We start from the raw sequence: 66,489 nt of genomic DNA, 5'->3' as shown, positions 1-66,489 counted from the left end.
GTTCATACCTTTACTTGTCCATCTACTTGGAATGTTGAAGTATTTAATGCTATAGGTTCTGGCTTTACGTGTTCATTTACATGACATGATGAATTAAAAAAATAATAATTAACGCAGATAATTAGTAAATCTAAAACAGTACTATTATAAATAAATGTATCATTAAATTCATCAGTATTTTTCCAATCATTTAAATTAATTTGAATTTGTACTATAAAAATTGAAATTTGAAAATTAAAAACAAATTAAAATCTGTTAAATTTTTTCCTTATGAATGATAATGTCTTATTGTATTTGTTATTTCTATATAATTTTTTATTATATAATATTGTATTTAAAAAAAATGGTTGGAAATAAGACTTAATTATTAAAATGCAAAATTTTTGTTGATAATAGTTTAAAAAATATATTATTTTATGGACTTATATATATATATATATATATATATATATATTATAACTATTAATACAACTAATCAATATTTACAAAATTTTATTGTTACTATAACTAAATCAACTTATTACTATGTGGAACCTTATATTTACTTCTTTTTTGTATATTTTTTAAATTAAAATATTATTTGAATAGTTTTGTAATACTATTTTTTATTTAGTTTATAATGTAAATATATTAGTTTTATGTATTTAATTTTTAATAAATATTAAAAATATTTATAAGCTTTAGGAATTATTGGGTTTGGTTGCATTGTTAAACTCAATGCTTTTATAATATTATTATAAGAGCAATTTCAATGCTATTGTCTACACGACATGTATAATAAACTTAAAATGGTAAATTTTGTATTTTAGAGGTTTAAAACTAAAATTTGTATGCTAAAAACATCAATTTTTTGTTTTATGTGTTGATACTACAATTATGTATTATTTATTTTTTTGACTTTATGGATCCATGATATAAAAATGTTTAATATTAATAAAAAGGTTAAAAAAAACTTTAGTAGGAGATGCTATAAGAGTTCAATTTAAACTTTATCCATAGTTTACCAATTTTAATATTTTTAAAATTATATAATAATGGTATACAATATACAAAGTATAATATACTTTTTGATAACAAAATTTTATTATCATTTCATAGGTCAAGAAAAAGTTTAACCATAATTAATTATTTTAAATATTTTATAAGGTGTATAATAATGTATTATTACATGTATACTTCCTATCAATATTTTGTATTTATATAAGAGGTCAAGTCGAACTTTACCCATAATTTACTATTTCAAATATTTTATTATATATATATATATATATATATATATATATATATATATATATATATATATATATATATATAACATACAATAGTTAATATTATCTTTAAATATAATAATAGAGTTTAGTGATCCGTGTCATACAACTATATCATACCAAAACATCAACATTAAGACATTCAATATATTTAGAAACAGATGGTTACATTTAATATGCTAAAATAATAACCCAAAAATCATACTTAATTGTTTGATTTTAAACAAAAGAATACATAGATCACATTTTAAAGGAACAAACATGAAGTTTCCAAAATTTATAAACGTCATTAGATGATCAAGTACCTGAAAATTAAAAACTATATAGTATTAGTATTGTTCATAGTATTATATCATAATGGTAAATGAAACGAATTTCATTATATTGCACATTTTTTTACCATGTTCTTCAACAGATAGGTAAATGTTGTTTTCTCCTTTAACTTTCTCAAAAATCAATAAGTCCCCATCAAGTAAGTCTTGATTTCTTACAAACTCATACCAACCAATACAAAATAAAGTATTATATTTGTAGTTTAAGAGTGACAACCTTAATTTTCTACCACTTGGAAGTACAATATCAACATCTTTTTGACTATTTATAGGTCCAAGAAACTCATTTATCCGAATATCACCGGGAATGGGCAAAATTTTTATAGCAAAATAAAATAAAAATAGTTTAGTATTTATTAATTTATTATTTCTTCATTAAAACAACAATGAAAGTGTAACTTACCAATGCTCCTTTTAGATAAGTATCTATCACTATTGTTTCCCAACCAACAATTTTGTCTTCCCTAAGTATTCTTTGATGGATTTCATCTTCGTCTATTGGAAAAAGAGGCAATGAAATGAAATAACTTATGAAATGGTTAAAGCCGATGTAATCAAAATGAGCATTGTAAGTTTCATGAGTACAAAAGTTATCTATAAGTACTTCAGTGATTCCATTGACAAAAAATGTAGTCATCTTTCATTTGTAACCATTCACTTAACGTTTGTTGTTATGACTTTGCTATTGTTGTCTTCAACAAATACTTTGTCTTTAATTTCATGACCCCATTTCTGCATGAAAAATGTGGGGACCTTAATCTTGGTCTTCAACGCCACCAAAAAACAAGAATAAAATAAATATTAGTATATCTTTTTGAAAATAAAAAAATTGATATCAAATTGAGATTGTAACAGTTTAAAATGACAAATCTCTCATTTTCGAAGAAAAACTTCAAATGAATCTTGGATGTTGTCAATGTTAGCCATCAATCAAACTAAGAATGCATATAAAAACAAAAACTAACACAGAGAAACCAGACCTATGACAAGGAAATGAAAATGGCTTTGACTAAAAGAAAACAAAACTATGAGAGAGGTTATTAATTTTAGGGTTTCAAAATCGGTAAGTGGTTTCACATGTGTAGTGTTTTTCAGTATTTTACAAAGAGTTTTAATTTTTAACCAACAATTATTTTTGTTTAGTCTCTCTTCAAAGTTTACTCACTATATTTTTTGTAAGAAAATTTAATACTATATTCAATTTACTGACTATATTACATACTATATTTATTAGTTGTGCACAATTACCATCTTTCATTTTTTTAGTCAAGAATATTGCTGTGCTGAGTTAGGAATATTTGATGCTGGCATCAGGGTTTTGTGATTCACAAGCGAGGATAAGGCCGATTTTTAACGTTTTTAATTTATGATCTCGTCCTAATAGTAATGGTTCACCACACTTTTCCAACACAAATTCTAGCTTAATAAAAATACTATCACTACAAGAGAATCCTAGAGGTGACGTAAGATGATTGGTGCATGTGTGTTAAGTTGCTCGAAATACTCAGTCATGATTATGTTAAACTTTAAAAAATTTAATTACCTGAAAGATGCAACTTCCTTTCCAACAAAAAATTGGGCATTACCACGTTTACCCCTTTTACAATATTGTGTTATGCTAAAAGGACAACATGTTTATTTTTACGTCTTCACCTCACCTCATATTTTGATAGATTTATCTTATTTTTCTTATTCTTTATTTTATTTTAATAAATAGTTTTTTGAAAAAGGCATCATGCCTGTATTGAACTTCTATTAAAAGAAGCGAAAAATAAATTTTCTATTAGTAAAAGTCATGGACTTCATGTCAGATCATAAAAAAATAAATTAAATTAAATAAAAATGATGAAATTAAATAGTCTAATTAATTTTAGAATAGTTGGACAATTAAATAAACTAATTAAAGGGTAAAATGGTGGTTAACCAAATTATACATATAGTAATTTATTTAGATAATTAATGAGTGGATGAAATCACACATTTGTTTAGGTACATACTATCATTAGGTCAAATGAATAATATATGGACACAAATTGTCTCCCAATAGTGATTAACATCCTGACTATATATATATATATATATATATATATATATATATATATATAGATAGATAGTAGATAGATAGATACTTAATTAGTAGATTAAATGAGGTACATTTGTTTAAGTAAAGTCTCTAATTGTTAATACTAATCAATGAATTTAGGTTCATGGTTTAACATTTGATTATCACTTATGCACCTGCATTAAAATACAAGGGTTAATATTGAATTAAAAAAAGATTAAGAGTGATTAGGTACATACTATCACTAGGTCAAATGAATAATATATGGATGCACATTGTTTCCCAATAGTGATTAACATCCTTACACTCTATAAGTTTAATATATATATATATATATATATATATATATATATATATATATATATATATATATATATATATATATATATATATATATATATATATATATATATATATAGATAAATAGATAGATAGATAGATAGATACTTAATTAGTAGATTAAATGAAATACATTTGTTTAAGTCTCTAATCGTTAATAATAATTAATGAATATAGATTCATGGTTTAACATTTAATTATCACTTACGCACCCGCATTAAACTACAAGGGTTAATATTGTATTTAAAAAAGTTTAATAGTGCTTAGATACATACCATGACTAGGTCAAATGAATAATATATGTACACACATTGTTTCCCATAGTGATTAACATCCTTACACTTTGTAAATTTTAAAAAAAAAAAATATATATAGAGAGATAGATAGATTGATAGATAGATAAATAGATTGATACTTAATTAGTAGATTAAATGAGGTACATTTGTTTAACTAAAGTCTTTAATCGTTAAGGGTGTTCGTGGTTCGATTCGGTTTTTATCTAAAAATGATGGAATAACACTAAGGCCAAGAAGTCCAAGAGGTGATGTATTGAAGGAAGCAAAAGGAATGGGTTAGTGTTGAAAAACCATAGGAGGAGTGAGGCCTACTTTTGGGCCTTAGCTCCTAAGTTTTTATAGCATTTATTTTTATTCCTATTTTGCCCTTATCTTTGATTCCAAATTTACCCTTGTACTTTGGGGTATTTTAGTCATAGAATTTATTTTACTTGTATTTCCAATTTTACCCTTGTATTTTGGGGTGTTTAGGACTTAGAATTTATTTTCTTTTGTATTTCCCATTTTACCCTTGTATTATGGGGTGCTCTAGATGATTAGGGTTTTTAATTTTGGGCTAGGGTGTTAATTAGAGGGTGACGCATTTTTGGTGCTTATTGGGTCTATTTTTGGTGTTAGAAAGGCTTAGGCCCAAGTGGAGGGCAAAGGTTGCATGGTCTTATCATGCACCTAGATATAGCCAATCTAAACCCAAAGATTCCATCCTTGGCCACCAAGTTGCATCTAGGGTTCATTTGCATTTCATTTGGAATGCATTTGCCTACTCCAAATGCAACCCTAGATGCCTCCCCTCCTATAAATACCCAACACCCCACACCTTGTAAATACTTTGGAATATATGAATTTGAGTGAGCCTTTTGTGCCTCAAATCCTCTCCTTAGTCACTAGGTCTACACGGCCTACCCCTCCTATCTCCTCCCTTGAGTGAGTTTAGGGTTCCTTGAGTGGCCTTCACCTCCACTTAGTGAAGAGAGCCAACCTAGAAGCACCCAAAACACCATCCTCCCATCATCTAGTTTAGGGTTCCTTGAGTGGCCTTCACCTCCACTTAGTGAAGAGAGCCAACCTAGAAGCACCCAAAACACCATCCTCCCATCATCTCTCATATTCGCCTAAATCAACCCATTTACGCCCACCTTCCTTTTGCCTCACCCTTGAAGGAACATCCACCCTTAAGGTCATCATTTTGGCCTTAGCAAGGAGATTCTTCCCACCTTGGACGTCCATGATCAACCCCTTGGTGGAAGGAGTCCATCATTTGGTATCAGAGCTTAGGTTATCTTCAAGGGTAACTAGCTTCCTTTCCATTTCTTTGAGTCTTTTCTTTTTTTTAGTCTTGTTTTGTGTCATCTTTGAGTTCATTGTCATCCATGAAAACCTTATTAAAAATGTCATCTCATGTTGTTCCATGGTTCATTGCTTATTCATGAGCCTCCTTTTGTGCTTTAGGGTTTTTCTTGAGTTTTAGGTTCTTGTGTGCCATTTTTGTTTTTTACTCTTGTTGCTGGAAAAATATATTATGAACATCAAGAACATGTCTTTCATCTATTTTTGATCTTTTTACCGTTAAAGTTTTGTCAAAAGTTGTGTTTATCTCACCTTTCTCAAAAAGACAAAAAAAAATATATGTATGATGCACCCATTTGATGTATGAAACCATGAAAATATGAAATGTATGTGTTTTTCCATGAGGTGGCCTAAATTTTGCTGCACCATTTAGAGGTCATTCATGCATGTTAACTAGTCCTTGGCATGCTCCAAATTTGTGTTGAAATCTATGTGTTATTTCCTTCCTACACATACATGATTGACCACCTTTCCATGCACATCATTACATGATTATTCTTTTGTCCTTTTATGCACATGTGTGAGTGATAAGTTTTGTGTGTGAGTGCTGGAATCTTTGAAAAAAAATCTGCACCAAAAAGAAAATAGTACAAGACACACTCCACTCACAAAATGCTTCTATACCCACTCATGTGTTGCCACTTGTCTCTCTATTTTTGACTCCTTATATGTGCTGAATTTTTAATCACCCACAAGTGTAAAAACCAAGCAACATTTAAAAAGAAAAATAGAAACAAAATCTGGACAAAAATATTAAAAAAAAACGTGACCAAAAAGGCTAAAAGAAAAAGAAAGAAAAACAAAAAGGACTTGTTGCTAGACTTGTGGACATTGACCTAATTACCCTTGCACATTGGAGTTAGACATGGACTGAATTTTTGGACCTTATTGGACCATTTTGAGACACAAAACCGTGGCTGGACCTCTAGCAAAATGGACTTAAAAATTCACAAGTGAAAACCATTAAAGTTTTAACTCCATTCTAGTGCCATTCTAGGACTTTTCCTTTGTGTGCTAGCCTTTTTAATGTGTCTTAATTTTTTTCTTGTCTTCTTTGGAATTCTTATGTTTGTCTCATTAATCTCTCTTTGAGTTTAGCCTTTTAATTGAGCATTTTCAGTTTTATTCCTTTGGCCTCCTTCTTGTTCTTGGTTGGTTTGTTATCTTTGGGTGTAGGTGAAGTACTACCTCCAAGAAACCCTTAGCAAAACTTCTTTGGGGGATTGAGTGGAGACTAAATCCGTGAGGTCCCAAGTGCTTTGGAGAAGGATATCATATCTCAAAGAGTGCAAACACCAAAGGAGAGGACTAACTTTGTTTGTTCCTTGTGAAGGGGAGCCAAATTGGAGGAGTTGAAGACCTTTAATTTCTTTTCTTTCTTACTTGCTCATTTTGCTGAATTTTGGCCACTTGTATTTGGGCCTTATTTCTTTATCTTGGTTTGTAATTGGCCATTTTTAAACCTCTTCATTTTGGTTTTAGTTTGTGTAGTTGAAGGTGATTTGAAAACCTTCACCTAGGACTTCGACTAGTATATGCTTTAAGTGTTTTTCTTTTGCATGTTTTAAAGCTTTTAGTAGTATAATTGCTTAGGACTTTATTTTTGTCTCAATTTCCGTTTAGAAGGCTTTCTTTTGCCTACTAGGGGGAACGTGCACACACACTTTATTTTTGTGCCAAATTGTTTTGTGAGAAAAGTGGAAAAGGCTTAGTAATTTTTACTTGATAAGGCTTGGTTATTAAGTGATTCCTAGTAGTCCACCTCCCTTTGAAAGTTCACTTTGTACACTTAGGCCTTTTCCTACCTATCTTGCACCTTGAAAACCTTTTTGTGAAAACCTTTTTATCACTCATTCTTTGTGAAAACCTTTTTCAAACCTTTTTTTTAAAACAAATTTGTGAAAACCTTTTCTTGATCAAAGATGAGTGCTCATTGTAGTGTACATGGTCATAATTCTTGTAGTTCTAAGTCTAGTGTTAGGGATGAACTTAGGCAACTAAAGAAGTACCTAAGAAAAAAAGAAGAGGAAAATTTAAAAAGAGAGGAAGAGATGAGAAGAAAAGAAAAAGAGTTTGAAAAGAATAATGAGGAAATAAGAAATTTACTTGCAAAGTTGGTAGAAACTAGTGGATCCAAACCTAGGATTGTTCCAACTAGATCTAAAATAGGCAACGAAGTTAAAGTCCCTAGGAGTATGCATGAAGAACAAAATACAACAAGAGAGGTAGAACTTAGAAGAAAAGAAAAAGAAAAGAAAATAGAAAAGAAAGAAAAAATAAAGAAAAGTATAGAAAAAGTTCAAGAGTGGTTAGAAAATGAAAAACAACAACCAACACTCTTAGAGAAGAGTAAGCAGGATAATGTTTCTTCCAAAGGGCTTATGCTTGAGGAGAGTCACTGTCCCATTGAAAATGATTTAAAAAAGACTTTCTTCATTCATCAAGACCTTAACTCTTTCTCTCACGTTGCCACTAGTCATGAAGTGGAGATTCAAAAACAAATCCCTTTTAAAGAAAAAGAATCTCAACTTCAAGATTTAGTGAAGAAGAAGTGAACTTCACTTAGTCCCACTTCTTGTGCTACTTCCTTGGTGGTGCCCAAGGAAGATAAGCCTTTTCTCTTTAAGCCTCTTTCTACTTTAGTTTTCCTCATAAAGCACCCAACTTTTGATTTGTATGATTTGTTGGATACATCTCATGGTGTCCTATTTTCTATTTTTGATCTTGAGGGAAGTTCAAACTTATTTCAACTTAACTTGGTTACTTCCCTACAAGACAAACTTAGATTATATGAGTTTTCTAAACTCCTCTTGACACCTTTTTCTCATATGTATCTAACAAATAATGCAATACAAAGTTGTTTAGGTAATTTTTTAGTTAAGTTTTCTTTACTTTCTAGTACATATCTAGGTCACCACATTGGGTACCTCCAACAAGATATTTTAGTTTTTAGGACTAATGCATTTGTGTGCTATAGTTTTAGTCTTTTTACCTTTTTAGGTTTTAGTTATACACCTAGACTTCACGGTGGGGAGGATCCTATCCTTAACATTAGAGAGTCTAGTCCTTTTAATTTAGACAATCTTCTTAGCATTTTTAGTAGAACTCCTCTTAGGATACACTTTCCATTTCTATCATATACTATTACCTCTAATGCTTATTTTTATGTTTTTGTTGGTCATGATTCCCACCATGAGGAACCTCTTGATTTGAGGTCAAATCCTTTTCAAGAGGGAGGGAATGATGGAATAACACTAAGGCCAAGAAGTCCAAGAGGTGATGTATTGAAGGAAGCAAAAGGAATGTGTTAGTGTTGAAAAACCATAGGAGGAGTGAGGCCTACTTTTGGGCCTTAGCTCCTAAGTTTTTATAGCATTTATTTTTATTCCTATTTTGCCCTTATCTTTGATTCCAAATTTACCCTTGTACTTTGGGGTATTTTAGTCATAGAATTTATTTTACTTGTATTTCCAATTTTACCCTTGTATTTTGGGGTGTTTAGGACTTAGAATTTATTTTCTTTTGTATTTCCCATTTTACCCTTGTATTATGGGGTGCTCTAGATGATTAGGGTTTTTAATTTTGGGCTAGGGTGTTAATTAGAGGGTGACGCATTTTTGGTGCTTATTGGGTCTATTTTTGGTGTTAGAAAGGCTTAGGCCCAAGTGGAGGGCAAAGGTTGCATGGTCTTATCATGCACCTAGATATAGCCAATCTAAACCCAAAGATTCCATCCTTGGCCACCAAGTTGCATCTAGGGTTCATTTGCATTTCATTTGGAATGCATTTGCCTACTCCAAATGCAACCCTAGATGCCTCCCCTCCTATAAATACCCAACACCCCACACCTTGTAAATACTTTGGAATATATGAATTTGAGTGAGCCTTTTGTGCCTCAAATCCTCTCCTTAGTCACTAGGTCTACACGGCCTACCCCTCCTATCTCCTCCCTTGAGTGAGTTTAGGGTTCCTTGAGTGGCCTTCACCTCCACTTAGTGAAGAGAGCCAACCTAGAAGCACCCAAAACACCATCCTCCCATCATCTCTCATATTCGCCTAAATCAACCCATTTACGCCCACCTTCCTTTTGCCTCACCCTTGAAGGAACATCCACCCTTAAGGTCATCATTTTGGCCTTAGCAAGGAGATTCTTCCCACCTTGGACGTCCATGATCAACCCCTTGGTGGAAGGAGTCCATCATTTGGTATCAAGAGCTTAGGTTATCTTCAAGGGTAACTAGCTTCCTTTCCATCAAAAAAGTCACCCAAATCGAATAACAAAAATATTTGGGATTCGATTTGGTTCAATTTTTGTTTTTTTTTTATAATATATTTGAACTGAACCAATAGAGAGAGAGATAAACACATAGATAGATAGATAGATATATAGATAGATAATTAGTAGATTAATTGAGGTACATTTGTTTAATTAAAGTTTCTAATCGTTAATACCACTAGTACAAAAGAGGTATACTACGTCGGGTATTTTGAACTTTTTACGTCAGAAAACATACCGATGTAAAAGCGGGAGACGTAAATTTTACATCGGACCTGTAAAACCAACGTAAATTTACATTGGACATTATGAAATCTGACGTAAAAAAGTAGTAAAAAAAACAAAAAAAAACATAAGAATGCAAGCAGAACGGCCCGTTCTCCAAGCAGAACAAGCCTTTCTCCTTCGTTGAACAACCCAAAAGAAAACCCCAACTACCTATACAAATAGAACAACCAAAAAATCGAATAAAACAGATAGCCACAGTAGCAATGCGAAGTAGAAAAGTGCTAACGAAACCTTGATTCATACCTGAGGAGCATCAACAATGTGCGAATGAGTAACAAAGTAGAGGGAGAGGGTTTACAGAGAAAAAAACGAAAAGTGATGAAGAGTGAATGCGCACGGTGTGCCTCGCGCTCTCTTATTCAAATTTGCATCATTTTCTATTCAAATTTGCGTCATTTTCTATGTTGGACCTAGTAGTGTTCGACGTAAAATGTCAAATCTACGTCAGACACAACATACCTCCGACGTAGATTTGACTTTTTACGTCAGACCCTACTAGGTCCGACGTAAAAAAGTTTGCAAAAATTATAAAAATGCCACCGCGTTTTTTTTACGTCAGATTTTTGTATTTCATCCGACGTGAAAGAGGTGACGTAATATGCTGATTTTCCACTAGTGTACTAATCAATTAATTTAGGTTCATGGTTTAATATTTGATTATCACTTACGCACCTGCATTAAAATACAAGGGTTAACATTGAATTTAAAAAGATTAAGAGCGATTAGGTACATACTATCAATAGGTGAAATGAATAATATATTTACACACATTGCGATCTCTTTTTTAGGTTCTTAAGTTGGACACAAATGTACACATAACTCATTTTTACTCTTTTCAATTTAAGCACATGTATAAACATTTTTCTCTCAAATCCAACACCTCTCTTTCAATAACTATATGGTTGTTACAAAAATATTAAAGTTTTACATATAATCAATAATTTATTTATTAAATTATTTTTTTATTAAGTTATTAATTAAAATATTTTTTTATTTTACTATTTTTCTAGATTCAATATTATTTCATGATAATATTTAAAAATGGAATAAACTCTAAACCATAAATCACACGCCCTACACCCAAATCCTAATTATAACCATAAATCATAAACCATAAAGTCTAAACCCTAAACTATAAACACTAAACCCTAAAATTTCTTTAGGATTTAGGATTTAGAGACCATTATATCTCTAATAATTACACACAAGGTTGCAGACAATTATTCAGAGAGAATATAAGAAGGTTTTTTATTTTACAACGTGCAAAAGATATACTAAGCTTTACCCTAATAGAGGGTGGAGACCTAAAATGGTCATGTACCCCAATATCCCATTTATAATATGTACTTTAATAGGTTTACATAAATTGATAAATAAAATTATATTACAAAATAATCTTGTAACATTATAATAAGTTAACAATGTTAAGTATTTCTTTTAAAAAATTAATTTAGTAAATTTAATGAATTAAGATTCATAGTTTAAGATTTGATTATCACTAATGCACCAATTAAAATACAGGAGTCAATATTAAATTCAAAAGAATTAAGGGTCATTGCGTATATATATTAAGAATAAGTTAAATGAATAATATATGGACTCACATTATTTTTCAATAGTGACTAACATCCTTACACTTCATAAATTTAATATATAAATAATTTTTATATTTAATAATTTATTAAAATAAATAAATTATTATACTAAATGACACGTTTACATTCAAAAAATTAACCATTTTGACAGTTATGACCGTAAGCATTTGTGTTGAAACGAATTTAATACGCATTTTGGAACCACTTATCACTTATGGTAATCGATTTTGCCAGTTATCACATGTTTAGATGGTTTAAATCTTACAACGCATTTTGGAACCACCTATGGTAGCCGATTTCAATAAACAACGTACAAAACTGTTTTGTAACTTCCTAATACTCATTTAAATCTCATCAAAGTGAAATGACGTTCCGTAATGGGACCTTTTAAGTGTTTTGTTTGTTAGTTTTCTTTTCGATTCTTATATATAGATGTTTGCCACATACGAGAAAAATAACACAATCAAAGTTCTCTGTCATATTCTTTGAGTGTACAACTGTTTATCATCTTCTTCTTTCAAATTATTCTCCATGCAAATGGAGAAGTCTAGTGCTTATGATCGTGAAGAAGAAATGGAAACATTGAAAGATATGAAGAATCGCGAATTTCATTGTGAATATGTGGCTATATATGTAAGTAAAAAAAATTTGTTTTAAATTATTCATATTAAATTACATTTGAAAATTACCTTTATCATTTTTTTTCTTGTATGTAACTTTATCATTTTTTTCTTCTATGTAAAGAAAAATAAAATTACCAATTTTGTTCTCTATTGATTATTACAATGACATTACTGAAGTGGTTACTCTTGAAGATCCTTGAGGGTAATTCTTTTGAAGTTTTTGTTAAGAAAAATAATGAATGAGTTTACTTAACTGAAGGGACTAAAGCTATTGGTTCTTTTTATGACCTTCATATAGGTGGTTGGCTGAGTCTAATATTTATCATTGAAAAATGTTTTACTATATGGCAGTTAAAGATAGATTAGGTGATGAAGTGGATTATCCCAAAACAAATAGGATTTTTAAACTTGGCAACCAATTTGAATCAGTTTGTGCTAATCCGAGTGGCCATAAAACTAGACATTCCTCATCACTCTGAATATTTACATAAGCTGAATAAACAAATGAATGCTAATGATGTTATGACATCTATTTTGGTATGTAATTCAATTAAATAGTTTAAATTATTTTTTATATTTATAATTAAATTAAAAAATTTATTTATTAAAAACTTGATTTTTTTGTTGATAGAGATTGCCAATTGGGTTTTGTGAAAATGTTATTTCCAAAACTGCAAACCATATTGATTTAGTTGATCTAAGTGACAACATATTTGAATGCATTATAACTTGGGAAATTAAATCAACTATGTATTGCAATTTGACTATAGGATGGACTGACTTTTTCAAAGTCAACAATATCAAGGATGGATCTACTATTATATTAGGAGTAATGCAAGACAAGGATAATTGCATTTACTCTAATTTAGTTTAATTTTGCAATACATATTTGTGTGGTATGCATTTTTTCTTTAAATGAATAAATGGAACATGAATAATTTCAGTATTTTATCTTCAATATATACTTGTGTACCTACTATTGAAAAATGCAATGCATTGTACTCATTTTTTTATTACATTGATCGAATATAAAAATTAAATGTTAGTAAATTTGTTAACTTTAAATAGTAAAACTAAATGTTATATATATATATATATATATATATATATTATTCATTTAAAATCGATTAATATATGCAACTCTAAGTTCAATGTTACCGTGGTTTATTAATCATTGAATTTATACAAAATTAAAATTTACATTGACGGTAAATTAAAAAAAACTTTTGTTTTAAATTTGAATTGCAAACTATTATTAATTATTATATAATAACGCATATGATATAATATATATAATAAATAACATATAATATTATCAATATTTACGATGCCTAACACAGGTATTCTATTTCAGTTTAAGTTTTTGATGTTTTGAGACCTCCTTTTTGGCATGTTTGTGATACTTTATGATTTCTTAGTGATAATTTATAATACTTATAATATGATTGAATGAGTTTTATGTGGGATTTTGAAATATGGTATTATATTGATGAATTTTGATGATGGTTATGAATCGTATGATGTCCAGTAATGACAATTTTCTTGTAGTGTTTATGTGTAATGTATTGTTATGTATGAAAATGTTTGTGTGCAATTCATTTGCATGGTTGAGAATGAGAATGGATGTGGTAAAATGGTATGACCATTGATAGACGCATATGCATTACCCTGACCTGTGTGGTGTATAACAGGGAATGTATAATATATAGGTATAACCTCCTTAGCCTATGTGGTGATTAATAGGGTAGTGTTTTACCTTGGCCTGTGTGGTCTATAATAAGGAATGCATATTATACTTATATATCCACTGGCCTGTGTGGCCTATTATAGTGGGCAAGTGCGAGGTGGTGCCTGAGGGCATTGATAACGTTCACCCATTGTGTGATGCTCCATGTTAATTCTCCTTAGGAGGTTGTGGTGCATTAGCATCAGTGTGAGTGTGTTCATGGTGCATATTTATATTGTGATGTGGTGATTGGATGTGATAGGTTCGAAATAATATCATGACATGAGATTGACTGATATGTTTAATTACATTTATTTATGGAATGAGTTGTAATGTATGAAATTCCTTCTTGTAACATGTATGTGAATGCTCATTTTTCTCACCATACTATTTGTGGTTGTTTTAGGTGAGGATGAACTAAATGTGGGTGGCAGTCAAGGTGCTGACAGTTGAAGTTAAGTGTCACTCTGCTAGTGTGACATCAGAACAAGGGACTTAGATTAAAAATTTTATTTTATTTTAGATTTTATTATTCTTTTTAGTCATAATTATAAACTTATATTTTATAATTTGTTTCAAATTGGCTGGATGTTTGGAAGTATTTCATATGTGAACCATTTTACTCATAATTATTAATCATTTTTTCCTTTTATTCTATTGTTATATGTTGGGGTAGAACATGTATCACAATTGTAGTCACTTCACTGATGCATACTGTGGTAGCATGACTACTGCGGGTTTTCTTACACGGATTCATCATTCCCAATGATTGCATTAAATTGCCATTCAGTTTTGATTAATTAAAAAATAAAATTGAATTTACGTGCATTTGTTAATTTTAAAGTAATTTCTTTAAAATAAATAATCAATGTTTGAATTAAAGTAACAAAATAAATATTGTGGATGTGTTTGATAAAATTAGTTTTTAAGTTGGCTGAAAATTCATAAATTAGTTAAATAAATATCTATTTTTATGATGACATATTTATTTTTTTTACAAATATTTGTATAATAAAATATGAGATTAAATATAATATTTACTATTTGGAATACATGGATCTACAATGTTTCGAGTAAATAATGTATCATGATAAAAATTAAGGGTATGTGGCTATATGAAATATTCAAAATCCATGGTACTATTAAATATATTGCCATGATGTTGATATTATTACCTCTAGCACGCTACTAAGTGTTATACATCCATGTACACAATAATGAATACGTTATTCATGACTATTAACTAATGGTTCATTGTATAAGCCACAGTGCAAGACAATATTGCATGCGGGAACCAATATTAAAGTAACTTGCATCACTTAACCTATTACCTAACCCTATAAAGTAGACTAAGTTGCACTCTAACTTCCATTTATAGTATACTCTAACAATGTTTGAACAAAATGATGAGTTCATAACTTTGTTTTCCTCTTGCATGAACTCTTCGAGGAACTCTTATGTCTATTTCTACATTATGTATTTGCAAATGGATGAACTCAATCGTATACATGATAGTAACTTCAACTGATTTTGGTGTGAATACAATCTTGCAGTGGTAAGTGTTTTTTTTAATATAAATATATGTATTTTTTTAGACGAAAATATTTGTCTAACTATTATTATATTTTACAACCATATGGTAATATACCTACATTGTTTACAAAATAGTTCTATGATGATTTTCCAGAAAGGGTAAATTTATTTAATCGAATGGGGAATACTATGGAACTTGATATTTGTAAACAACAACGTCAAACATTTTTCAGACGATGTTGGGATGAAATTAAAGCCCAATATAAAATTGAGTTAGGAGGGTGAATTAAAATATTATTTGTAAAATAAAGAAATGGATATGGAGTTGTATGATACATACATATATGACTGAAATAGTTTATCCAATAAAATGTTTTGAGATTATATTAGATAGAAGTCAAACTCAAACTGTTGTTCATGTTCCATTTACAATAGAACATGATGTTTTTCCTGGCCAACATTATTATTATAATTGTTAGAAGATCTTGAAAAAAAGTGACATCACTTCATCTAAAATGGTATGTCTAACATTTGTATTTTTGTTAAATTTTGTGTGTTTTTGGTTTTACTTTTTAATTTTTTAATTAAACAGATATTACTTAAAATAACTTGTCTCCATGTTCTAGTTGCTGCCTACTTCATTTTGTATTAGTGCCATGACTTTCAATTTGAAAGAAGTTACTTTGGTGGATGAGAGGAGTCAAAGATAGGTTTACGATATAAGGTGGAACATGAGAGGAAAATAAATAACAAATGAGTGTTATCTCACATGTGAGTGGTTGCAATTTGTTAAATATTGGAACTTGGAAATTGGAAATACCATTCAATTTGAAAAATTAAAATATCATGACAATTGCATGTATGTCTTAATAGTTAGGGATGAATAGGATTTAAAAACATATTTACTTACTTTTGTATGCTGTATTTTCTTAATCTTAATCTATGAGTTAGATGTTATAGAGATTGATCCTTATGGTTGAATTTATTAAAACAAATGTCTTATATAAATTACATTTTTTTTGGATATGTTAAATAATTAATCAAAATTTTAAATTTTGTACATCATCAAATAAACATACAATAATATAAATATGTAATATATAAAATATGAAGCCATTTTCGAGGGTTTCTCCCTCATTCTCACATTGGGCGCCTCCAGGAGCTGCGGAAGGGATTTCCAGGGCTTGGGATCGTCCGTGTGCGGATCTTTCCTTCGGTTCTTCATCCTCCTTTCATCTCTATTTTGTATTTGCCCTCTTTGTTGAGTGGTTTCACCCATTTTGTGGGGTTAGATGTAACCAACGTACTCTAATGTAATCCTTACGTTTTTAATGATATATATACATGTTGTTTCATTCTTTGTTGTGTACGTTTCTATGCTTAATGCTTGCTTTGGATTGATCACCCTTTGCACGATTTAAGGTTCCATTGAGTATTGGGAAATACCTTTGAAATGAGTTCTGGAACATATGCCTAGTGGAGATTGTATCTAGGGATAGAGCTTGACCCATTAGTAGTCTTAAACCCTAGCCCGTAATGCGGGTGTAGGTATTGGGTACTCAAGGGATTGATATTCAATATCCGCACCTAGGCTCTTTCTCTAAGGGATTAGGTTTGAGTAAACTTATGGGTTGACTAAGCAATGAATTTAACAAGAGATTAAGGATACATTAGTTTAACGTTTGGTGAAATCTGACCCCCACAACCTCACAATACCATTATCCCATTTCTACCCTTTCCCATTCTAAAACTAATCTTTTTATAGTTTTAACATTCCAATAGTCATGCTCTTCATCTCACATTTACATGACAAACTATAAATTGGAATTATTCTTTAGTCACGAATAGTCAATAAATGCTTATTTTACCTTCTAATCCCTGTGGATACGATATTTTTACTACTTGAACGGCCGATATACTTGCCGTGTTTGAGACCGTTGATGGAATTAAACTGATTTACAATTATAACAAACGTACTTCAACGGAAATCTCAACAGGCACCTAACATATGCAGTATGAAATTGAAAAGCATGATCTTCACTACCAAATTCTAAACCTTTAATATCATCGTCTATCAAATCAGCTATTCTTTTAAACTCAGCAATTGATAAATTTTCTTTTTCACCAACTTTTCTGTCAGCATCATGATTAACACCATCTTTATCAATGTCATCAACTATAGCACCATCATTACTTAAATCCTTATCATCACCAAAATTAATAGTTCGTTCTTTATCAGAATTATCCATCTACATTATATACCATAAGAAATTTCAAACAACTAATCTATGTAAGAATACGTAGAGTTTATGCACAATAAATGTATATATTAAAATTTTTATTATCAACATAGTACTAAAATATATATTCAACACATTTTCTATCAAATAAACAAGCAACCAATATAATTTTATTTAAACAACAAAATCGAAAAGCTATTACACGTAAAACTAAACCATAGCACTCATGAAAAAGCTATTTATTTGAAAAGAAAATTCAACCTTCATTAAATTCAACAAATACAATTCAAATAAAAACAGAGTATAAGCAAAAGGTTTATAAAAAAAACACAGTATAACACTAACACATTAAACCATAGTACTCACGAAAAAACTACTTATGTGGAAGAAAAATTAAACTTCAATAAATAGAACAAATACAATTCAAATAAAAACAAAGTATAAGCAAAAGGTTTATACAAAAAATAGAGTATAACACCAATACATTGTTTATGATATCAATACTAGTACAGGGTACAACTTAAATTAGTGTAGTGCAAACACATTCCTTTTTCACCACATATCATTACCGGAATACCTTGTGTTAACTAATTATACACAAAATTTTAAATAAAAAACCCCTAACAGTGATAGTAACATAAAATAAGTAAATAAACAACATTACCTTCTCACCAAAAATGACGTCGAATAGTTGCTGCCAAACAATCAAGATTACCTTTTCAGAAACTCGACCTAAAGGAAGAAGATAATTCCAAATAAGTGATTAACTTTCCGAATAACCTAAGAAAGTGAAAGTGGGTGACAATGAATCAAGATTACCTTCGCAAAAGTTACAATCAAAAGCCAAACCCTAAAGGAAAAAGGGTTGAGTAGTTGACGACGATGACAACAAAATGGTGGAAACCTCTAACTAAAAGTAACATAAAACAAGTAAAGAAACGACATTACATTCTCGCCAAAAAATCAATGTCAAATAGGTACTGCCAAAGGAGTGTCTTTGAAATTGTTTTAACACCCTAAAATGTAAATCCAAATTGTTAAAGGTTAACAACGAACCTAAAACAAATTGAAGAAGGTAGAGAATGAACCAGAAAACAATCAAGATGACCTTCTTGAAAGCCTAACCCTAAAGGAAGAAGGTTGAGAACTTGACGACGATTGTAATGAATTGGTCGAAACCTCTAATTTTGATATTCTATCATAAGGCGTAAAGACACCACTATACAAATAACCCTAAATTTTTAACTAAACCCTTAAAGGACTATTTTGCAATTTGAAAAATTTACTATTCATGTTAGTGACTTGGCACAATATGCATTAGTTGACCATTATAATTATGCCACATAAGGAAGGTTTCAAAACCTATAAAAAATGAAGGTATAGAATTCGTCTTAATTTTTATATAGGATATTTTCAAATAATAATTTTTTTATCAAGAAGAATGAGAATTATAATTTTTAGCACCACTAGTTTCAACATCTCTCCTTATTCTTGAGTTATGCAACTATGTCACAAGTTTGATGAACTCTTCGTCATACTTCAACAAATAACCGAGAAAGACTAAACTTGTTGTGGACGATGATGACCATCTCTCTTCACCTTTTTGTTTATGCTAAAAATAGGAGAATGTGTTATATGATTTTGATCAAAATTACAAATGATTATATTAGGATTCAACTTTAAGATCTTACACATATTACTTCAATTCTCTTTGTACTAGATTGATTTTAGCGGTTATTTTGATTTTGAACCTTTAGGGAAACATTGTGCTAAAATAGCATACAACTAATGTGAATAGACGAGCTCATTAAATAGGTCAGTAACACTAAAGAGGAGCTATGAGCTATGAGTGATTTTGGTAAGGCTTTCAACATGAGCACCTCATCTGCATCAACGTTTAAGCAAAAGTCAAACCTTTTGCTTAGAAGCACAAAGAAAGTGAAGACTAAGATGAAGAGAGATAACAAGACGACAAATACATCATTGTGAGATGAAGACGGTAGGGACTTTGAAAGTCTCTTATAAGAAAGTTTGACTAGGTTATGGTTGAAGATGTAGCCAACAAGAACTTACTGGAAGACAAATGGTACAAGCAAGTTGATGAAGAGAGTCCTCAACCTTATGTTTGTAGACCTGAAATTACTATTAATGAGGAGGAATGGAAGAAATGGTCTTCACCTTGGACAAAAAACCTTGGTAGTTAAGGTTATGGGGAAAAGAGTTTTAAAATTCTTGAGCAAAAACTAATGAGAAGCTAGACTAAAGGAGGCCCCATTAAGGTTATTGACATGCTGGATGACTTCTACTTAGTCTAATTTTCTACTAAAGAAGACTATCATTATGCTCTTTGAGGGACATGGATGGTAGTTGATCACGACTTAATATTGCAAAGTTGGAAACCTTTTTTTCTCCGAAATGCATAAAAGATAAGAAGGGTAATAATTTGGGTAAAAACCAAAAGATTGCCTATAGAGCTTTATAATGACAAATTTTTAAGTAGTGGGGCTACCTTGGGTCATAACAGTTGATAATTTAACATCCATTCATTCCAAGTGTAAGTTTTCTTGGATTTGCGTTGAGCTTGATCTTAGAAAATCTCTAGCTACACATAAAATGGTAGAGGCTTTCCCTTTTATTTGCAGTATGAAGATATCCATTCTATACGTGATACCTTAATCTAGAATGCAAATGACACTTTTATTATATATCATCAATAATTTCAATTCACATTTAATTAAATTTTTTCCCAAACTTCATAATTTTCAAAGTTAGAAACACCTTTTTTCCTTAAAATGTTAATGCATTTCATTTAATTAGAATGTTCTTCAATTATTTTTGCATGCATACAAATAATTATCTTTTATTTTATATGCATCAAATATTCTTACTAATAACAATATTAATTTACATCAATTAAAAATCATTATATTATACCACTTACAAGTCATACATTGCGTCAATAATACAAGTATAAAATGCTTCACACATCAATAATAATAAATACATTTAAGCAAAAAAATTATAACATGTGACTAAATAAAGACCCTCAAATCTCATCATTATATAAATACACACCAATATAAAGAATAAGAGTACTTCACATACCCAATAATGTTATACTCCAACTCCTAACCACCTAAGTTGATCCTTTTGAAGGGTCTTTATTAATTTTTTCATCAACAATAGCTCTCCATCTTGTATTACTGTCAAATCATTGAATACCTTAAAAAGTTAGTTTGCTACAATCCATCGCTCTCTGAAAAATAAATTTAGAGTGACCTTATTCTATTCTTGACAATGTCACACACAAAACAAACTTGAAAGTTCCATAACAATCTTATATACCACCACACTATGATTTTCTAGTGTTATTACTCAAGGGTACTAATACACATCCTAATGTATATAGCGGAAACCACACCGAGCCAACTATGCCACTAAAACCTAGTGGTCTCACAAGTTTCTTTAATATGGAAGACAATTGGGAGTAGATGTTCTACCTTGGTACTATGCATAGACACTCTCACCAATCATGGCATGGCTATGCCTCACATTTGTTTGGATTCGCCAAGTTAGCATACATGAATTCCTTAGCCGCACTGAGTCTCCACAACTTGGCACCTTACTATCCCCAATGACCCAAAGCTAGCGAGCGTACCTAGGTACCTTTTGTAGTCATTTTCATTTCCCTTTCAAGGACATCATCACACATGATATTCTTTTAAGACTCGCATGAAGCTGTATTCTTTTAAGGTACACGGGGGCAGTTAGAGGTCATGCAAACACGAGCAGAAGACCATAACTTCATCTCTCAAAATCAATATATCAAAGTACATAACTTCAATTTGTGGCTATAACATACATGCCTCTCAACCCCACCCATAAATTTTATCTCACCCACTGATGTCTGCACATGAATACACTTGCACAATTGTTTTTTTATTTTTTATTTTTATTTTTTTTGCACAATAGCACATCAAGTGCAACACAAACAAACTACACTATACATCTTACTTTTCGAATAAAGGTGAATGAAGTTTTATAATCTTTTCTCTCAACGTCATCACGTCCAAGGTGTTACAAAATCATTCGTGACAATCAATCACATACTTCTAATAATGCACATCATCAATTCATCACGGGTCTCCATCATGGAGCAACCTTCCAACCATTTAACTTACAATATCTTATTACTTTTATGAAGTCCTTACCCTCTTAACTTTAACTTTCACTTACAATTTCTTTCATTAAATTTCTCTAAATTCCTAAGTTTTATACCATAGTTTCCTTAGTCATGCTAACATATAAGTATCTTATGAAGTCCTAAATCCAAATTATTTCTACAACTCATTCACACACTTTCAAGTTCCCAACATACAAATTGTCCAATGATCACAATCCTACAGACCTCCAATTCAATCAACAACAAATTAAGGTTCAAACTTGCTAATTAAATCAAAAAAATTGAACAAGTCAAAATAATATCCATAGGTCTCCCTCTGGGGTATAATAAATCAATCACGTGTTCCAAATAATCAAATAATGCTCGAAAGGTAATTAATCCAATCAAATTTCATGATTTTACATATACCAATTTACATGCACAAAATTATAAGACATACTAAATCAACTTTAAAACACAAAATTCCAACGATACTTAAAATAACATATATTGAATCATATAAATTAAGATACCCAAAATTAAACTTTTAAGTATTATTTTTGAATTAAATACCCCTGTTGGACTATCTTTGTAAAACATGGATTGATATATATATATATATATATATATATATATGTATGTATTTTAAAATAGTAATTTTTTTAAAGAAAATTTTGAGATATTTCATAGAGGTCATATACAACATGAATTTATGCACATATAATTTTCCCATGCTTTATGATAAACCAAAAATATCATTTTTTTAATTATTTATCACAATTGGTAGAAAAAAGAGATTATATCATAAATTCATAAATTAATACCAACTTAATTTATACTATTATAAAAACATTCCAAGGTATTTCTAATATGGTTATACACATCATATATTTTTCCTAGTATTGATATCACACATAAATTATTTTTCATCCAATAAAAACTTAATAGGACATGTTGATGGAGGACCATCCTTGGAGCTTCACATGGGACTCATCACTAGGTCCATTGCTAGGAGATTGGAAGAGGATAGGAGAGCTAACACCTCTAGAGATATGCTTCTTATGGCTATAGAATATTGATCATTCTTCTAAGCCTTGTTAGCATTTAATTTATTTTTATTCCTATTTTTCCCTTGTCTTTAATTTACCATTTTAACCCTTGTATTTTGGATATCTTAGACATAGGATTTATTTTACTTGTATTTCCCATTTTACCCTTGTATTTTGGGGTGTCTTAGTAATAGTATTTATTTTTACTTGTATTTCCCATTTTACCCTTGTATTATGGGGTACCTTAGATTATAGGATTTTACTTTGTAACTAGGGTATTTTATTAGGGTTGGAAACTAGGCCTAGACGTGTTTTTTGGTGAGTATTGGATTTATTTTTGGACTTGACAAGGCTTAGTCCTAGACGTGTTTTAGTCGGCCATGCACTCCCAAATGCAACCCTAAATGCTTCCTCCTTTCTATAAATACCCTATAGGATGCACCACTTGTAAATACTTTGAAATTTATGATATTGAGAGAGCCTTTGTGCCTTGATATCTTCCTTAGTCCCCTTAGGTCATTTACAACCACCTCCTTCCTATCTCCCTTTGAGTGCATAAACCCTAAGAGTGGCCTTCATCTCCCTTAAAGTGAGCCAAGCCCTAGAGTGCTTCTCAAACCATTCATCAAACACCTTATCTCCTTCATCCATTTTCGGTCACCACCATCATCCAAGGATAGGCCTTTGAAGAACTTTGATATCCAAGGAGTCTAGGAGGTCTCCCATTGATACTCATTATTCCATCAATGCTAGGAGGACTTCCATCACATGTATATGAAATTCCAATAAAAAATCAAAATTAAATAGTTCTAGGGCTTTTAATTGATACAAAAATTCTGAGACATCATTAATGACATATAGAAGGTTTATATTGTACCAATTTTTCCTAATATCATATTTAAATAGTTTAATCGAATAAAAATAGCACCAAGGCAGATTTAGTAAAACAAATAAATACACCATTAAAAATGGTAAACATGCTCAAAAAATTCCAAATTTTTTTTTTCCAGTGATCCCAAAGGCTTGATTACACATGGTATGGTCTCACTTCACCAATAAAAAGCCACAAAAATTCCAACAAAATTAAATTATAGTAATAATACAATGAGAATAACTTCTCAACCACTCAAGACATGCAAGAGATAAAAGAGAACTTATTTATACTTTTTAGAGAAAGGATCAAAGTTCTCCAAATGCTAAAAACTGATATCTTCTTGAAGCCCATAATCTCCTAATCAACATACTTGAACTATAGCAAGAAATGAGGTCTGTAAGTGGTCTAGATTTTAGAAAGAAGGTTAAGGATTTTGGGAGAGATGAGAGGAAGTAAGAGCTTTTGTCTCTTAGGGTTGGTGGCTACACTAGAAATGAGGGTGAAAGGGCTTCATTATCTATTTATACTTAGGGCAACACACACACACACACACACTTAATTAGGTTTCTTAATTAAGGTTAGGTTTAGTCTAGTTTTAGGCATTACTTCTAGTGTAACTTAACTTTAAAATTAATCTTTAATGAGTTAAATTTATATTAGTTTAATCATATCTTTAATTAACTTAATTTAAGTATTAAGTCCCATAAATATTAGCCATGTCCTAAGTACTCTTAATCTACTTTTAAGCTTAACATAGTTCTTAAAATTTACTAGAATGTCATTAATAAGTTGACTAAATCCCTTCCTTTGACTTTTGTTGACTTTCTAATATAATTTTGACCTTGTTTCTAAACTACTAAATAAATCAAATTAGGAATTATTTCAAGTTTTTGTTTTCATAATTAAGTTAATCCTTATTTATACTGATTGGTTTTTACTAAGCGTTACTAGTTAACCTCTTAGCATTAGTCTAGTGCTTGATTTAATCCAAACTAGATTACTAATTAATTAGTTCTAAGACTTCATAACTAATTTATTTGTGACTTATGTGCCTTGATTTAGGCATCTTTTAAATGTTAAGTCTTAAACAATTTTTACTTAGCTTTAAGACTCTTCATTAATGTACACTAGTTTAATTAATCTATATTAACTTAATCAAGGATTGAAAATCCTATTTATTTTAGTCTAGATTCTTATTATTCAATTCCTTTGTGTTTAGACTAATTAAGGGGTTGATTTCTATTTAAATAACTATTATTTACTATATTCTAATTAGTAAAATTTTGGGATGTTACAATATATGTTTTAGTTTGGTAGGTATGGCCATAAGAAAGACCAATGTATTGGATCTTTAAATACAAAAAGTCATGACATAGATGTTACATGATGGTTTAGATGTGAACAATGATGACATCATTCCTACAAACTCCAAGGAGCTTCAATCATCTTCTTAACAATTGCCTTTGGAGATGCATGGTGGTGAAGAGATGGTTGAAGGTGCACAGGACATGCAAAATGGAAACCATGGCCCATGGATGCTAGTGATGAGGCAAAATAGGAGAAAGACAAAAGAAGGAAAAAGGTTGACTTGATGGGATAAATTGAAAAGGTAATAAGTGTTAGGATAAAATTTCTTAAGCCAAATAGAAATTATCCATTAATCAATATTAAGAACCGTTGTCTCAGATTACAGAGTTAATGTTAATAATACATACCTGTATCCATGCAGCCAAGAATTATCTCAACTGCTTCCTTCCAGGCCTTAAAGTTTGTCCCGTTAAGCATAGGTATACAATTAATTTGAGCAGATAAGTTAACAACACTAGCAGCAACAACTGTAATAGAACATAGAAAAAAATTTAATTTAATTACATGCTCATAAAGTAAAATAAAATAAATAAAACATGCAGATTATTTACATAATAGACCCATTACAAGATACCGAGCACAACATTAATTCTTTGTCTTTGAACATACAAATCAACTTGTTAGTGGTACTCTCAATGCAACGATCAAATATTGACAATTAATTCTGTCAAATAATAGCCTTTCTTTGGACCGATTATTATTCACATGATTGTAACTTTATAATTGTCACATATTTATCATCACAGGCATGTTATTATTTGGCCAAATTGTGTCTTCCTTTGGGATGAGCACAAATTGCATAAATAATCTCATACTAACATCTATTGTAATTTTTAATCAAATTAATTTCTATAATAGGGATTGCTTTAGCAATATATTACATCAATTTATTTAATTAAAAATTACCAGACAAATTAATTAATAAAGAGGGTCTATAATCTGCCAACATTCGCACTCAAATTTGATATATAAAAAAATATCAATTTAAATTTGAACATAATATCAATCAAATTTCAAGAAAATAATTCTTACGCGAATGCCATTAAAAATTCGATAATGTGGAATTCAATATATTAATCATATAATTTTCCCAAATATCATTTAATATAACAACAATGATTTTGACAAAAAACAAAGAAAAAAAAATCTCACTTCTGGTGAGAGAATATTTCTTTATTGCATTATTGTACAATTAACTCACTTCTGGTGAGAAAATATTCCTTTATTGCATTGGTGCACAATTAACTCACTTCTAGTGATAAAATATTCCTTTATTGCAGTGTTGCACAATTATCTCACTTCCGGTGAGAAAATTAAAAAATTCAAAAAATTTCATCATTTGACAATGTCTTCAAGATCATTGCAAAATTGTTACATATACAAATACATAACATTCACAGAAAAATTATACAATTTTACAAAAATTCTCTTTAATAAAAATTCAATTTTTAATCGATCTCTTTATCCATATAATCAATTAAACCAAATTGAAGCAAAAAAAAATGACCAACGCATTCAAATACATGTATTATCAATGAAGAGAAAAAAAAATTGAAACAATACGCTTTAGAACCCCATAACCTAATAACAACGGCAGCTCTGATACCACTTGTTAGGATAAAATTTCTTAAGCCAAATATAAATTATCCATTAATCAAATATTAAGAACCGTTGTCTCAGATTATAGAGTTAATGTTAATAATACATATCTGTATCCATTGACGTTGATCAAAAGGTTGTAGGGGAATAGTCTTTTGGTGTAATGATCTTCCTCAGCCAAATCACTGGATTCCTTGATGGGACTTGATGTTACTCTTCTGATGGGGAGACAGATAGACGTGTATTTCTGATTTGGCATATTGGGGACCATGGCCATCTTTATGATTTTAAACCTATTAGGGTTCCCATTAACCCCTAACGGGCCAAATCTGGTTTCCACTTATTTGGGCCCATATCAGTTTTTTTCTGTTGGCAGTCTAAAGACTCACTAAAATTAGATCACTTTTATTGAGCCCAACTAAATGTAAATAACTAATATAAATACTACAAATATATATGTAGCCCACAATAATTATTAGAAATAAAATTTATAACAATAAGTGCAACCCAAAATTTGCAAAAAGAAAAAGCACAAGTTATGGCCAATGAAGATCAAATGTTTAGCCAACAAGTTGACATGCAATATCAACATGCTAGAGATTGTCAGCAAGGACAAAAATTCCTTGACTTGGAACCTTTATAGTAAGTGGAGAAACACAAATAGCGGAAAGAATTCGCAAATAGGAGTTGCCTCTAAATAGAATAGGATACACTAGGGGTGTTCGCAATTCAGTTTGGTTTGGTTTTTAATTAAAAAGTTATCCGAACCGAATAATAAAAATACGTGGGATTGAGTTCGGTTCGATTTTTGTTTTTTATAATATTCGAACCGAAGTGAATCAATAGTTTGCCATTTGGTTTGGTTCAATTTTTCATCTTTTTCACATTTTTTTTGTTACAATCATAATTACATAACACTGCACAAGGTCACAAACCATCAAATAATACTACATTGTATCAAATGTCATAATAATGCCTTAACCATTATAATATTATACATTCTAAATAATATTATCCATGTACATAACTGTGCACCTCTGGTGTATTTCTTAATATATATTGTCGTCTTTTGTTGGATGATAAAAAAAATTATACATTCTAAATAAAATAAAACTACCTTTTAAATAATAACAAATTAATGTTCTACATAGAAAATTAAAATGATAACAACATCAAATAATACTACGTTGTATCAAATATCACAATTATGTCTCAACCATTACAATATTATACATTTTAAATCAAATAAAACTATCTTTCAAATAACAATAAATTAATGTTCTACATATACAATTAAAATGATAACAATAAAAATACGATATTTCAATAAATCATTTATTAGGAGCTTCTAATTCATGATAAATCCTGGAAACTTAAAAAAAACTATTTAATTTATAGTTTAAATATAAATTCCAAACATATAGAAATAAAGTAATTAATTAAGTGATGAATCATACCATAAGTCCAAGTTTTCAACTCCAAGTGTAAAATCTAATCAAATTCAATATCATAATTCTCTTCATCAATTGCTGGAATTGGTCCAGTTTCTAAAAGTATATAATAATAGTAAACATCAAAGAAAAAATTAGGCTAGAACAATTAAATAATTAACCTAAACTCATGCACGCAAACACAGTCACGGGTAGCACTTTGGTTCGGTCGGTTTCAATTCGGTTCCAATTGGATGAATCGAAAATCAAACCAAATCGGTCGGTTCTTTGAAAAACACATCAAAAAAATCCAAACTTTATCATTTTTTATTTTGATTTTGTTTTGAATCAGTTCTCAATTTTATTTTCAGTCTGGTTCAGTTTTGAACACCCTTAGGATACATATCCCTTTAGAGCAAGGAAAAAAGCCATACATAAAACTGTTGGCTCACTCCAAAGGTGTCGCTTCACGTTGCATTGTTAACAATGATAATTGGAATGGGAATAACAAAAAGATAGAAGTCATAAATGAATCAAGCATATCCATTTCCAAAGAAGAGAGGGAAAAGGAATATTTAGATATTTTGAGAGCCATGAGTATTTTCCAAAAGGAGCATGAAAGAGAGATGTTAAAAGTTTGTTTCAAAGGTAAGAAAAATAATCCTCATTGCAACATTTTTGGTGTGGTACATGCTTTGGAAAATGCAACCTAAAATAAGGATGTCTTCATGCTAGAAGGTACTACTAACATGCAAGAAAGTCAAAAGGGTAGCTTAAACCAAAATTTTAAGAAAGTGACTAGTGGATCAATACAATAGGAAAATTTGCCATCGATGGCCCAATCTTTGTAATTTGTGTCAAATGAATTGCATAGGTTGGAATAGTAGAAGGTTTAGTAAAAAAGGCATGTCAAGTTTAATTAAAGACCCTTCTTATCAATATGATGTTAATATTTTATTTTTAGTAGAAATCAGTGGAGGGGGTGGATAAAGCTAAAAGTTTCGCTACCAAAAGTGGATTTGACAAAGTCATTAGTATGGATGCTAGTGGCCATGCTAGTTGCTTATGGTGCTTTTGGAAAACCAATTTTTGGAATTCAAAATTTGTTTCAAGCATTGATCAAACTCTTCAACTCAGGGTTAGTTATAAGAAAATAAATTAAGCCTTAGCTTTTGACATCAACTTTGGTTTGGGATTTGTAGAATTGGTAATTTAATTAATGGGCCTTCTTTTTCCTCTTGAAAAATAAGGAGGGGCATCAAGTCCTAATCCTAGAGACTAATATTTTTCTTTCTACTATGCAAGAGTGCACCTTTTTGATGCTAGGTTTAAATACTTGGCAAAGAGAATCTCTCCATGAAAGATTAGGCAGAGCCTTCATAAATCAAGAATGGAGACTTACTTTCCTGGATGCTTTTGTCTCTCACATGACTCTTTTCTCCTTTGATCACATGACACTTTTCTGATACTACCTAAAAGCCTAAAATTTCGCTTTCCATTTCTCAGTTGGAAAGTTAGGTTATCATGTCCTATATAGATTGTTATTAACTAAATTTACATCCTTATCAGGTTTGTACTATACAAGCCTGATTACTTATTCAATTTAATTGAATCATAATTAACTAACCATTAAATTAAATCACATTTAATTTATTGACTTGTTCCAAGTATTTACTCTATGTGTGTTAACCTATAGGTTTCCACTTAATTTGAAATAATATTTAAATATCATATTTATTATAATATTTTCTATAATAGACAAAGATTGACATCTAATAATGTATCATTATCACCCAATTAATGAGAAAAATTGGTGATCCAATTTCAACCTTTCACAACCAAAATTACTCTGAAGTAATTTATTCCTTTGTTTACGTTCCTTTGATTGAACATGAGACATAAGAGTATCATTCTCATTAAGTATAATTATATGTTTCTTGATATCCAATTAGATATTCTAACATGAATAGGCTCAATATCTCATTGTTCAATTCTCGCATGGCCACATATATTTCACATATCTCTATCGAGAGGTTGCACAACTCTTGTTATATAGGAGAAATGAATTATTTCTGCATCACTCACATACTTTCAAATGATTCATTATACATCTAATTAACTACCTTTATAATTATCTTGTCATGAATAATGTTTGATAGCATCAAAACTTACAACTCTTACATGTAGAAATCATAATGACTTCATGTCAAAAGATTACTTTATAATGGTTGCCATGCAAAGTGATTATGACACTTGCATAACTATTATGAAATTTTTTTATAATGGGTCTATCCAATATAAATGTTACGCCTAATATTTACACCTGTCTATCAACTTGATATCCTATTTCCAAGACTTGTGAGATGTGATTGTTAGTCAACTCATACAATAGTCTCAATCTATTATTGTCATCCAATTCAACGATAATACTTGACTATGGATACTATCTTTAAGAATAATTTTCTTTTGTTTAATATAATTTCACAATTAAGTCACACTTGATATTTCTTTGAACAAACCAACTATTCAAAAGACATTACTATGCTATATAATAAACAACATAATAATTGAAATGCCTTTATATAAATAATAAAATATCTATATATAAAATTCATGATACAAATAAAGGATTGATCATTAAGACTAACCCCAACAATTGAATGTATGAACTTAGAGGGGTTGTTTACCACATCACATGCATACATAAATTTATGATGTATGTTTTGCTATAACTATTAGGTCAAAATACAATCTTAGATTCCTCTAATTTTAAGTTTTGTTGTTAACAAACAAAGTGATTTTTGATCAATAGAATAAGTTTTCAAAATGACTAAGATAAACCTTCTACTAAGACACAACTCGTCAGTAAGACGAATCTTTGTATAAGATGAAAGCTGCATTAAGATGTTTTTGTTACTGACTAAGAAGACAAACCCCTAGTCATAAAAATAGATATGCATTAAATCTTTATCATTTATAATCTCTAAACAAGGAATTAACTATGTCTAAATGTTTCCTTAACATATTGTATTTAAAAATACTTCCTTGGTATCAATGTTTTACAAAAAGAAAAGAAAAAGAGGCTTTACGTTAGAAAAGGACAAGTAGATCCCTGCAAACACGAAAAGTTGTAGTTAAAAGTTGTTTCATTACTGTGACATCCAGACATATGCATGGTTTTATCCAATCGATACCCAAAAGTTTATAAGTAGCTTCTTTAATCAGATAAAAAGTGACAATTTGGTGAAAACATTTAATGCAAGGATTTATTACACCAACGGACACTAACCTCCTTGAGAAGAAAATCATGAAGACGAATGAAGCAAGCCAAGAGAGAGAAGCTCAAGAATTAGCAACAATCATCTTTACTGAAGCCTTATAAAAGGAAGTTCAAAGTTCAAAAAGACAGTGAAGATAATAAAAGATCGGTATATACATATACACAAAGAGATAATCATTTGTAAAAATCTATATTCTTTCTATAAGAAGTCTTTTTACTTAACTTGTATCACGTCTTGAAAGGAAGATGAAACAATTTTACAAACCTTTGTAACTTTAAGTTATTAGGTTTGGGCCTAGAGAGACTTATTTGCAAAAGAATACTCAGGTTTGATATTTAAAATGCTTATCTGTAAAAGAATACTTGATGTTGAAGCTTAGAGAAACTTTGTGAAAAGAATACTTGGATAGTTGCTTGAATAGGCAAGTCAAAAAACACTTAAGGTTAAGCTAGAAGTGACCTAGTAAAGAATACTTGTATCTTGGACAAGATAGTGAAACTTAATCTAGTTAGATTAAGAACTAGACGTAGTCTTGATGGTTGAGATAAACTAGTATCAAAACAACTTGTGTTCTTACTATTTACCTTTTCATTTGCACTCCTTATTGCTTCGTTGTTTAAGGAAAAGTCAGTTTTTGAGTGACATTATTCAACCCCCCTTCTAGTGTCTTTTATCATAATAAATACCTTAATGAAAATGCGTTTTTCATCATCAAAAAGTTCTTGAACTAAAGGCATTTTCCAACGTTTAACTAGCTCTCTATGTTTTGATGGTAACAAATCCATGAGTTTGATGGACTAACATTTTAATAAGTATGGTACAAGATGCATTCGAGTTGAAGTATATAGAAGATTAAAAGTTTTTTTTATATCCTATACATGTTTTTCTCATAAAATGTAAAATGACCTTAGTAAAAAAACTTATATAATAACATTTATGTACTCAATGAAATATGTCCAACGTCCAATGTGCTTGGACAATCATCTTTCTCTAAATGTAACGCAAGTCAAACACTTGTTCTTTTATCAAATATCGTTTTTGTGTTTTTAGAAAGATCAAACTCTTCCTTGAAAATCTTATAGATAAATTTATGATAGTTTGCTTGAGTTATAAATGTTATATATAGTTGCCTTATTTCCATTTTTGTGTATAAGCATAGAGTAGTAGCACCCCAAAGCGTCCAAGAAAGGAAACAAACAAGCAAAGGAAATTCGTTCAAAAGAATTCAACTCCTTTTAGGAATATCTCGCTTGAATTAGTTGCAACAAGTCAAAACAACCAAAATGCATGCAATAATATGAAGATCAAATCATGCATTAAATCTAAAGTCAAAACAACTACTTGAAGGATTCCCAACACCTAACTAACATTTATTTGAAGCCTATAAATACAAAATCATTTGAAGAGTTGAAGTACTAAGTTCCTATGCTCTAATTGTGCCTAAAACTTGGTTGAATCAATCATTCTTTTCTATCTTGTAAAAACCCATGTTGTTTCCATTGGATGAATAGTGTTATAAGCCTAACTAAACTATCACTACAAAAAATATGGCATTTAGCGATCATCAAAATCGGTCGCTAAATTGCTAAAATTGGTTGTTATTTACCTTAGCGATGGAATTAGCGACCGAATTTAAGTAGTCGCTAAAACCCTGGTCACAAAGCTGTATAGTGACGGAAACTTTTTCGGTCGCAAAATGGTTGCAATGATTTTGGTCGCTGATGTGTATGGGACCAAATTAGTGACCGAATAAATTGGTCGCTAAATATTTATTTTTTATTTTATTAAATTTTATAGACGTTGCAAATTCGGTTGCTACAAACCACTCATATTTGGCCTCTCAAGGATTCTATTTCACAATACTTCACTTTTCAGCATGTTTTGTCCTTAATGACACAGTTTCTGAGAAACTTCCCAGAAGGTCACCCATCCTTATATTACTCCAAATCAAGCACGCTTAACTGTGGAGTTTTGATAAGATAAGCTACAAAAAAGCAGATGCATATTGTTAGTATAGGTAGTACAAATTAATTCATTTAAGTCACCCTCAATTATACAATCTCATACTTATACTATCTTTGGATCCTTCTCATTTCGGTGTGTCCGGACCGTTATAAATATATAATAATTATATTAATAATAATTATATTACTAATAATAATTATTATATTATATTTAATTAATCTTTATTTATATATATACTTATTTTTATAATTAATAATCTACTTATTTCTATTTAAAAATATTATGATACAACTTAAATTATTTATTATAAATTTAAAAGTTTAAATAATAATTTATATATTTTAAAATGAGAAGGGTTATAATAACACTGGTATAACTTTTACTAAGTATTATACCGCTCAATAACTTTATATTAAATGTGAATTTTGTAAATCCAACCGTTAGATTGAAAGTTCATATCACTTTATATGTTTATATTAAGTTTTGTTAAAATTGAACAACTTGAAGGTAATCAAAGTATTCATATTTTAGTATATTTTGAAATGTATATATTACGTTAATTTTGTTTTACAAGACTGAAGTATCAAATCATCTTGAATTCATATAAAATTTTGTATGTATGATGATCTAAGAGTAAAAACCTTTCAATCTAACGGTTGAATTCATAAAATTCATATTGAATATAAAGTTGTTGAGCGATGTAATACTTAGTAAAAGTTACATCAGTGTTATTATAACCCTTCTCTTTTAAAATATTATTTTTATAAATTAAATTTTAGCATTTTAAATAAATTATTAATTAACTTAATATATTTATTCATCTTAAATCTAAGATATAAAATTCAAAAAATGTATTTATCCTTGTTTTATTTTCTAATTATCAACCATTAATAAAATACTAATTTAAAATCTTATCAAGTTATATCATAATATTTTCACATCAAGTTTAAAACCAGATATTAGTTATACAAAAATATCAAAATCATATAGTAAATTGTTAATAAGATTCTAGTTAAATAATTTAAAATAATTAAATTTTCAACTATATTGTTTGCAAATAATTTATTCCAAAGCTAATCAATATTTTCTATATTAATTATTATTAAAATTTAATAACTTTTAATTTAATAATTAGATCGATGAAATTCTTACATTTTCAACAAATATAAATTTGTCATAAATATTTCATCAGTAATATAACTAATTTTTATTTATTGGTGTATATATATATATTATTTTATAATTTTTATTTATTAAACTAATTGAACATTTATATTTTATCACTTTTTAATCAATTGAGAGGATGACAATGAATTAATAAAATGAAAAAAAATATTTTAATTAAAAGTAACTTTTTTGGTGAATGCTTAATTTAAAAGTATTTTTTATGAATAATTAAATGAAAAATACATTTTAAAATTTTATGATGGTTATTGTTAAGTTATCACAACAATTGTTTTTAAAAAAACATCTAAATTTTTGATCGATATTAGATTTGTTTGATAAGTTCTTATTAATCCTTATATAAACCAATTATTTTTAAGTTGATGGAACTAACAAGTTTATATCAAATGAACTAGATGTTTAAGTCTAATTTTTAAAATAATAATTAAAATAAAATAAGATTTACAAATGAAAAAGAAGTTTTTTTACTTTAACAAAATTGGAAAGCACAATAAATTGTGTATTTTCATATTATCTAATAAAATAAAATATTAAATATGATAAAAGAGAAATAAATTTCTCAAGAGAAAAATAAATAAATTTGATAAATAAAAAATTATTCAAATTAGTCTAATTTTTTTTAAAAGATTCAATTAAAAAAATTATTATTTAAATTTCTTTTATAGCATTATGTTTCTCATTTTTTAATACATTATGATATATTATCTATTTTAAATTATATAATATGTATTATTTTAAAAAAATAAAATAATTTTATTGGAAAGGTCATGATTTTTATTTCTTATCATTAATTTCTTTTATCATTTTAAAAATAATATTATATATTTTTATATTTGCTTTCTTTTTTAAAAAAATACATTATTAAATTTTTTAAAAAATTTACACTTAGTGACAGATTTTTATTTGGTCGCTACCATTATTATAAATAATATTTTTGTATTGTTTTTAGCAATCAAAATTTTTTCGTCGCTAATTTAGCCACCGAAACCAATTCGGTCGCAAATTTACATACAATTCGATCACTATTCGGTCGCTAAAGGATATCTAATTTAAAACTGAATGACAATCGAAAATTGCTACTAAAAATATTCGGTCTCAAATTTACATACAATTTGGTCGCTATTCAGTTGTTAAAGGATATGTAATTTACAAACTGAATAGCGATGGAATTAGCGACCGAAAATTGCTTCTGAAAGTATTTGATTGCTAAATAAAAACTGCAACTAATTATGTCACTATTAGCGATGAAAAAAAAATCGGTCGCTAAATTGACTTTTTTTTTTAGTGTGTCCTTACCTTAGCAAGTTGTAAACCAATGAGCTAAACTAACATATCCCTCCTTTCCTTAAGAGTTATCCTTCTAAATCTCTACATACCTTTACCTTAAGCTTAAAGAGGCTAGTGTAAAGAATATTTTATTAGCAATTGTTGACATGTGTGACCAATAGTGACATAAAGAATATTTGTAACAGTAAGAGCACTTGTTACTATCCTTTGTATTAATGGAACCCTTCTAGTTTGAAGGTAACTAGACGTAGCTAAAAATTGAGTAAACCAACAAAAAAAATTATTATGTTCCCTTTTCCTTTTGTTTGTAGTCTCTTTGGACGAATCTATTTTCAAAGCTTATAATTGATTTATCGTCCTTACAAAAACTTTGACACACATTCAACTCTTTATATGTGTTTTCTTATCTTTAAGTGACTTACTGTGTAAATTACTAGTTTGACATAACAATTTGGTTCAAGATATTTTTAGTGATTCTAGGACACTACAAATGAAGTTGGGAATTAGGGTATATAAGAGTTAAAAGATTAAGGGTTCTCTTGTTTTGGTGCTCAAAGATTTAATTAACGACTTTAGTGATTTGTGATTTTTCTTTTTCTTGTTGATTTTTCTTTAAATGGATTGTTGATTTTGTGTTTTAGATTATAGTTTAGTGAGTTATTAATTAGTGTATTGAGGGTTAGTTTTGCTTACTATATCTCATTTTTTTTCTTCAAAATCTCAAACTTATTTGTTGACAATTATTCTATACAAAAATGTTTTAATACCTTAGAACTGCTAAAAATATCTTAAGTAAACAATATTTTTTCATGAATTTTTGTCAAACTAATAGTCAACAAGAAAAATCAGATGATTACTAATGTGATTGTCACATCATAATAATAAAATATTATAAGATATTATCACATCATACTAGTTGATGACATGACAACTAATGTCATTATTAACATCTTGTAAACAATAATATTTGGTCACAAGGACTTAAAAATTTTAATATAGAATTTTTTTAAAAGCTAAAATTGGTCAAAATTTTGTTTAGAAGTTAAAAGTGAAATTTGAAAAAAAAAATTAGAAGACTTAAAAATATATTTTTAACTCCACTTATAGTTTATCTAAATAATTAAATAATCAAATATTTCTTATTTTAAGCAAAAAAATAACCCTATTTATATGTATTAAAATATATACATATTATAATGTGCTAACTCACTATAAATCATGTATTTTATAACGAATTAAAAAAATTAAATTAAATTAATGCCATGCACAAAAAGTATAGTCATTAAAAGCTTATTAGCACGTTCTATTTAATCTTTTTTATTACTTTTTTATTTAACTCGTTTAATACATAATAATAACCATCAATATATAATTAAAAAAATATGCACCAACAATGAAAATAGTCTTATACTGTTATTTAATAATAAATTATTATATATGGTAAATTTATTAACTTTTATAATAATTAGTTTAAAAGTCATACTAATAATATTTGTTATTGGTATTGACATTTTTTTTACATTATATTGACAATACATACCCTGAACAAAATAAAATTAAAGTCAAATAAAAATTAATATCAATTATTTTAATCATTTATTTTTCTTTAATTATACTAATTATTTAATTACCGAGTTGTATCGACTTTTACCAGTTACCACTATTTTATATTTCAAACCCTTCATTTAAAAATATAATATCTTTTATTGTCTAAATAATTCAATAATCGAATTACTTTTATTTTAAACAGTAAAATTTCTTGAATCTACTTTATATATATATATATATAATATCTTTTTTATAAAACATATAAACAATATATATATATATATATATATATATATATATATATATATATATATATATATATATATATATGAGGAGGGCTCAAACGATACCGGTGTAACTTTTACTAAGTGTTACACCGCTCAATAACTTTATATTAAATGTGAATTTTGTAAATCCAACCGTTAGATGGAAAGTTCATATATCTTAAATCATATATGTCAAATTTTGTTAAAATTGAACAACAACTTGAAGGTAATCAAAGTGTTCATATTTTAGTCTATTTTGAAATGTATATATTACGTCAATTTTGTTTTATGAGAATGAAGTATCAAATCATCTTAGATTAATATAAAATTTGATATATATGATCTAAGAGATATGAACTTTCAATCTAACGGTTAGATTTACAAAACTCATATTTAATATAAAGTTATTGAGCGGTGTAACACTTAGTTAAAGTTACACCGTTTGAACCCTCCTATATATATATATGAGCAAATCTGTTTTGAAAAAATAAAAACTATCGTCAGATTAATTTTAACAAAAAAATATACGTATGCCCATGTCCACTGCCCACCGGACAAAATTTGATTGGTTTTAATTATACTTTTTATACAAACCAACCCTACTCCACCTCATAAGCCAATTTAATTGGTGGAATTAATTTATTAATTTAAATGAAATAAAACAGTCACATCAATTGATATCGAAATCCTATTATACGTGAAAGAGAAACTTACTTGTAAAATATTCACGGAATCATATATAGAAAAGGATTGATCTAATAAAATTTATTATTGAGGAATTCGATCTAATTAAAAATTTGAGTTACAAGCTTGTAAAGGTGTTGTATTGCCAAGATATGTTTTGACTTAGTTTTAAATTAAATTTCATAATGCTTAGACAACACACAAACTTATTTAACCTTATTTTTGAGATCACATACTATCAGATAGGACTTTCCCTGAAAGCAATTCAACTGGTATATCATTCTGAAAAGTATATAATTATGCAAGTATTTTTAAAATGAGAAATAAGCCTTAGAAGACTATTGTTTCAGTCAAGAGTGCTAACCACATATTATTTACCATACTCTTCAACAAACTCATTTTCATTTAATTTTTATAAAAAAATGCTAGTAATATATACTCAGATACACTCTTTCAAACATTCTCTCTAATTGTTTGAAAATTAATTATTAAAAAACATAAATTTGATAAGTCTCGCACCTTTTTAGTTATTATCATCCTTTTTATTTATAATTTATTAAAAAATATAAAATTAAGAAAAAAGTCATTAAATAAAATGTAAATTATCTTATTAGCTTTAAACTAATTAAAAATATATATATATTTAAAAAAAGTGACTCAGAGAATGCGTTGGTAACATTTCTCATGAAGTAATTAAGTAACCTTTATTAATCAATCAAAATCCAAATTAAATCTGCCCTAGTTATTTCCTTGAAATTACATTAGCCTAACTTTGTCCCATATATAGTTATTGCCCCCTCTAGTCCAGTTTCTGCAATTGTGCCAGTTTTGAAATTTCTACACATTAAAATACTAGATTGGTTCCTTACACCAAACGAATCTTGTTGACTTGACTATAGTGCCATCAATATTCATTTATTTCTCTCTGGCATTCACTATTATTTCTCTCTCTCTCTCTCTTTCTTTTCATCATTATCTTTCTCTCCAAGTACTAAATAGATTAATTTCTCTCTTCTCTGAACTGGCATCGAACCTTTTGATATCTTTGTACGTATATCAACCTTTAGAACACATGTTCTTGTTATTTTGTTTTGTATCTTATAATAAGAGAAATAATTTTTCTTTCATTTTTTCTTTCGTTTATGCTTGCAGCTTGTGCCAGATGTACGTACCGGAATGGTGAATGAACCGACGACAAGTGCTGAATTTGAGAAATTCGCATGGAGAATCGATGATTTCCGCAACCAGAATGTAATGAAATTGCGTTCAAAGTCTTTCAAAATCCGAGGCTGTACATGGTACCTCAAAATGATCATTTTTCCGTAGTTCAGATTTTTTGTTTATTTTCAGATACCCACATTAACAAAAGTGAAAATAAGGCTTCAACAAGTTTAGATTATGTAGTGATTTGCTTACCTTTTTTAAAAAGAAAGAAAAATTGAACCGTATAATTTACTTTTATCTGTGCTATGAAGAGAGAAAGCCATGCATGACTAGGAGAAATTAATGACCTTAATTTGGATAAAAGTTAATGAAAGTTTTGTGTCTTCATCATGTTACAGGAAGATCCTTGTGTATCCACTGAGGAGAGACGTGAACCATTTTTCAGTCTATTTGATGGTTGGTGATTCTTTGCCACCGTATGGATGGAGTAGAAACACGTTTTTCAAGTTAGTTCTAGTTAATCAGGTGGATCGGAAGAAGTCAATTGAAAAATGTATACTTTCCGCTCTTAATTTTTTCTATTTTGACTAAGTTTTAATATTCTATTTTGAGATTTTTTTTTCCTTTGTAAATAAGTAAATTTCTCCAAAAATATTTTTAGAATTTAAAAATAGAAAGAAAATAATGAAATTATTTTTTTCTTATATATATAACCTAAAGTTAGCTTATATACACATATAAATTAATTTGTAAAATGTCTCTTTTATTAGTTTCTTTAATATCTTATTTTTAATTTACATATAAACTAGTTTAAATTTAAAAGAAAGATTTATTTTTGATTTTTCTTTCCAAAAGCTGTTTCTGGAAAAAAATTTATTCAACCAAATTCTATATCTGTGTCTTGATTCTTGATGTATATTTGTGATTTCAGTAACTCAACAAAAGTTCAATGGAGGACATCGTAGCTGGGGTTCATTTTTCTTGAATCTCAGTGATTTCCACGATCATAAACAAGGGTACCTTGTGAGGAACACATGCATCATTGAAGCACACATTTGTGTCTCCGATATAGCACAAAAGACTCTAGTTTACCCAAATTGTTCTCCAACCCATGATTCTCTACCAGGTGGTGGTCATGATCAAGCAACAGAATCATCCTCAGATGACAGAGACAGTAGCATTAGTCCCAGAACCTCAGGATCAAGTTCAGCAGAAGGAGAAGCTCGAGGTTTGACACTAAGGGAACTCATAGACTTGGAGAGTTTAGAGCCAGAAGAAGCAGCATTCATTCCACTCTTGGAAGAGGTTTGCATATGGCACCCTAACCTGATACAATGTCAGAAGAAAAGGAGTGTGAGGTTTAGACAATGGGCCTTCACATCTTTGGGCCAGGTTTTGCACTTCCTCAAGACTAAGAAGGTGAAGGACATGAGAGATGAGGACATAAAGTACCTTGATGGTTTGTGGAAGGAACTGGTGAAGTCCTCAGGGTTTGACCTGGCTTGGCTGCAGCCATATGTTGAATCAGCTTTGGGGTTGAAAGCTTACATGGAAAGAGCAAAGCAGCTGAAGAAACTTAAGGACAGTGTGGTTGGTTTGGAGATCAAGATGAAGAGGCTCAGGGGGGAACTGGCTAATGCTGAAAAGGAGTTTGACGTTGCAAGAAGAGGCTTGTCTGAAGTGAGAAGGGGTTTCAATGAGATGGATGTAAATGCTGCAATTGGTTATGCCATGTTTTAGGAGGATCTGTTTCTTATTTAACGAATCTTTCTTCTAATTTTGAAATAGGTCCAATCTTTTGAAGAAATTTTAATCAATAGTGAATAGAATATTAGAAATTGGGTGTGGATAGTATTTCTGTTTAGTCATATTGTTACATGTATGAATCTTAACTAGGTGTAGTGAAGAGCATGCATGCACAAGTTTCCATTTCTAGTTCTGTACGTACAAATTATGCTGAGACAGTACTGGCTTGGGTATATATATAGCTGATAATTTTTTTGTTAATTAAGTTAATTTTTATTGTAGATGTATATCTTTCTAATAAGGATGGTTAGTTAAGTTATGTTTAATTTTTCTTTTATAAGAAGGTGTATTTCCTTCTAATTAAGTACATTAGTTCTTATAAAAATAAAATGATATTTTTAATTGTAATTCCATGTATAAGAGAATTAAATTTTGACCCTTAGTTAAAGAATTAAAGTGCAGAACCACTTGATTTAATGACTTTTGGTTAATGATAAATTTACGCTGCATGTTTTTTTCTCTTCCTAATTCTATATTACAAATATTACCACTACTAGAAAAGTGTCATTTTTCTGTGAATTTTCTTGTAAAAAAATATTTGTAGAAATTTTTTGTAAATTTTCCTGCAAAAAAATATTCGGAAAATTTTTTTGCGAATTTTCCTACAAAAAAATATTCGCAGAAATTTTTTGCGAATTTATTTGCAAAAAATAACTTACAGATATTTCTTACAAATTTTGCTACAATTTTAATAATCATAGAAATTTTTTCCATGGTAAAAATTTGCAGGAAATATTGTAAGAATTTTATGTTGTTTCATGCAAATTTTCTTGCAAAAATAAATTCGCAAGTAATGTTTACTAAATGGTAGAAAAATTTTGCAGATAACTTTTCCTGCAAATTTTAATCCGCAGGAAAAATAAAAAAAATATTTAAATTTATAAATTTAATATTTTAAAAAAATTTCAAGTCCCACATCGATTGAAAATAAAACAACTAAAGAGTATATAAGTTGAGACAACACTTACCTTATAAGTTGATTTGTATGGTTGAGTGTTAAGCTTATAATCTACAATCTTAGAATTTAAAAGATTATGTATCACATGTTAGAGGCATGGAAACAAATGCTTCGAATGAATTCATTGTGAGCATTTGAAAGTTGAAGAATTATTGATAGAATTTATAGTAATTTTTTTAGTAAACAATATTCCTGCAGAATTTCTTGCAAAAAAAATCACAGGAAACTTTCCTGCAAATTTTTTTTGCAGGAAACTTTCCTGCAATTTTTTTCGCAAGAAATTTTGCAGGAAAATATCCTACGAATTTTAAAATTCGCAAAAATATATTATCCACGAAGGTATTACCTGCAGATAAAATTTCGCAGAAAAATTTGTAGGAACAACGTTTCCTGCAAATTTTTCATAAAAATTCGCAGGAAAAGTCGCATGTAATAAGAGAGATTCTAGTAGTGTACGTGACTAATAATGAGTTTAATTATAAGACATTATTAAAGAAAAGATTTAATTTATATACTATCATCATACTATAAATTATTTTAAATATGACTGTTAAATTAATAATTATAAAAACTGATTATTTTAAATTATATATGTATATATGGCAATTCATGATTTGATGATAAACATTTATATTTCAATTAAATTTATAGTGAACCTGTGATCACTCTTTTTTTCCTTTCATTATTGTTTGTGGAGGATTTCGTTCGTAGGTTCTTTTTGTTCGAACTAGCACGAGTTCACGTTTCAATTTATGCGTGTTCGTGACATGACAGAATCGAAGACTTTCCGTGAAAGAATAAATTCGTACAAGCAACGAATAAAGTTAAATTAGGGTGTTGTTACAACACGTCAGAAGATCTATGCTCATTGTTTCGAGCACTTCAGAAGATCTATGCTGGTTTGGCACATCAGAAGATCTATGCTCACTATTTCGAGCACGTCAGAAGATCTATGCCAGTTTTAGCACTTCAGAAGATCTATGCTTGTTTCAGCACATCAGAAGATCTATGCTAATTGTACAATCAAATTCATGCATATAAGAATTAACGTGAATTGAACAGATGACATGTATATTGACTGCAGAAATCATATTCTTCATTAAATGGTAACAGAATTACAATTCGTAAGGATAACGAAACATGTTCAAAATGACTAACACTACACTAGACTAGATTATGCTATGCTACGCTACTCCTAAAAAAGGAAAAGAAAAGTGGTCGAGAAATCGTACCCAAAGCTATCTCGTATGCACAGTATGCCTTATGCGCCGGCTGCGGAGTGCGTGTGAGGTATACTGTGCATACGAGACAGCTTTGGGTACGATTTGTCGACCACTTTTCTTTTCCTTTTTTAGGAGTAGCGTAGCATAGCATAATCTAGTCTAGTGTAGTGTTAGTCATTCTGAACATGTTTCATTATCCTTACGAATTGTAATTCTGTTACCATTTAATGAAGGATATGATTTCTGCAGTCAATATACATGTCATCTGTTCAATTCACGTTAATTCTTATATGCATGAATTTGATTGTACTATTAGCATAGATCTTCTGATGTGCTGAAACAAGCATAGATCTTCTGAAGTGCTAAAACTGGCATAAATCTTCTGACGTGCTCGAAATAGTGAGCATAGATCTTCTGATGTGCCAAACCAGCATAGATCTTCTGAAGTGCTCGAAACAATGAGCATAGATCTTCTGACGTGCTGTAACAACACCCTAATTTAACTCTATTCGGTGCTTGTACGAATTTATTCTTTCACGGAAAGTCTTCGATTCTGTCATGTCACGAACACGCATAAATTGAAACGTGAACTCGTGCTAGTTTGAACAAAAAGAACCTACGAACGAAATCCTCCACAAACAAATTGGCACGCCCGGTGGGACTCGTTTAGTGAGATTAATCGTACTAAGTGAACTAGTTTTGTGTGTGTTTAATTTTTATGAGACTTAGAAGTGGTAGAACTATGTCTACATCCAGTAGAAGAGATGCGCTTAATGAAGAACAGGGTAATGGAGAAAATCGGAATAAAAATCAAGAAAATGTGCCAAATGAGACCAGGGGGGCAATGTCTCCACCTCTTGTAAATATTCCGAACTCTGCGGGATTTCTGAGTGCGTCACAAGAAATGGTGAACGCTACCCGCGAATACCCATGGGGGATGCCTCCGAATTGGAGAAGTACCCAGCCCACGAGCGTAGAAATGCCAATACCATATTCTGGGCACAATCCTCAAATGCAAATATCATCATATGGGTATAATGCAGCCCCAAATGGGATGGGTTTTATCATGCACGATCCTCACCAGCATGTTGGCACAAGCCAAGAAGGGTCGTTGGTTCGACAAAGTAATTATATACCCACGGGTATAAGCAATGAAGCCATGATAGCCCTTCGAAAACAAATGGATCATAGTAACCACGATATAGTGAATTTGTTGTCTACACAAATGCACAACATACTCACACCCCTATACGAGCTGATGGGCAAAATAGGAGATAAAATTAATGATAATCGGCTCTCGAGAGATACGAGTGTAAATCTGAACGGCCTTGAAAATCCAACCGTCAATGAGACGAATATTCGAGAGATTAGAAATCGTATCAATCTCAATCAAGGGGGACCTCTGAGAAATTTCGAGGAAAATTTAGATCATATAGTCGAGAGGGTACTGAATAGGCACGGATTTGAAACGGGGCGAAATGAGCACCCATACTTTCTATCTGCCTTTCCTGACTATATTACCCAATCTGAGCTACCTAGGGGGATGAAAGTCCCAAAATTCTCAAAATTTTCAGGAGAGTTAGGTGAATCCACCGTAGAACACATAGCGAGATATCTAGTCGAGTGTGGAGACCTAGTGGGTAATGAATATTTGAAAATGAAATATTTTCCAAGTTCACTAACCAAACATGCTTTTACGTGGTTTACGACTTTTCCACCTAATTCGATTATTACTTGTGCACAACTAGAGAGGAGTTTCCACAAAAACATTTTTCGAGAGGAAACCAAGGTGAGCATAGTTGATTTGATGAATATAAAGAGGCAACATCATGAGACATTGGACGGATATTTGAATAGATTTAGACAATTAAAGTCTCGATGTTACACGAATATTCCAGAGCATGAGTTGGTAAAAATCGCAGCCACTGGGTTGGATTTTTCGATTCGAAAGAAACTTGTAAATGAACAATTAAGAGACATGGCTCAACTAGCAGAAAAAGTGAGACAAATTGAACAAATTCGAGCAGAGAAAGAAAGGTTGAGAAAATTTGACAAGTTTGTTCGAAAAGAAAAAGTGGCGTATTTAGACAATATGGACTTTAACGATGATAATTTTGAATGTCTAAATGAAGAAATGGAAGTGAACTTAGCTGAATTACAACTCGGGCCAACCTATCAATGCCAATTATTAAAGCCTAGGGAAAATAATATAGAGGCCGGATCGAATAGAAAATATAGTTTCGATATTACAAAAGCTAATAAAATATTCGATATTTTACTGAAAGATAAGCAAATTATACTTCCAAAAAATCATAAAATCCCTCCTTTTGAAAAAAGAAAAGGGACAACATTTTGTAAGTATCACAACATGTATGGTCACTAGACTAACAATTGTGTACGTTTCAGGGACATGATCGAGAAAGCGATTACTGATGGTCTCTTGGCTTTCGAGGAGAAAGAAATGAAAGTTGATACTGATCCATTCGCTGCACAAGCAGGATATGTGGAACCTCTCCCTATGGGGATCAATGTGCTTGAAATTAATATGGTTGACCTGGTTGTGAACGAAGAGGAAGTTTTCGAACCTATTTCGGATGAAAAATTGGAGGAGCTCTTAGAGGAGATCGTGAAAGAACAAGAACCCATTTATCCGAAAGAGGGGGACAATTTTCTTGATTTCCTTTTGAAGAAGAAAGATGATGATCGGGAAGTTACGCTTTGCCCGACATGTAGCGCTGTGTTCGATAGATCAGCGGCTAAGGCTTTCGAGAAATCTGAACTTATGAAGAATTACAAAGCTGAGAAGGCTCGAGGAAAGTCGAAAATGAACACTGGCATAGTGATGCGTCAAGTTCACATGCCACAAGGCAATGCTCCTATGGCTCCCATCGGAAAGATGGAGATGTACAACTCCTCCCGAGTTGGTAATACATACCTGCCAAATGCGCATGTTCCCATTGGGAAGTAGACTTCTCCACAAAGGCCCAATGTTGGAATGGGTCGAGGAAAGCAAATTGTGAACTACTCGAAAAACCCATTTTCTGGAGGCCCCCGATTCGGGTCAAACATGCAAGGAGGTGCTGGAAGAGGAATTAAATATCCTTTTAATGGCCTTACCAAGACTCAATGGAGAAGGCAACAGAGAATGAGAAAGGCAACTTTCGAGGGACACAAAGGTAATCAGTTTTCGATTCCTTTACCTTACGAAGGTGGGGTATCTAAGAAATTCGCAAAGGATGAGGAAGATTTGATCACGGATTGTTTTGAAAGTGGTTTTAAGGACTCTCTCGAAGATATTTGCGGAGTGGTATCAATCTTACCTTCCGAATATGCTGAAGCAATGGAATCTGTGAATGAACAGGAAGACATACACTGTGAAGATTTTTTCGGTGACCCCAACTATGAGTCAAAAATAGTATGGGTGAATCAAATATCTCGAGTCATTCCAAGGTTCAATTCAGCAGTGTTCGATTCACCTACCCCAAAAATGAAGGACCATCTGAAACCTTTATTGTTGACCCTTATGATCGAAGGAATTGAAGTCAACAAAGTCTTGGTGGATGGAGGTGCTGCTATAAACATACTCCCACAGACATTACTGAAACGTTTTGGGAAAACTTTGGCAGATCTGAAACCTCACAATATCCTTATTTCTGATTATGCTGGAAAATCGTCTCAACCAGAAGGGATGATATTGTTAAATGTGCAAATTGGTAGTGTGAGAAGGACCACGATGTTTATTGTCACTCCCTCGAAAGCTAACTTTAATGTGCTACTAGGAAGAGAATGGATCCACGGAATGGGGGCAGTACCTTCGACAGTGCACCAGAAAATATTTTTCTGGAATGATGACGAACAGTTGGAAGTGTTGGATGCAGATCAGAAAGAGTATGAGACGGGAATGTATTTCGCGGATCAACAAATTACTGCATTCGCGAGAACTAAGCCTTTCGATGCCACAGACCCAGATGTCTTGGAGGCTGAAGAGGGTGTTAAGAAGACTTTCTGTTGGGATGTTCGAAGAGGATTTGTTATCCAGAGAGCCGAAATTGAGTCAGCTCAAGTGCAAGAATGATGAGACTAGATCCTTGTTCGAGCTTCTTAGCTCGAATTTTGGCCTACATGGCTGAGAGAACGGCCAATGAGGCCGAGGAAGGTAGTGAAGTCGAAAGAGCCCAAGGGGGCATGCATTCGATGAATATCGAAACTATAACGGCTCTGCAGGCCGACAAAAAAGCAAAAAATCAAAAAGAGGTAATCGAAATAGCTGCGAAAGAGTCTCCAAGAGTAAGACTCGAGGATGAGCAGAAAAAGGATTTAGAAGGAATCGAAGAAAGACTTGATTGTGTCTTTGACGATGCTCCTCTAGGATTTGAGAAAATGGAAAATGATGGGCTTAAAGTGGAATCTCAGGATCCTCTTGAGGAAGTCAATCTGGGTACAGTCGAAAAGAGGAGAATCACCTATGTTAGTAAACTAGCGGAGAAGAGTGTTAAAGAGCAAATTGTGCAGGTCCTGCACGAATATAAAGATTGCTTCGCTTGGGACTATGAAGAAATGCCTGGTTTGGATCGAAATTTGGTAGAACATAGGTTGCCTATGATTTTGGGAAAGAAACCAGTGAAACAAAGCCCACGAAGGTTTGCTCCGTAGGTGATCGAAAAGATCAAAGAAGAAATCGAGAGGCTACTGAAGGCCAAATTCGTTCGTACTTCGAGGTATGCTGATTGGGTATCAAACATTGTGCCTGTTATAAAAAAGAATGGAAAAATGAGGGTATGTATCCATTTTCGAGATTTGAATGCAGCCACGCCTAAGGATGCATATCCCATGCCTATTGCAGAAACAATGATTGATGCTGTCGCAGGTAATGAAATTTTAAGTTTATTAGATGGATATTCTGGGTACAACCAGATTTATATTGCTAAAAATGATGTGTCGAAAACTGCCTTTAGATGCCCAGGTGCCTTGGGAACTTACGAATGGGTAGTAATGCCTTTTGGCTTGAAAAATGCTGGTGCAACATATCAAAGAGAAATGAACTTAATTTTTCATGACTTGATCGAAAAATTCATGCAGGTTTATATTGATGACATAGTGATTGGATCGAAACGAAAAATAGATCACATACAACACCTGAAATTGTCTTTCGAGAGAATGAGGAAACATGGGCTGAAAATGAATCCATTGAAATGTGCTTTCGGTGTTTTAGCGGGGGATTTCCTAGGGTTCGTCGTACACCAGAAAGGCATTGAAATAGATAAGAACAAGACTCGAGCCATCATGGAAACTAAGCCTCCTTCGAATAAGAAGGAGTTGCAGTCTTTGTTAGGTAAGATAAATTTCCTTCGAAGATTTATTTCGAATTTATCAGGAAAGACTAAGGTGTTTTCCCCTTTGTTACGATTGAAAAAGGAGGAAGAATTTCAATGGGACGAAAATCATCAAAAGGCATTTGAGGAGATCAAGAATTATTTGATCAACCCTCCAGTGATGGTGCCACCCTCTGAAGGAGGAAAGCTAAAATTGTATGTCTCGGCCAATGATTCAACTATTGCGGGCATGTTGTCGCAAGATGAAAAAAATGGCATCGAGAGAGCCATTTATTACATCAGTAGGATGTTAGTCGAGGCAGAAATCAGATATACTCCTTTGGAGAAGTTATGTCTGAGTTTGTATTATGCTTGTACAAAGCTGAAGCATTATATTAAACCTTATGATGTATCTGTGTTCTGTCGAAATAATGTGATTAAATATATGTTATCTAAACCTATCCTGCACTCTCGAGTTGGGAAATGGGATCTTGCATTGACCGAGTATTCGTTAACGTTTGTTCCCCTCAAAGCCACAAAAGGACAAGTAATCGCTGATTTTCTCGTGGATCACTCGAATTTAAATGAACGGGTTAATTATTTAACCATGAAATCATGGGAATTATTTTTCGATGGATCGAAACACGAGTTAGGAGCAGGAATCGGATTACTGATTATTTCACCGGGTGGGATTCCCACCAAATTCTTATTGAGAACGAAATCCGAATGCTCGAATAATGAAACTGAATACGAAGCATTGATTACTGGGCTAAAATTGCTTAAGGACTTGGGGGCAAGGAACATAATCATTCGAGGTGACCTGCAACTCGTGATTAAACAGTTAACTCGAGAATATAAATGCATGAATGAAAAGTTACTCGAATGCAATTCTCGAGCTACAGCTTTGTTAAATTCATTCGATGAGGTCCAATTAGAACATATTTCTCGTAACGAGAACAAAATTGCGAATGAACTAGCTCAGATTGCATTCGGGTACAAGATAAGCAGGGAATGTCTCGAATCTCTGGTTTGTATAAGGAATGAGTTGAGTGACGAGCACAAATGCCTCACCATTGACACCTCAACCATTTAGGACTGGAGGAATGAGCTAATCGAATATCTGCAAAGTCCAAATTCGCAAGCTAAACGAAAAGTTAAATATCGAGCTCTCAATTATGTGATATTGAATGATGAACTGTTCAAGAGAGGTTTCGATGGAGTTCTGTTTATGTGCCTCGGAAATCATGAGAGCTACATAGCCATGGCAGAGGTACATGAAGGGATTTGTGGTGCCCATCAAGCGGGGGAGAAGATGAAATGGACTTTGTCCAGAAAAGGATATTTTTGGCCAAGCATGTTCAAAGATTGTATCGAATTTGCAAAGGGTTGCGAAGAATGCCAGAATCATGGCCCAATACATAGAGTACCAGCAACCGAGTTGCATACGATTGTTAAACCATGGCCTTTTCGAGGTTGGGCAATTGATGTAATTGGCCAGATTCATCCTCCGTCAGCAAAAAACCACAAGTACATAATCGTGGCCATCGATTATTTTACGAAATGGGTGGAAGCAATTCCTATAAAAGAGGTTGACCAGAAAGAAGTGATAAATTTTATTGAAGACCATATTATATTTCGATTCGGGATACCCCAGACAATAACTACAGATCAAGGAACGGTGTTCACAGGTCGAAAAGTGGTCCAGTATGCCCAGTCGAGAGGAATCAAAATGATTACTTCGACACCCTACTATGCACAAGCTAACGGCCAAGTCGAGGCTGCTAACAAAGTGATCATAGCGTTGATCAAAAAACATATTTTGGGGAAACCTCGAAATTGGCATGAAACATTGCTACAAATATTGTGGGCTTACAGAAATTCACCTAGGAATGCCATCCAAACTACGCCATACAAGTTGGTGTATGGTCACAAAGCAATTTTGCCTATTGATATCAATTTGCAATCCATTCATGTGCAAAGGCAAAATGAGTAACCAGTCGAGGATTATTGGAATTTAATATACGATGAACTAATTCGACTGGATGACGAGAGAATGACAGCCATGCAAAGTGTCATTCATCAAAAAGAAAAAATAGCTCGAGTTTATAACAAAAAGGTCAAGAGCAAACAATTTTCGAGTGGAGACTTAGTCCTAAAAGTTATCCTCCCAATGGACCAAAAGTCTCGAGATCGGGGTAAATGGACCTATAATTGGGAAGGACCATTCATTATCGAAAGAATCTACTCGAACAATGCATACTTGATCAAAGAATTAAATTCGAGAAATGCAAGTAAAGTAATCAACGGAAAATACTTGAAGAAATTTCATGAAAGTAGCATGTACTGAGACGAGTGTTCCAAGAGACAAGCAAAGCGATAAAGGTACAAGCGGATAAATATTAAATTATAAATAGGCATCTCGCAGGTTCTCGATCACTTGCAGAATTTGGATTTGAGTGCTTTATATGCCTGGTAGGCTTGATCGAGACTTTGCTTCCGCGAAGCACATAATACCTCCAATCTTCTCTTTTGATCCAACGACTTTGAAAGTCGAAGAGAGATGCCTTTCCCTTCATCCCACAAACCTTTTTGCTTCATCATAATCTCTTGTCTTTGAAGCTTCAAATCAGCATGTTTGGACTTGATCGAGTCAAGTTCTCGTTGTAGGGAAGCAAGGGTACGCTCCGTATCTTCCTCAGATTGCTTGAGCTTCATCAGTTCGAGAACTATCCGAGAAGTGGATTCCTTGATTGAAAGAAGTTCAGTCTTGAGCTTTTCCAATTTGGTTCGATCCTCTTCCGTATCAGCCTTGAGCTGGACCATCTTCTGATTCGAAGTAGACCACTTCGTGTGCAATTCGGAGGCCGCAACAAAGGTATGCACATATTCATTCAGCTCTACGGTTACCTTCGGAGGAAGATCGGGATACGAATTGAGATCATCAACCATCCGCTCGATCTCCAGTTTGAACTGAGGGTCCAGGAGAGCTTGGTCAAGATGATCCACATAAGCTTTCGAACGAAATGAGGATAATAAAGGTTGGAAACTCGCCACGGTTTCTTGGGTCTTCCCCGAAGTCAAAGTCCCACTAGTCCAATTCTCCAAGACCTCGAAAATGTCATCTTGAGCAGCTTCGTCATCAAAGAAGCTTATGAGGTCTATGTCGCCAGGGGGAATGGAAGCTAGCAAAGTATCGGAAAGGGCTGCGTTAGTCGAACTCGCAGGTTGACCGGAAGGATGAATTTGTTGGTCCTCAGAAGTTACATCTAGACATGCACAAAAAGGATATGTTAGTGAGAAAATATTTTTTGGTGGAGTACCAGAATGTCCGAGAATCACATACCTTGTCCAGAGGACACCCCTGTGTCAAAATTAAAGGAAGGTGCATCACCTTGCACAGGACCAGGAGGGGGAGATGCAATAGTTGACACAGTGACAGGAATGGTGGCCGTAAGAACATTGGATGAAACCACCTATCATGAAAAAGTATTGTGACATTGCACCAGTTCGAGAGCAATCAGAAAAATGAGAAATCGAAAGTCAACAGAACTTACCTCAGGACGTTCAGGAGAGACTGATTCACGAATCTCGATAACATCTCGAGAAAATGGAGCAGCAGTAGGAGAAGTGGGGGCACTTCGAGGGCTCTCAGAAGAAGATTCAGATACCTTTGAATCCACCTTTTTCTGGAAAGGGGAGTAATTATGACAGAGGATAAAATCAAGTCGAGAGAAGAAAGAATGAAGATTTAGAAAGTGAACACTTTACCTGGGCAGGGGATTTCATTGCATCCTTCATAAGCTTCTCAGTGGGAACTTTCGGCCTAGGGACAGACCTAGTCGAAATTTCTTTTTGTTTCCCTTTGTCTCGGGAAGATCTCCGAGTGGTTGAAACCTGAAAGAGGAAAAAAGATCAGTATAACATTCGAAGAATGATTTCGAGTGTGTTCAGAAAGATAACTTACAGATTGCTCACTTTGAGAGTCCGAACGAAGTTTTTTCTTAGGAACTTCAGCTTCCTACAAAGACAAAGTACGCATGCGTGAGCAGTCATAAAATTAATACAATACTGAAAGAAGGAACATCTTTAGTATTCTTACCTTCGAGCGAGACCGAAGTCTGTCAGAAAGGGTTTTTCGTTTTCGAGGCTTCAACGAAGTGTCATCTTCGTCCTCCTCTGAAGCTGTCTCCCGGTGTTGAGTACCCTCTTGATGTTGAGGAACTTTTTGGGCAACAACAGCTAAATGCGAAAAAGTGAACATGAGTGGAGATGTGGAATTTGAGCCCAACACAAAAAGAAAAGGGGCAAAGCTCAATTACCAGGATAGGCAACGGTGTTGTCAACCCAGCATAAAGGCCATTGTTTATCCCTGGGAAAATCATACACAGAACATCTCGTGCTCGTCACTCGATCCTTAACAGGAAGGTTCTTGTTGTCCTCATATGAAGGATCAAGGGTTCTCACCCAAGGAGGATAATCAAGACGTTTCACAAGGCCGAAAAGGGCATTGGGAAGAGGAGGTATATCCTTAGGACAAAACTTTGCAAAAAGAGGTGTTGGTCTAAGTTGACAAAGCCCGAATTGACGGGCAAAGATTTGAGGTTGATAGGGATAAACCCTCACATCCCTTTGTTTCATGCCAGTAAAGACGAGATCCCAAGATAGAAACCCCATCCAGACCTCGATCATCTCCTAGGAAATCTGCCCTACCTAATTGTTGCCAATTAACCAGGAAGGCCCTACCAAATCAGAACGGATAAAAAGAGCTAGATCACTCGAGAACTCTTCAAATTCAAGAATAGCCTGGACATAACGAGCAAAACCATCAACAGATTTCTTCTTGGGAGTCAAAGAGGTTAAGCGAGCGCCCTCGAGAGAATACTGAATGGAGGCTTGGAGAGGAAGGAGTTTTAGTTTCTTCTCGAAAATGGCATTAAGCCATAATTGCAAAAGCCAAAGTGGCCCTGTGAGGTTTCGAGGCTTCATCGAGACAGTTATAGAAAGAGGCGAGTAGCAACTTGCTCAAGCAAATCTTTTTCTTCAGATGCAAAGCTTGGGCAAGAGCGTAATAGTACTTGGGAACTTGCAGATAAAGGGTGTAAAAGACACAAGCAGATAACCAATAGAGTAAAAAGGCAATGTGCTCAAAATCAGTAATAGGAGTACCTTCTATGCCATGATAGGCACTGACGAAGGCATTGGAATCTCTTCTTCGAGAGTGTCAGGAAGATAGCGGTCCCCCAGGGGTTTCAATCCCGTGATGGCAGCAATATCCAAAAGAGTGGGGTAGACAAAACCACAAGGAAATTCGAAAGCACGAGTTTCCCGGTTCCAAAAGAAAACAGCAGAACAACATCTGAGGATCAAAAATGTTCAGGTCGTATTTCGATAACTGAACGAAATCGAAAATTCTAGCTTCCTTCCAAATAGATTGCTGCGAAGCCTCAACACGTTCCAACCATTGAATGTGTTTGTCCTTAGGAGGAGGAAAAGCCCGAAACATTCGCGCGATATCCGAAAAAAGGGACAGATCGATGGTTGGAGAATAGACGAAAGGGATAATAGAATCATCTTCCGGAAGCAAATCATTATGAGGCTTCTTCTTGCTCGGATTCGAAAAGGGGCCTAGAAAAGCATGCATTGATCCGTTTGAAAGTGAAAAATGGAGAAGTACCTGTGATTGGAAGATTTTGAGACTGGCTTCCTCCATGCCAGGGATAGGAACGAATGGGTCAGCCCCTTCGCGCAGATGGGAAATAGTTGCATTCTCCGTCAGCAAAGGAACGGAGGAAGTAGGCACTACTACAAAAGCACTGTTCTACATCGGTTCTGGAAGGTAATCTACATCGGTTATAAAACCGATGTAGAATAGAGCGATGTAGATTTGCGTTTAAATCTACATCGGTTGTCAAAAAACCGATGTAGATTTGCGTTCAAATCTACATCGGTTGTAGACAAAACCGATGTAGATTTGAACGTAAATCTACATCGGTTCTACCTTAAACCGATGTAAATTGCATTTTTAAAAAAAAATCAATTATTTTTTTAGATTCTTTCTGAGTTACCTGTATAAACATATTTCATTCATAGTATAATTTCAAAATCTAATTGTTGAGTTCCAATTCCCTCAATTAGAGGTTATCAGATACAATAACTACTCTAATGAAGCTATAACTTTGAATTCCATTTTATTCCTAAATAACTGTATTGAATAAGAGAAATCTTAAATAATTGTATTGAATGAGAGAAATCTTAAAAATAGGAAAGTCAACATATTGAGCTAAAACTAAACAGGGGCAATCTCATCTCATCAAGGAAATCATGTGATTTTTCTCAAATTTTTATAAACACCATTGATGTGTCAAAATTAGTTCCCATGAAACAGGATGTTTTCAAAAATCGGTCCCGATTCATACTCTTCAAAAATCTTAAAAATAGGGTGCACATTTGTTCTATAATAATTAGGAGATTTGTTCCGTAATTAGGACAGATTTGGATGATTTGATTTGTACAGTTTTTTTTCCCTTATTTCCTTAATTAGGAGACTAGTAGTATATATAAATGTATTTTGAGGAATTTTTAATTATAGCTGATTATTACAGTTTTTATTTCCTTAATTATAGCTAATTTGTACAGTTTTTTATTTCCTTATTTCCTTAATTAGGAAACTTCTAAATAAATCTCTAGTTATCGATTAACTTTTAATTTTGAGGAAAGTTTCCATTTCATTAAGTTCATAAATAGGCAAAACAGGGAAATAAAAAAAGGAAACAAATAATAGGCAATTCTTATAATTAAATAGGAATCCCTATAAATCAGTAACAATAATAAAGAATAAATCGTAGATCCTAATCCCTGAAATTCTGCAACATAATAATATCCCATAAATTTTGGGATTTCTATCCAACAGTGATTATTCTGTTAAATTTTTTTGTTTATAACTATTCTGTTAAATATATTGTTATTACTATAATTATGTAAATTTAAAGGTTTTTTTATGCATATATTATATAGAAATATAATTTTACATTTTAGGCAAAAAATATAGGATCTTACAACCCTCGGTTTCAATTTTTTCTCCCCTTCCTGATCTTAGGTAAAATCTCAATTTTAACAACATTGCTTTTGAGATTTTGCATAACTGACAGATAAGTTCTCATGACAAACATCAAATTAATGAATCATCTATAGTTTCCACGACAAAATGGAAATCAAAGGTCCAATAATTAGAGTATGAAGTTCAAACATTTTGCAAAACAAAAAATCTGATCCATTAATATAGTACCGTGGACTGTAGAAAACATGAAACATGCTTTTCGCGAATATAGCATTGGCCACAGAAGAAAGGAAATTGGGATAATAACTCTGGCTACCAACAATTGATTCAAGAAGACCATTTCTTGGTCGAGCAGCTTTTCGGATTCCCAATCTCAATTCTCCATTTTCACCCCTACAAACAAATTAATGACCAATAAGAAACAAACATTATAATGATTTTATTATCAATCATTTTCCATGCTTCCAAATTTTGGCAAGACAAATTCTAGATCCCCGAGAACCAAAAATGTCACTATGCTAATTTGGTACTTCACTGTCACTATGACAAGAAGCTTCCTTAATATTAACATCAACAATGAATGTTTACTAATCATTCCAATAAAAGAACAAATTAACAGTGATTGCTAGAACAGTATAGGAAAAACAAACATATCAATACCAATGAAAACAATATCCTATTTGAACATGTATACACACCTTAGAAACAGAACTGCATCTCCAGAAACGAGATTCTTTTGGTTAACAAAGATACTCCAGCCAGTAGTGAGCAGATGCCGCCTTGGCTGACCTGACAAAAAGTTACCACATGGACTTTTTGTATCATTTATGTCAATCAATATGTGATTATGAAGCCAGCAACACTAACTTTTTCATTTATTTTTTCAATTACCTCTGTAAATATGTCTAAATTTCCATTCCACACCATGCAGGTCTTTGGCAACAAGCTCTTGAGAGGGTCTCTGCTGCTTATAATCCTGTAGTGAGCACAAAAGCAATTCATCATTCTCAAGGAGACAAAGAATTCAAAACTCTTGAAAAATTTAGTTGTAGAACTTATGAGTGCAAAGTAGAGCATGGTGTCACACCAAAGAAGGAAAACAGTCTTCAGCAGCTCTGCGAGGGACTGAGAACCCCCCATGAGTGCTGGTGTCTAAGGCTGTAAGCGTTTTGCAAAACATGTGAGGTGTTGACTTGGCAGGTGTTGTTTCATTTCCCTGTTCATCTGCTCTCAATTCCTCACGATCTTTCCCCTCCAAATACAATCCTGCCAACTGAACACAACCCAAGATTTCAAGCACTCCCCTTGTACTACAAACAATGCTCAAAATAATATGAATTTCTCTACTTTAACAGAAGCAAAATAAGGTTTGAACAGCCACAAATGTTAGTCATGTTGCATATCAGCTTCAACAGCCAGCACCACAAGAGTTGTTACAAAGGAGAAAACAAACCTTTGCCAAGTAAAGATTGCGGTGGTCATGAACCTCATTTTTTGCTTTCTCCAAACATCACCGCGTAAAATTAAAAACAAGAGAATCACACAATTGAAGAGTAATAAGAAAAATTAGGTCAGTGGCATGAGGGAAGTAACCTTCGTTGCCGAGAGTGGATTGTTGTTTGGGGTGTTTCAAGATGGAGAGGCCGTGCTTGAGAACTTTCTCGGAACGGTGAACCTTGAGCTTCCTGACAAGGCAGAGGTAGTCCCACGCGCCGCCAACGGCAGTAGCACAATGCCCATAGCCTCCTCACTCCCAACAGCAATCTTAACCCCCGAATTGTGGAGCGTGGGGAGTTCGTGCTCGGTGACGTCTGCGTCGTCGAATTGGAATGCATGAGGGTTTGAATTTAGGGTTTGGGAAATGAGGAGGGGAATGCGGGAGGGGGCATTGGAGAGGAGGAGGTTGTTGAGGAGGACGAGGAGGAAGGCGCAGGATTCGTGTAGGGTTAGAAAATCGGGGATAGTGATGCGGTGGTTGAATGAAGTGGTTGGAGTGGTGTTGGACGAGGAGAGTCTATCGAGCGCGGTGGAGTCGATACGCATTTGAGAGCGGGAGCGACGGCGAAGACAGAGGAGGAAGCACTTGAGCTCTCCGTGGTTGCTCGCGGCGGCTGGGACGTTGCTGAGTGAAAGGCTTTAACCTAGCGTGGTCGCGGGGTACATATCAGGGGCTCACTTCTACATCGGTCATAATAAAAACCGATGTAGAATGGCTCATATTTACATCGTTTCTCCTCCTAACCGATGTAAATATGTTTACATTTTCTATTTATTTACAAGTTTGCCACCGCGTTTATGATTTACATCGGTTATAGTAAAACCGATGTAAATTTAGCGATGTAAAAGAGTGTTTTTGTAGTAGTGAGGGGAAACCGTCGAAGTAGCGGGTGTAGCCGTAGATGCGGACGCAGTGGAAGTGGCCATGGAAGCCGGACGAAGGTAAAGAGTTCCAAGGGAGATGAATGAGTAAGGGTTAGAAAATAGTAAAACGTACTCAAATGGACGAAGTGAAAGGCTATACGAAAGAGCAAAATGGGCCAAAAGTGCAGTAAAAGCCCGCTGTGAAATTCAAAAAGGGGAATTCAAATTTTTGGGTAACCGAAAATATTCACTAACAGACAAAATTTGAAATCACGTCAGCGTATCCCAGAGAAGCGGAATCAGTGCCGCCAAATTTATTGTAGCAGGTACGAAAAGGAGAAAGTTGGAATTAATAATGTCAAGGGCATTTAATTCTCGCGAGACGCACGTGGCTATAAGGTCTTATCATGAAAAACATTCGTTCTCAGTTACTTCGAAGCAAATGTTTTCCAGGGGGCATTTGTTAGTACTAGAAAATGAATTCGGAGACACTCGAAATACAGGGGCGCTCGAAATCTTAATTGATTGGAGAATAGCAAAGGAGGTCTCAGAAATGAAGAGGATCAGAGGATACTCGAAGACACTTTTCGCGAAGCTCTCGAAATCATGGAACAAGGAAGGATGCTACTCAGAAGAAGGGCTCACAGCCTCGGAGTCTCTCAAAGTACAAGCAAAATCAGGAAACATTCAAGTATAGTTTTGTGGATTACTCGAAATCCCAAGAATCTGGACATACACGAGGACACTTCGTAACCTCTCAGAATGAAGAACTTAAAGGAGACACGATCTAAGAGTGGTCGAAGTAGCATGGGATGAGGGTTAAAGGCTGCAGAACGGTTTAGGGAAGTTAATGAGCAGTTCCATGAATTATCCAAAGACGGGCCCGAGAATAAGCCACGATGTGGAAGTTTAGAACGGTTATGTACTTCCAGGGCACGTCAGAAATAGTTAACTTTCCTGAATCCTTATCTATAATTGTCTATAAATTAAACGAGCATTGCTCGTAGCAAGGGGTCAGAAATCTAATTCCCACAATTCTCACACGCACTCCACAGCCCAGCCCGCGCATAAGGCATACTGTGCATACGAGATAGCTTTGGGTACGATTTCTCGACCACTTTTCTTTTCCTTTTTTAGGAGTAGCGTAGCATAGGATAATCTAGTCTAGTGTAGTGTAGTCACTCTGAACATGTTTCGTTATCCTTACGAATTGTAATTCTGTTACCATTTAATGAAGGATATGATTTCTGCAGTCAATATACATGTCATCTGTTCGATTCACGTTAATTATTATATGCATGAAATTGATTGTACAATTAGCATAGATCTTCTGATGTGCTGAAACAAGCATAGATCTTCTGAAGTGCTAAAACTGGCATAGATCTTCTGACGTGCTCGAAATAGTGAGCATAGATCTTCTGATGTGCCAAACCAGCATAGATCTTCTGAAGTGCTCGAAACAATGAGCATAGATCTTCTGATGTGCTGAAACAACACCATAAATTAACTTTATTCGCTGCTTGTACGAATTTATTTTCTTTCACTGAAAGTCTTCAATTCTGTCATGTCACGAACACCACAAATTGAAACGTGAACTCGTGCTAGTTCGAACAAAAAGAACCTACAAACGAAATCCCCCACAAACAATTATATGATAATTTAAATATATACATTATACTTAGGTTACGAAATATATACGAAAGTGTAATATAAAACAATAGAGATAGTACTGAAATAGAAAAACTATAAAGATCGAAAAATATGTAATTAAGATGATTAATGTGATAAGACTCGGTCAACACACCATATTTGAGCCGTGATTAGTAGTATTTGTTCATACCAATCTTTATCCTTTAACACTACCTTTGAAACGGGTGCCAATTTTGGAGATTCCAATTTTGGTTAAGAGCAATGAGTCTATCTCTAGAGAGAAAGAGTGAATCTATTTATATCAGGGGTAAGTATATCAAAACTTATTTCATTCAATAACTCATGTTTCACAATAAATTTTAATGATCAAATTGTTAAATTTAAAATTTTTAATGCATCGATCAAATCTACAAATTTTAAAAAAAATGGAAATAATTTGATACTTTATTTCATTAATTCAAATTAATATATAAAATACTTTTATGATTATCTATCAATTTTATAAATAAATATTCTTTAATTTAAAAATTAAATTTAATTGTTAAAGTACTTTATTCCCATAAATTTTTTTAAAAAATTAATATATAATTAAATATTAGCAGGTATTTGTAGGTATAGATACTATGATACCCGTGTCCATCTTGTTAACATGTGTGTATAAAAAATACTTGTATCCGTTACTTGTGGTACTCATTTATAATATTTATTTTCTACTCATAGTGGATTTTATTCACGAATATCAGTAGGTACAAATTTTTTTGACATCCCTAATTTTAGGAAGCAAGCTTCCCAATAAGACTTATAATTTTATAATTACAAATTATGTATCCTTATAATTTAAAAATATTAAAATAATTAATAGTATTTAAGATAGATATAAAATATATCCATATTAAATACTATTAATTATTTTAATATTTTTAAATTATAAGGATACATACACACATATGTATATATATGTGTGTGTGTCTTAATAGTATTTAATATGAATATATTTTCCTATAATATATGTGTCTGTGTGTGTACCAGCCAACTTAGTATATAGATCGAATGTGCCAATCTATAATGAGAAAATTGAGTTAGTATTATAACTTCCTATTTTTTTAAAAATAAATAAATAAATAAAATAACTAGAGATAAAATAAAAATATTTTATTAATAAAATAAAAGGAAGAGAGAGCTCATTAGAAGTTTTTTGGCTAGACTTTGGGTCTAACTAGAAGGCTAATTTAAATAGGAAAGGTTAGAAAAGGGTTAGGTTATTTTGTATGTATCTTGAAACCCTGAGAACTCATAAGAGGAGAAACAAAAGAGGTCATAGGGAAAATTAACAACTAGAAGCTACTAGAGAAACACTGTTTCTCGAAAATCATCATTCTAGGTAGGAGGAGGAGAATGATCAAATCTAGACATATATGAGAGATAAAGGTAGAGGGACAATCCCTAAACCCCTTAGGTTGTGTGTTTGTGTTGTGGTATATGTATGATTATATGAATGACTATATTCTAATCATGAATGTGATATAATATTATGTTCTATCTAATTGAAAGATGAATTTACATGGTTTAAAAATTTACGATTTTTATGAATGACTTAAAAATATGGAGTTGAATGAGATGATACTTGAGGAATTAAAAGTATGATGATGTTTGAGGGACATGAATTAAATGTTTGATCAAATTGATATTAGATGTATGTATTCTGAGGGTTTACCAGTTTATGTATTCTGAGGGTTAGAGTTAATATGTATGAATTTTGGGTTGAAATCTATTAATTTGAGAATATAGTAATGATGAATTGAAATAATTGATGTGTTTGTATGAAAGTTTGAGGAAATGATAATTATTTTGTATATTTTAAATAATTATTTTGTATATTTTAAAGGATAATTGATCGAGAAGTTGAGAGAAGATACTAGGACATTAAAGAGAAGTAATTGATGAATAATGTTATGAAAATCTCACGTCGGGCATGAGGTTGGCGAAGAGGCTCTAGTCTTTCCATGTCGGGTGTAGATTAAATCTCGTTGAGTGTCATGCCTATTCTTTTAATTGTTTTATGGACTATTCTTTTAATTTTTTTATGGACTGTTGAACCATGAGCAAGAGTTGTGACCATTTACTAACAAATGGAATTAATTAATGAATACGAGTATGTGAATTAACGTGATCTATTATGATGTTAAGGTACTTTTGAATGACTGTGATGAATGTTTTGAACTAATAATTTATATAAAAAAAATTGATGATGAGAAATGTTGTCTAAGTCTAGTGTTGCGGACTAACACTCGAAGAGTCGAGGATACATTTGCATGGTTGAATTATTTGTTTGAGTCCATGCATGCCTTTCATGCTTCGTTTTGCGGGATAGTATAAGTCTATGCAGGTGGGATATTATAGGTCATTTATGTTTCTCCCGAGATATTATAGCGGAAAACCTCTATCAAGAATGAGAGGCTACCATAACCAACTATAACACTTTGACGTAACCTTGATAGAAATTCCCTAGTTGAGGTGGTACAGGGATCACTATTGAATGGGTGGTCCCTACAATATTTAATGGGGTCGTTTTGTTTCATTACTCTTAGGTTTCTATACACTCGATGATGATGATGTGATTGATATCACATGCATTTAGAGTTAGGGTCATACATCTCATAAGACTTAATTGATGAATATTTTATTTTTGTGATCAATGGAATGATGCTAATAGATGGAATGTGATATATTAAAATGTTATTAATATTGTATGAGAGATGTAGTTGTTGTTTGATGTGTGTGTTTATATTGTTATGCGTTGTATATGGTGTAACGAATGAGATGTATTATTACTTCTTGTGTTTGTATATTTGTGTTTGGACTGAATGTCATTTGCAAGAATAGAACAAGTACAAGATGAATTTGATAAAGGAGAGTAGTAAAAAGGAATCTTTCTTTGATTGTGTGATATCAATACCGATTTTAGACGTAATAATTGTTTAAGTTGAATTTCAATTTAATTTTGTTTTTGTTGTTATAACTTTTCTGATTAAAGAAGATGATTTTAGTAATAACTTATATTTATTTTATTTTAATTTAAGGATAAATTAAGATGTAAACCTTTTTACAAGTTTTGTGAAATAAATTAATATAATTATTTTTTATATAAATTTTGTATATTTTATTTGTTAAGTTTGTTACAAGACAAAAGTTTATCAACAATAATTTATAACTAAAGCATATATATATATATATATATATATATATATATATTCACATAAATTAAAAACAATTTAAAATATATAAAAAAAATAGCAAAAAAAATCTAGTATAAATAGTCAGTTTGTTTTAATTAAAAAAAAAACAACCTTTTATAAAAGTATTCTTTTAAAAAAAAAAACAGAGAGGACTTGTTCAATAAAAAAGGGTATATTTTTAAAAAAAAAAGTTTAGACAAATACATAAAGAAAAAGGTAAGATTACTTATTTTTATTAATTTTTGTTACCAAACAGGTCCAAAAACATATTTCAAACCAACCAATATAATAAAAAATGTACAAAAATTACAGGAAATTAACATATAATTGCTAAAATCATATATATCACATCAAATGATTATTATCGCTATAATGAATTAATATAAGAAAATAAAATAATTTATATAACAATTAATGTATGCTTAAAATTTATTGATGACATGTTTCAAATCAGTTTTTGACTAGTTTTGACTAATTCTTCTAGTTTTTGATCGATCTTGTGATTTTTTAACTAATTTTTATCAAGATTTTATGGTTCAATTGAATTGATCAGGTGACCACTTCACCAACTTTTCGATCAGGTTGATTTGATTTTCAAAACATGGATAGAACAAAATAAAAGCAAAATTAATGTTTTATTAAATATTTAAAGAAAATAATTATACCGACAAATAGTTTTAGTAAAAGTAGAAAAGGGTAAAGATTAGATTGAGTAATGGTCCTACTTGCGTCCCTGGGTTGGATGATACTCTTGCCATGCAAGTTATGCGTGTCTCCATTCAAAGAACATGTTCAGATATTTCATAACTTTAAGAATGAAAGGAATCCATTAAAGCAACGTGCTGGTTAAGAAATGCACGCCTCCTCCTATACTTTCCATGTAAAAGTTAAAACAACCATAAAGCTTTTATGGTACACGTTCAAACAATTACTAATAAATCATTGCTCCTTGTACTAATCTTTATTTATTTAAGATTTGAGATTCGAGTTTGAGCGTTTAAGAGAATATTAAAGTATGTAAGAATAGAATGAGAGGAAGGGAGACAAAAATTATATGGAAAAAATAATTTTTTTTTTTATATAAATTGTTTGGATTAATAAAGGAAGTTGTTGTATAATGAGTAACTTACTAATATTATTCATGATCTTTATATAGATCTTGGAAAGAAACAATATGAAACTAAAGATAATACTAATTTTTATCTAATTCTTATATCTAATTCTTATTGTGTATAACTTATCTATGTTATTCTAATACTTCTCTTCAAGTTGGAGCATGGAGGAAGGAAATGTCCAACTTGGAAAAAAGAAATTTAAACTATTTTTTGTTTAGAGCTTTAGTTAGGAGATCTGCAAGTTAGGAAGTAGTTCCAATATGCTCTGTGAAAATAGTTTTGGCCATCACATGTTCACGAACAAAATGACAATCAAGTTCAATGTGTTTTGTACGTTCATGAAAAACTGGATTAGAGATAATATGAATGACAGATTGACTATCACAATATAGTTTCATGGGTATGGAGTGTGGGACACGAAGATCTTGCAAGAATGCTTTGATCTATAAGAGTTCGTAAGTAGCTAGTGTAATATTATGAAATTCTTAATACAATATTATAAATTCTCTTATCATTATCTTATTCTTAAAATTATATTTTTAAAATTTTTAATTACCATATTTAAAATAAATAGATAAATACATTATGTATATTTTTTATATATTATAATTTCTTTTATTTCCAACAAATTAAAATGAAAATATTTAGTATTCAATTTTATTATAACTGTTTTTTTTAAAATAATATTATGATATATATATATTTAAAATTTCAAATGTCCAATATAAGTAATTATATTAAATTTATATATATATATATATATATATATATATATTATGAAAGGAAAAAAATTATTTTTTTAAAAATATTTTATTAAAAAAAAACACATGCAGCTGATAAGCTGCAGTGTACGAAGGGATTCATTTCCTGTACGAAGGGATAAGGCATTATCTCTAACAAAAGAGATAATGAATGCTTCTTATTACATTAGTTACATTACAACTAAATTAGTAACTAGAGAAAAAAATTAATAAATAAAATTTTACTTGCCGATAAATAGGCCCAAGGAGGGATCAAGAGTGGGAAAGGGAGTGAGCAGAAAAACAGAAGAAAGAGAGCACGAAAGTAAGATTGAAAAAGGAGAAAGAAAGGATTAGAGAATAGTAAAAATTTTCTTCGTAGTTAACTCTTGATAATTTTACGTTTTAAGGTAAGGGAGAAGAGATCTTTATTTCTTTAAAAATTTATGTTACTATGTGTGTTTATTTATGTTATATTTTATGTGTATTTACTTAGTGAGGTGTTTCTAACTTCACTTACGTGCTTAATCTGTGATAACTTTTACTCTTAATAATTAATGAGATATTCCTAGTTTATGTTGTTTAATTATTTTATGATGTTTATCACTGTCATTTACTTGATTAATATTCTTTAAATATATTCAATTTACGTAAATTATATTATATTAAATTTTAAATAATTAAAAATACTCAAACTTATTTAACTTAATTATTTTTATATTAATGTTAACTATAATATAGTTCTGTTAAAATATCCTAAGCTCATCTTGTTGTTATTTCTTCAAACATTATAAAGATAAATTTTATTCTGTGGCCATAAGAAATAAAGTTTGAATTAATTTGTAGTTGGAGGTTTGACCTTGATGATTTAAATGAGTACGGACTTAAGGTGAAATACCTTTCTTAGTTGATATTATTATGCTCATTTATCCCGACTAGTCACTACTAAAATAATTCAAATTTTATCATAACAATGAATATCTAATATATATATATGTGTGTGTGTATACAAGTATATATTTACTGTTGATTATAAATAATTATGTACTTTCTATTTAATTATTTGTATTTATTTGATAATTATTCTCACTCCTTATTTTTCTCTGTTTAAAATTAAATACATTACAAAATAGATGAATCTATCCGCAATCCCAGGTCCCTTTATAGTTGTTATCTCTGCGGTTTTTCCTAGGGGAAATTGGAGTGTGGATGTTGTTTCCAACTCAGTCACATTTCAAGGCATA

At 31.5% G+C, this 66,489-nt stretch overlaps 1 protein-coding gene and 1 long non-coding RNA gene across 2 annotated transcripts; one reads left to right on the top strand and one right to left on the bottom strand.

The window, feature by feature from the left end:
- Positions 1-39,449: 39,449 nt before the first annotated feature.
- On the top strand, positions 39,450-41,794 carry LOC109795092 (MATH domain and coiled-coil domain-containing protein At3g58280). Its single transcript, XM_020354508.3, has 4 exons — positions 39,450-39,670; positions 39,776-39,921; positions 40,186-40,340; positions 40,719-41,794. The coding sequence occupies exons 2-4, from the start codon at positions 39,800-39,802 to the stop codon at positions 41,525-41,527; spliced, it is 1,086 nt and encodes a 361-aa protein (XP_020210097.1). The 5' UTR covers positions 39,450-39,670; positions 39,776-39,799; the 3' UTR covers positions 41,528-41,794.
- A 13,724-nt stretch (positions 41,795-55,518) lies between these two features.
- LOC145950124 (uncharacterized) lies at positions 55,519-57,444 on the bottom strand. The gene is made up of 3 exons (XR_014428223.1): positions 57,035-57,444; positions 56,842-56,932; positions 55,519-56,536 (listed from the first exon to the last, which is right to left on the bottom strand). It is a non-coding gene; the product is annotated as an uncharacterized LOC145950124 (long non-coding RNA).
- Between the last annotated feature and the right edge of the window lie 9,045 nt (positions 57,445-66,489).

The sequence above is a fragment of the Cajanus cajan genome, chromosome 7 (assembly GCF_000230855.2).
Source record: "Cajanus cajan strain Asha chromosome 7, NIPB_CcT2T_4, whole genome shotgun sequence".
Classification (NCBI taxonomy): Eukaryota; Viridiplantae; Streptophyta; class Magnoliopsida; order Fabales; family Fabaceae; genus Cajanus; species Cajanus cajan.
The sequence above is the reverse complement of the archived record's forward strand: the minus strand, read 5'-3'. Positions and strand labels throughout refer to the sequence as shown.

Coding starts and splice junctions, on each gene's coding strand:
- LOC109795092 (XM_020354508.3), top strand. CDS start 39,800: ATGGTGAATGAACCGACGACAAGTGCTGAATTTGAGAAATTCGCATGG. Junction 39,922..40,185: donor AAAATCCGAGGCTGTACATG/GTACCTCAAAAT, acceptor ATCATGTTACAG/GAAGATCCTTGTGTATCCAC. Junction 40,341..40,718: donor GAAGAAGTCAATTGAAAAAT/GTATACTTTCCG, acceptor TTGTGATTTCAG/TAACTCAACAAAAGTTCAAT.